This window comes from Epinephelus fuscoguttatus, linkage group LG13, assembly GCF_011397635.1.
Source record: "Epinephelus fuscoguttatus linkage group LG13, E.fuscoguttatus.final_Chr_v1".
Lineage (NCBI taxonomy): Eukaryota > Metazoa > Chordata > Actinopteri > Perciformes > Serranidae > Epinephelus > Epinephelus fuscoguttatus.
This window is the reverse complement of record NC_064764.1, coordinates 20,008,431-20,068,702: the sequence shown is the minus strand read 5'-3', so window position 1 is coordinate 20,068,702 and position 60,272 is coordinate 20,008,431. Positions and strand designations below refer to the sequence as shown.

Genomic DNA, 60,272 nt, shown 5'->3' with positions numbered 1-60,272 from the left:
TAAATCTAGGCAAGAAAGTATTTTCCCCAAATGTCAAACTGTTCCTTTAATCAATCACTCCATCAAGAGAAATGAATCAACAATGCCAAACATAGTTTCATCTTCTCAAAAGTGTGATTTTGTTGCTGTTTTTCTGTCTAATATCACTGTAAATTGATTAACTCTTGGTTTTAGGCTTTTGGTCAAGCAACCAATTTGAAGATGTCCCTCTGAGAAATGATTCTGTAATGACAGTAGTTTCAGCCCTATTGCATGTGTGAGTGTCAAGCTGGATATTCCCTGCTGTCCCTCTCCATTGCCCTCTATTGACCTTCGACTGTAGCTCTCCATTTTCCTGTGTCCCATTCAGGAAGAAAAATTTTGCCTCTCAGATTTTAACAAAGCCAGAGTCCCCCGGAAAGGTCAAGCCTTCCTTGCTTAAATGTACAGAATAATGAACCGTGTCAGAAGTACCTTTCATCAGCTGACAATGGCGGGCACCTTTACAGACACGGGACAAAAGAGGATGGAAGAATCCATTACAATGTTATTCTTCTAACATCCTGTTGTACGAGTGTTGTCCTCCAACGGTCACCATGGAAAAGAGGCTGTAATTTACCACCTTTAAAAGCCCACACACTGAAGCCTGATAATGAGATGTACGGGGGTCTTAAAAGCTTCAAGAACAAGGTTTATTAAACAAATGATGTATCGGTGTGATGTGCTTTGCTTGATACTGAAATTAATGCTAACTATGTTGAGTTAAAGTTTTTTTTTCTCCTACAAAAAAGGCAAAATGTACAAACAGGTAACATCACTTTGCAACCAGTACATTGAAACATTACATTCCTATTTTAACACCATGCACTTTAAGATAATGAAAAACAATAAATGTGTGTGCATAATATGAAAGAGGTGATTGAATTTTAGTCTGAATGCCAAGCAGGCACTTGGCAAGGATTCAGTATTCAAGCAGCATTGATAGTATTTCAGCATTAGTTGCTCCCTCATGTACGCTCGCCTGAGGTCCTTAAGGTGGTCTGAAAATTGGTTTTGTGGGGCCGATGATGATTTCCAAAACACACTGCAATTTCAAAATCCATGGTAAGCACTGGTTTTTATTACCACGATTCCAAGTACAACACTGCAATACCTCGTGATCTTTTTATCATTCAACGTCTTTTTTTTTTTTTTCCCCTCAGAGGAGTGTTCAAGTTTTACAGCATCTTAGAAAAATAATTGGTTCTGTATGTACAACAACAACAATGGTGATAGAAACATGTTAACAGCCTTATGTACAGTAACATTTGTCGCCTGATCAACAAATGCAGAATGAAGAACCTGTCATGTTTGCATGTGTGTGCTAATATACTGAGCATTGATTTCACTGCAACTAAATGTTTGATCGATCATCAATATGTCGATGACATGATCATGGTATGACAATTATTTAATATCAATATGCACTTTTTTAAAATGAAAAACGATATGACATTCCTCTCTTTTAACTCCAAAATAAATAAAAACCTTCTAAAACCAATGAACCAAATACAAAACAACTCTCTAAAGGCACACGTAACTATCCAGCTCCAAGTCACTGTGATTTCTCAACATACTGGTAGCAGGAATCTGAAATCTTTCAAAAAGTTTAGCACTGACGCTCTCAGATATCTGTCATAACACAGTGCAGTTAAAGTACCTCAGAATACAGTCTTCATCATTTAGATAAACCTTTACATTCGATTACTTTCCTGCAACCACTTCTTTCATTTCTCCAAAATACCTGTTGTAAACGAACGTCGACAGAGCTGCCTCATATTTTTTCAAACTATAATTCCTGTTTCACTGATATGGAACGTTATGTGAATGATCAGGGACGATGTTATAGCTGCACTCTTGTCCTGGACTCATTCATTTTTTTATGATGTTGGTTTGAAATCTTCAGTTTAATGTGTTTTTCCAAACATCTGAAGAAATCCACCTCAATAAGTAGAGCCTGACCAATAAATCGGCCAATACTAGCTCATCGCAGACATGTTATTATCTGCCTTTATGTCAGCTGATAACAAGAAACTGCGGTACAGAAATGCCAAAGATATGTGTGAGGTATTTTACAAAGAGTGTGTCTACTACATTCTTTGGAGCACTGATTGGTAAACCTTATAAATGCTATATTTGTTTTTAATAACCAAATTTAAAGGTGCCATGTGTAATGCCTGACCACATGCTCCAAACTAGGGGGGCAGCATTTCCCCTCCAAGCCAACTGGAAACTAAAAGCAGGGCAAGAAAATGCTAAATTCATACTGACTGCTGAAACTCCAAAAACACAGTCATATTTAAATCATATTTTGCCATTGGGAATGTTTTTTGGTACGGTTTGTGTTGTCATTAGTTGCACTCAGCTTTTCAAAAGTCTTTCCATTACAACAAAGGACTTTGGGTTCCGAACCTCGGTTACTCTGACTCTGTCCATATTATGGCTTTGAACAACGCCTGGACTGAGACAATGATTTAAGATCACGCACTTGAACGAACGATCAACCGTGAGTCTGCAAGCTATCTTCCATCCATCCATTTTCATTCACTTATCCTGGGCTTGGTCTTGGGGGCAGCAGGCCAAGCAAAGCACCCCAGACGCCCCTCTCCCGAGCAATGCTTTCCAGCTCCTCCTGGGGGACCCCGAGGCATTCCCAGGCCAGATGAGATATGTAATCCCTCCAGCGTGTTCTGGGTCTGCTCCGGGGCCTCCTACAAGTGGGACGTGCCTGAACCGCCTCCTGCAGGAGGCATCCTGATCAGATGTCCAAACCACCTCAACTGACCCCTTTCAACATGAAGGAGCAGCGGCTCTACTCCAAGCTTCCTCTGGATGTCCGAGCTCCTTACCCTATCTCTAAGGCTGAGCCCAGTCACCTCACGGAGGGAACTCATTTCAGCCACTTCTATCCACAATCTCATTTTTCAGTCACAACCCAGAGCTCAGCAAGCTATCTTAGCCTAGCTATCTTAGCTTGGCTGTATATCGGCCTGAAGCGGCTGACCTAACTACACCACTATCATGGATTTCGGACCTGGGATTGTCAGAACTGGGACATTTTCTCAGTCTCGCCTGGATCATGAGAGCAAACCTTGACCAAACAGGGCTGCTGAGCCAGCTGGCCCCTGGCTGTGTTGACACAGGTAGCAACTATGAACTTGTAGTTTCTGCAAACAATGTTTGGATTGTGTCATGCTGGACTGAGGGCAGACTGGACGCTACTGACTCAGTATCGCCTTTTTTTAGTGATATTTTTAAACAGTAAAATTTGGTCTGCACTTGCCAAAAGGCTCAATAGCTGGTGCACTGGCACAGTACATGGGGTTGATTGGATTATTTCACTGAGTCATCCGCAGTTGGTTTTGGTTTGGAATATTGTTGTACGAAAAATAATGATATGGGTGAGAATTACAATTGTGTAATTACTGAAAACGTCCGTTATTAAAGACCATAAACAAAGCTTTCTATATGCAAACATTACTATATGCACCTGAGAGGACACCATCGTTTTGTTTCTAGCACCATCTGCTGGGCTGGGGCCGGCTGGTTAGCATGCTCATTTCAGTAGATATCTCTGCAACACAGTACATTTTTTAAATGTTTCAAACTAAAATTCTGGCTATATCTGACACACTGTACCTTTAAGAATCCTGATAAAAAAAATAATGTAAGCAGGTTATTTTAAAGTCAGACTGAAATATATATATATATATTTTTTTTTTTTACATCTACCCTTTGTTTGTTTTGTCTTGTGTAATAATTTGGTATCTAATTAAAAAAGGTACTCCCACATGTTAAAAATTGGAAGGGAACACATGGCTTAAATCAGGTTGATAGCCGACACTACGTGGGCTTGTTTAAAAAAGAAAAAAAAAAAAATGCATTATATGGCTCCTCAGTCAGCAGTGGACCACAGACACTGACAGCGTGACACTGGCCCTGTCAGTTACCAGCTGGCATTGGAGACACTGTTTCTACAAATATGTCTACACAGTGTGTGATCCTCTTTTAAAAAATATACACAATAGCTGAAATATCATTAGATTGTAGTTTAGATGTTCTGGCACCAAAAGTGATGAGAATTCAAATTTCAGCTTGACTTGAAAATCAAATACCAGTGCTCACACAGTTTCAGATGTTTAACCCTCAAATATCAACTTCTTCAGCTTCACAGATCCAGCATTGGTCGGGCTCTATCAATGACATCACTTCCTGTTATTTTAATGTAACTCAGACACTGATATGGAAACAGGATGAGCAGCAGTCATGACAACAACAGTCTTGTTTTGTTAGATAGTACCTACAGTGGACACGAGTTCACTGCATGTACACAGCACAGGGAAAGTCATTTACAGTACGGACCGTCGCAGACACGTGCCTTGTAGTATTCTTGTTATAGATGCTCTTCTGTTTAATTGTTTGTCCTGCAGTTAAGCGGCAGTCTGAGCAGTGGATGCATGGCTAGCAGCTGGCTGACACAGTGTGAGTGCTTTGATTTTAATGTTCTCCATGCACAGACCTCACACATCGTTCTCCCTGCTCAGACACAACAAGGTCCCCAAAGCCACAGCTCATGGTGTCGCCTTAGCGGCAGGTGCAGCTCCTCTCAAACCTGTTGCGAGCTGTAAAAGGAGACGCCTCCATAATGGAAGATAAGCCGCTGCTGCCTGGATCTCTGTGTTTGCTGGCCAGGCTGTTACAGGAAGAGGCGTTATGATTTGCTGTGGTAAGAGCCACCTGGCGAGGGGGAGAGCCAGGACTGGTTAGGATGAGGACCGAGCAGTGGGGTGGGGAGGTGAGGCGAGGGATCAGACGCTCAGGGTCATGTTACGGAGCAGCCACTGCTGTGCACGGCTGCCATTGCAGTCTCTCAGGGTTGGGACCATCTTATCCTCCTCAGATGGCATGTCCAAACACTGGTTGCTGTTTACATGCAGCAGGGTGAGTCGCTAGAGAGAGAAAGATGACAGGCAGTTAGATATAAACATGCACACCTTTATGTATAAATACACACGATGCTTTATAATGTTTTGTCTGACTCAAGAGTTATTTCAACTCTTCTCTGGAGAAAGTTGAAACCACCTGGATGACTAAGATGAACTTTCACAGACACACTTCCGAATATTGATTTCCCACATTTCACAAAAATACCTGTCGACCCTACTAAATGGCCCGGGCTTGTTATACTCAGTAACTGTAGCTGGAGCAAGAAAAAACAATAGGCACATCAAGAGAGCAGGATGTTCTAGTCGAGAAAAAGCCAGAGCCGTGTCCCTTATACAACACGACATGCACTGAGGCTGCTCGGAGAGTTGAGGCTCCTGTCGATGGGGAGACTGTTGTCATGGCCACTTTACAGGAAGGATTTCATTGTGAATGACTGTTGAGCATCAGAAGCTTCAAAATGTCAAGAGACCAGAAAAAACTCATTTCTCCACTTCAGAACGACTGAAACCATCAACAAATGTCCATATTTATGGCTGCATTGAGTATATTTTGGACATTTAGCATGTATCACAAGAGTTGCTGTAATGTAAAAGGGTTGCTGGTGGCACCAGTATCACTGATAACTCCTCAGTCTGCCTCCCCTTAATGTTTTTTTATGTTGCTTTTGGGTCAATGTTTTCTTTTGGAGTTGGCAGGCAGACATTGGTCACGGAGGTGCAGTCAGGTGCTAGGACACATAAATCTCCAGGTAGCTTAAAGAAATATGTCACAAAATCATTTGTAAATCAATTAGTCGTGCCTGTTACTTCGTATTTTTGAGGAAAACTTTGTTTTTCTTGCTTACCTCCACAAGAAATGGCAAACTTTTTGATTTACTGACAACAGCAAAACAATTTCAAATCATCCATTTGCAAACAACTTTTGTAATATAATCCATGTCTCGTTTATCCAGTCATATGCACATCCATTATTGCAAAAAAATACTAAGGTTATTATTAAGCAAAAATGCATGTGTTTGGTAGGTACTAAACATACGACTGGATAAATGAAATCTGTGCTGTGTCTCAAATTGCATACATACTCATACTTACCATTTTGAGTACATGGTTGCGTTGATACAGAGAAGTAACGTTAAGGCAAAATGCACCCTCAGTGGTCCCCATGTTGCCTATGTAGTGGAAGGGGCTGGACCGGTGGAGAGAAGGGGTTGGAGAAGGGGCTGGACAAACTGCTTCAATGGCTGTGTTTGGAACCGCATACTTACCTACTACTCATACTAACTCTTTGAGTATGCAGTGTGTTTACACTGCGCAGCATGCGATTTTGAGTATGCGAGAAGTTCCCGGATGCATACTAGATTCGCCAGAAATGTTGAGTATACATCATGACAATACTACTCACACTCAAATTACCCAAGATGCAACGTAACGTGACGTCATCGATCGTCACTTCCTTGCCGCGAACAGGACAAACAAGAAGTTGGTTTTATTTATTCATATGTATTACTACTGTATATATTATAACTTATTAAACTTAATGAAATCATTCAATTCACAATGACTTTGTTGTTCACTGATGTACATTTTTCCCTCCAATTTTCAGGCTGTGAGGTATGTTATATTGCGTTGTATATTATGATTAGATTTATAGTTGATTAAAAAAGAAACTTACATCTGCGAACAATCCCAGGTCGATGAGCATCATTCTGTACCGAAGACGGCGGGCTGATCTTCGTCTCAGAGCTGAGAGGACTCTCCGGTGAGGCATTTTGTACGGTCAAATTCCGTTAACGGGACGAGATCGGTCAAAACGGCGGTTTCAAGCTAGCTACATCAAGGGTAGGTTCACCTCCCGTTTTCAAAGTAAAAGCACAAATTTTATCGTTATGGTTTTCTGTATAAGAAAGGGCAACGGGTGTTTTATTTTGTGAAAATAACCGGAAGTGCGTTGTTCACTGCGGCTAGCTTGAGTAGCGCCGAAATCTCCGAAATCGTCCGAACAGAATTGTAATTAGCTGTTATTTGGTCATGTTTTCAACACGTTGTGGATCTAAACGGCTACTTTCTCGCCTAAAAATGTTTCAAATGTTGCTAAAGTTATATATTTACAGAGTTTAGAGCTTAAGTGAAATCAGCTGAAGGCCGGCTGATTTCAGTCCGGGCAGGAGCGGAATGCATTGTGGGTTATCATGTAGTATGCTACAGTGTAAACGGTCTGCATACTGTCTGTTGATTGAGTATGTAGTATGTAGTATGGCAGTATGTAGTATGTAGTATGCGGTTCTGAACACAGCCAATGTCTGCCAGCTGCCATGGTGGAGACTAGAGCATGGTCCAAATATACGTGAGTTTTTTCCTACCACTATACTGATGTCTGATAGAAGTAGTAATAATTTGGTACCCAAGGCGCTACCACAAATGTTATCGTTAGCTTACGAGCTAGCTTACAGTGGCACACTGTTAGGTTGTTTATTGGGTAAATTTGGTAATAATGTGGTAGCATAAACACTACCGTAAATGTTAATGTTAGCTTACAAGCTAGCTCACAGCGACACACTGTTAGGTTGTTTATTGAGTTTATTTGGTTTATTGGGTTAAATTGGTAATGATTTGGTACCAAAAACGATACCACAAATGCTAATGTTAGCTTATGAGCTAGTTTACAGTGGCATATTTGTCATCAGACATTGACGTTACATGTGTTGTGGTACAACTATACGGTCTAGGGGGGTAACGTTAGTTCCATTTGGTGCTCATGCATGTTAACTTTTTACTTTTTTGAAGTTTTGAAAATGCAACAGCTATCATTAAGTCAAATCAGCTGGTGATAAAGCCATAAGGTAAGGCACAGATGTTCATAACATGCTGTGAACGCACCTTCTTTTTTAATACAATAAATACAGAAGACAAGTGAGGAATATAGCAGGCATTTATTTTGGCGAGTGACAACTGTTCGTCAAGAGATCTGAGTGTAGCTATAGTCTGAAGTCTCAAGATTTAGTTTTGTTGTCTGTTCCTAGTGCACAGACTGAGCTGGGAAAGAAAGCATTACGTGCTCTGCTCACTGTTGCCAACTCCTTAGTAAGAAAAGTAGCTACTGGCTGTCCTAAAAGTCACTAGAAGTCGCTAAATGACGTCATCGCCTAATTTGCATAATTGTCCATATGAATGTAATTGTAATGACTGCTGTAGGAGAGAGGAATAACGTCGTGGGAGAGACAAAAACTGAGTAAAAACACACCCTGAATATGTTTAGAACTACAAATGAACCTTCTTTCCAGTGATTTATATTAGACAAAGAAAATTTTACATTTACATCCCGCCCTGACTCTAAACCAGGTCGGGATCGGCCAGCGGTGGTTCCGTGCATGCGCGATTCACTTGCAGTCTGGACGTGGAGGGGTTAACATCTCCTGCTCTGACTGCTGCTGGGAGGGAGGACTGGGCCGTCTGTGAGTGCTTTGGGGCAAGGGAAGGGCCCACGGCAGCATCCGCTGCTCGTTGAGAAGAATAAGAATGATACGTGCTCTCACAACAGAGTCTCCAGAAGTCTTCAATAACATCAGAAAAAGTCGCTAGATTTGTTGCTAGTTGCTTTTTTGAAAAAGAGTCGCTAGAGGGGTCTGAAAAGTCACTAAATATAGCGACAAAGTCGCTAAGTTGGCAACACTGGCTCTGCTACCTGGTTAAATATGGGTTATATAAAAAAATAAATTAAAAAAGGTTGGTGATAATGCTCCATCCAGTTGCAATTCATGGGCAGAAGAAGAAAAGAAAAAGCTGTCAAATCGCGTGACCACCATTTTCATTAAGTGAGCAGCAGCAGCCATGTTTGATTAGAGACTGTCAAAATTTGCCCACTGCACAAGTAAGCACATACTGTACACAGTGTACTATATGCAAGTGTACTAACGTAACGGATCTGATTTGAGACACAGCACTGGAATACACTGCACGAGTTGTGTTAGTGTTTGTAAACGGATGTTGTTTTGCTGTTGTTAAAGCACAGCACTGTGAAACTCACTGACAGGGTGGTCAAACCCCCCCAGTGGAAGCCATGTTTGATACAAAATAGCTGATGTCCAACATAGCTAACTTATCAAAGATAATTATATTGACAGGATATATTGCTTGAAAAATTGGTATTTCTTTAACTTGTTGTTGGTGTTATTGAAACTAGCAAACAAACTAGTTGCCCATATCAACTGTCTTAGTTAAGCTACGCAGTCATCAGTCAGAGGTAACTGAATCCCAGCTATCGTTTTCGATTCATATTCATATTTCAATCAGGTGAAGGAGGTGGAGAAAAATCCTCAGCCAACCTTTCATTAGATGGACTGCTATCACTATGCATGCTAATATCCATGCTATCTCTTTGACCTGTCCGCTAGAATGGCAATCTGGTTACCATGGTAATGGATTTTGTCTGACTAATAACCACACCAGCTGGGATAGGCTCAAGCCACCCTGTACCCCTGAAGAGGACAAGTGCTTATGGATAATGAATAAATGAATGAATATTAACCACACCCCCATTCTGTGTTTGAGAAAGAACATAATCCAGAAAACAGGCAGGAGTGGAGCTGCTGCTTCTGACCTCAAACATCGCTGTTATTTTTGGAGTTTACTCTTCAGTATACCTCGTCCTCTCAGATGTATCTCCTGCACCACTCCACACATTGTCCCCTCTCGCCCATCAGTCCTGTCTGTTTACTCTTCTATCACACAAACCAGAGAAGCCAGAGGACAGAACAAGCACTTTTAAAATGTCCAGACTGGGAAAAACACACCTGTTGTGATGAGCTGAGCTCAAGCACCACATGAGCAAGTATCACAGAAATCTGTGGCTATCTGCCACAAAGGCTCCAGAGATAACACCCCCCACTAACAACTGGAAGAGAACTCTCAATGGCCTTGATTAACCATTTATGTTCATTCCCTCAGAAGTAACACGCTTCCGCAATTTCGTTCCTCACTTGAGTTGCTTTTTTCGTCCTAATGATCTCATGCAGAGAAGTAGGGGAGAAGCAGAGGAGCCGAAGTTGGTTTGTAAGGAAGGGAAACAATGGCGTGAGATAAATTGGGAAACTTATGTTAAAAATAAATCATTGAGTGCTACTGAGACACCATTAGGCTCTGTAATGTTTATAAATGGAGGGATTTAAAAGACAACATATATGATCACAAAATGAGTCTAAACTCTGCTATCATGGGAGTCATTTTCAAAGTGAACAGAACAGCACACATGATAGAATGTAAACATGTAAACATCTATAAACACAGTCTGTATGTGCCATTAAAACACGAGCATGGGCATGATTTATCTTGCAGTTGAGGCATAATTCATCATTAAAACAAGATTGTGCTTCGACTGTTGACAGAGGATATTCAGACTAATGAGCACACACAGACGCTCAGGCCATGTTTGATCTTTAGCTATAAAACACAAGGGCCTGACATTCTCTGCCTGGATACAAAGAGGTGCGCACACACACATGCACACACACATACATCTTTCCTGAAGTACACATTACCGGCCGCCCTACAGGGCACATTTGTTCAAACAGAACAAGAACAAAGAGAGCAGGTGGCGTTCAACCTTACACACCTGCCAAAAAACTAAAGAAGAGAACAATAGGTAGCTCCACACTGGAGACATTTTACTTTTCCTGCTTTGTTGAAATAAATTACTTTTTAACAGCAGCTAGGTTTAATGATATGTAAAGGAAATCAGAAATGTTCACTCATTATTTTGCAGAATTTGCAAATGACAAGCAGTATAACCATTAAATACTTCTCTTAAAGGCATATTCGTACATGGAACTTCTCCCAACTGCATGTAGCTCGAATCAATAAATCATATGAACCTGGCTTAGGCGATAATGAGAGTTGTATTTTTTCTTCTCACTGAAAGATCCAAACCTACTCTAGCGGCAGAGATGACAGAGGGGGAGCATAATGGTGGAGGGTAGAAAACCTGTACCACATTTAATGAAAATACTAGAAATGTGGAGGTCTTGTCCTTTGCTCATAATTATTTCATGCCTCCTTTGGGGCAGAGAAAACTCCCATCTCAGCCTCCCAGCAAACCAACCAGCATCTCCGGAGCAAGTCGCTGAGTGTGTGCACAGCTGAGACCGGCTAATTAAATGAGGACGGTTTCTAAACATAAGCCCCGGTTGAGGAAAAGTATCCTCTTTGTCGCCAAGCAGCACAGTAGACTTGCTGAAAGGCACAAGAGTTCCTGCTTGACGCGATCTTGTGCTGACTCTGGGAGGAGATCTGGAGGGCCCGGGCTGCTTTTTGTGGGAAGTACAAAAAACAGCGGATTCCTTTTGTCTCAAGGCAGAGTCAGGCAACAGTCTCATTTGCTCTAATGGTGGCCCGCTCTTGTGTATGTGCTCTCCTCTGGTGCTGGCTATACCACGAGGACCTCTGAGTGTGGACAGCAAATCAGGCCATCTAACAGCAGGTCACTTTACTGCCGCAACTCTGACACACACCAGCAGCCCTGGGAGCTCCTTACCCAATTTACCCTGCTTGGACACAAAAACTGTGGCATGCTACAGTGAAATTGCTCTTTAGCTTTTTGAGAGATACAACAGTGCGGGACTCTGAGGTGCAAACACCATATAACTCAGCAGAACAGAATAGGCCACAGAGAAATTGACAGACTGGGGAAAAAGCAGAAAAACAACATCCCTGAAATGCTGAGCCAAAAAAACCTTTCTTACAAAAGTATGTAAATAAGCAGGCCAAGTGGTGAAAGCACTCACAATTGGAATTCATTGGTTTTACAATATGTACATGGCACACAGTGCACACAGCTGCTTCAGGGCAATAGACGAGTGGCCTGAGAGGCCAGGGCCATGAAAGGCAGGTTCACAATGAAGGATCACTTCAAAAGAACTTGTAAACAATGGTAAGCCCATTTCAATCAGCCCTGCGAGCAGATAATCAGCTAAAAATAAACACGTCCTTCTCCATCTCCGGCATCATTCACCCAGCGCAAGCAGTCCAGGGGACAGCCGGTGGATTTTCACATCAAAATAAAATATTTATGTTGGAAAATGAATGTCAAATGAGATCTAATTTAGCATGAAGCCTGGCTAAAGGTCCTGCAGATAGCGTCTTACATGCAGAACCATCTTGATGGGACATCTGTCATTGCTTGATGTGTCTGTGCCCGTCTTCATGTGTTCCTCCTGAAAGGTCACCGGTAAAAGCTACTTAAAGCTTCCTAAAACAATTTGCATGCACATTGTGCCTAATACCTGAAAGATCAACATCATAACGACAAGCTCTGCATTCATCTGCCCTTACTGACAAAAACTACAAAGTAAAAAAGACTCCTCTACGAACAGAGACAACAATCAGCTACAAAGGTGCCTATTAAAGCCCCAACAGGTCAAACTAATCTACTTCTAACAATGCTAATGACAAACGACATCACTACGGAGCAGCTAAAATGACCACCAGCTTCTACTCCTAGCCTAATTTGTACTAACATGCTCACCTCAGGCCCTACAGCTTAGAGAAAATAATCAGTGGGATTGAAGTAAAGGTGTCTGGCGACCTCCAGACGTGTGTAGTTGTGGAGGATCCAGGCCTGGATGGGACTGTTGTTACAGTGCTCCACCGTGGGGCCGTAGGTGCCGTCCTCCAGACGGCTGATGGTCAGACATGACTGGGTGATGATGTGGAGGAAGGTGTGCTTCTGTGGCGAGCCAGGAGTGAAAGGGACAGATGGTAGTGAAGGTAAGTCCGAGAGTCATCAATTATTGTTAAATGAATCCATCTGTTCTTCACAGCCAACGTTTCCACTTTAATAACAGGTGATTTTTTTCAATGACAGTTAATTCACATAGAAAATGTGTGCTGTTTATCTACGCTGTTCAAAGCCTGGACTCAATTTCTCATCCCAATCACCATGGTAAATGTTTCTAAAAATCATGGATATGTTACATCTGTGCATTATTATGAAGTGTATACACTGAAACTACATTTCAACAGTGCTGTGGTTGATGTCTGTCTATGTTAAAGCCCCACTTGGTTTGGGCTGGAGAGGATATCTTTTTGGCTTAAAGCACAAACGTTTGGTGGCACAAACGCTGCTGGAAACACAGCAACAGTTCACTAAAAAACAACTGATGCTGTTGCTTGTTGGTCTCAAACAGTGGTCTGCAGTTTGGCAGCCATCAGCTCACACGATAATCACTTTAGAAACACTGATATGACCCAATGAAAAGTACAAATGTAATGCAAATATCAAATCATCTGAGCTAGATTTCATCCTCAGACAATTACCACATTAATGATTGATAAAAACATCCTTAAAATGAGACAATCTATTTTAAAATGTTTATCACCGGTTAGTGATTATTGTCTGATCTTTCTCCTTTACCCGATACTTTTATTTTTGTATTGTATGGATCTTGATACACACTGTTTGCCTTTATTTTAAGATTTTTTTAAATCAATTACTAAGGGGGTAACTGGGGTGAAATTTGGCACAGATGTTTGATATGTTGGCTTTACCTTTTAAATTTTTTTCATACAACCTGTGGCTTAACGATGCATGCATAACAATTTCTGACTTGCGAATAGCTTTAATACCAGCTACCAAGTTTTAATTGTGACTGGGTAAACTCTGACATCTCTGATATTTCTTACTAAGAACAAAACAGATATGGCCGCCTCACACACTGGACAAAGAAAGCCCAGTGTTCAACATAATTAAGCCCAAATTTAATGACTGTTGTGTCATATAGTCAATGCACAAAACGTTTGTAAGTCTTAACATGAGAATCTTTCTTGTCTCTAACATACATCTCATATGACGTGAAGGCGACAGTAGTATAAAGTTGTTGTTTTTTGTTAATTTGATGCCTAATAGAGGCTCAGTGTGAAAATGTTATCTCTCTAATAAACTCAGCGCTAACAGAGTGAAGGAATGTACATTATTTTATTTTTCTGAACACCTGCCCTGGTGTAAATTAGAAAACACTGAAGAACACACTCCTACATTTTGGCAGCTAAGTTATTTTTGTGGCTGAGACAACCTGACAGACCTCATTTGGAAAAACACAGAAATGAAACTATTCGTCTCTACTACATTAATGCAAGACTTGACATGTACAGGGTGTCTACAGGTATGAACGAGGTTAATTTAGGACTTTTTATGATCTTTAAATACAACTTCAAACTAAAGTTAAAGGGAAATTTCGGTTTATTTCAACCCGTCTCCTATCGTCCTAAATTTGTTTCAAGTCACTAGTGACATAGAAATAATAGTTAGCATGTTAGCTGTTAGCCTAGATACAGCCGTAGCGTCAGACCTGTTAAAATGTAAGGGAACGGGCATCCTTTCAAGCTTTTTCTCCACAAAGACCGCCTCATATCGTTAGGATAAATGTCAGAGAACATATAGAAAACGACAAGTAAACGTGTTGTCTTACCTTACCGGTGTGCTGCCATGTTTGTTGTTTACCATTTAGCTAAGGCTGCAACCGGCCCCTTTCCTTGCAACAGAGGTATTCCTCTTCTGTGGGCACTGGGGTACAGCATTCACAGGTAACGTTACACCACCAATCTCCAGAGCTACGCAGCCTTCCAGCAGCCATTCCTCCTCTGTCGTCCTCTAACGTTACCTGTTGTGCATCTCTCTCTCTCCTCCTCCGTTCTTCAATTTCACGAAGCTCTTCGTCGGTGTATTCTGGCTCAAATAAATAAGGGCGGCCATCGCCTCTCGATGTGGAAAGCCTATACACTAACATTCTACATTTAGGTGGTCTTCAGAGTTGTTGTCTTACCTTATGGTGTGTTTACCGTTTACCTCGGCTTCCCAAAGCGCGGCCGAAATATCGCAAGAACAAGCCGCAGCAGCTGCAAGGCAGAACCGGACAGTAGTCTGAAAAGTTCATTGATTAATTTTATGAAAGATTTATAGAATAATGGCTGACTTTTTGCCAGACTTCGACTTTGTGGAGGAGGAATTTGATTTTGCAGAGTTTTATGGCCGCCCTTATTTATTTGAGCCAGAATACACTGACAAAGAGCTTCGTGAAATTGAAAAACGGAGGAGGAGAGAGAGAGAGAGGCGCAACAGGTAACGTAAGAGGACGACAGAGGAGGAATGGCTGCTGGAAGGCTTTAGCTCTGGAGACTGGTGGTGTAACGTTACCTGTGAATGCTGTACAAATTTAGGACGATAGGAGACGGGTTGAAATAAACCGAAATTTCCCTTTAAGACCAATGGAAATACACACCAAAACTGGAAATATACTATTTCCAAGTAAACACTTCAATATCAGTTAAAAATAAAAAGGAAGGTAAAATGACACTGATGTTTCTGTGTTTACCACACAGAGAAATAAAGAGCAAGCTCACTAGCAAGGCCTCGGCTAAACAATACAGAATCATTGCGTGATCTTCATGTGTAGAGGGGGTGAAAACAGGGGCATTACATGCATACAGGTGTTGTGAGAATGTCTGTTCTCCTGTCAAATAGCATTTAAGATAGATTTAAGACATAAGATCTTTAAAGATCCTGATGTATACCAAGTAAAAAATAGAGCTGGATAGATTTGGCAGATTTAAATTTTCTGTGTGAATAAGATAAGGTGAATAATTTGCTTCACAATATGTATCTAGTATATTCACGTGGGGCTGTTGGACAAAGCAGATTGAACACAGCTTATTTCTGGCTCAAACAGCAGAGCAGGTGAAAAAGAACTAAGGCTGTACGTCACCGTTGTGAATGAATATAGCAGGAAAAAGGAAGCGTCAGGTATCCCTGTGAAAGTGAAACTGATGAGCAGATGAAATGTTAATGGCACTGTAGTCACCCAGGATTCAGTCCCCGTCCGTCACACTGTGGGCTTAAAATAACCTCGGCCACTGACAGCAGTGAAACCCCACTGCTGTTTACAACAGAGACCGGTCCTCTTAGTTTATGAATTATTCAACTTTTCCATATTAAGAATGCACCCAGAGAACAAAGTGTAATGAAAGGATTTCTCCCAGGGTTTGTTCACTGCTTGATGGAAAGGCCTCCAGGCTCCCTCACCTTGTCATATCTACATGCCAGCGATTGGACATCTCAATCACTGATAGATAACACTGTATCCTGTGCACTCTTTTATAACCCTCTCCCAGTGGTTTAAAAGAAAATGCATAAATTGTTAATATAAAAGATGCTTTTTGTGTTGTATAATCCATAATGTACTTTGAGTTCTGAGTCAACAGGGCTCGAGGAGAATATTTTTGTTCTCCTATGAGATTCAAAATGTCTCTCTGTTCTTCATTTACGAGCCCTTAACATCTGTTTCTGTTTTTGACTGAAAACTGAAATTATGAGAATATTACAGCTCGTATAGCCAGGAGTATTAAGTAATATTATTCTGCCAGATTTTTGCTTTGTTATTCATATTGTCTATGTTTTTATTTCGGTGCTTCTACAAATGAGTAAACTGTGACTCACTGACACATTCATATGTTGTGTATATACAATAGTGTCTCGCCTGAGTGTGTCTTACAGGCCATAAGGTCTGTAACGTACCACACAACATGAGAATGCATTAGGATAAGGTTTGTTTTTCAAATTGGCAGTTGTTTTAATAATTTTGTCCACCGCATTAATTTCAATTAGGGTAGATTAATTAAATAGCAGAAACATCTCTATGTTAATGCAATAATGGTTCAACAGCATCATCGTAGTTTTTATTTAGTTTAGTTTATAGTTTTGTATAGTTTCATTTCCTTCCTTATTTTTATTTTCAATTCAGTTTAGATTCAGTTAAGTTTCCAGAGTGGTTGTGCTTGTTTCAGTTTATTAATTTGTTTATTTTTCTTATGTTTAGTTTTATTTTATTTTATTTGTTTAAGTATTAGTTTTAGATCGGTATTTTGTTATTTTTTTATTTATAATATGGGAGGTATTTGTCAGGGGCAAGATTTAAAAAGTTCAGAATAGGTTTTACAACACACATACAACCCTTTGTTCAGACATTTGACTCACAGTCAGGTCAATATTCAGCCTCAATAAACGTATGCACCGATGCCTCCTCATGCATTTGTGCTGACAAATTTGACCAAACTCACAAACACTGAACCAAAGAGATTTTCTAAACTAGTTTTTGTTTTAACATCCAGTGTAACTTTTTTTGTTGACTTTTAGTTTAATATAATAACCTTGCTCCAAAATAATCACATAGTTGAATCAACACCTCTCCTAATCAGTTTCAACAAAAACTGAACATACTGAACAAGTTTATTTCGTAGGACTGTATTAGACTGCATTTGTTTTAGATGCATGTACCTGACTTGACTGTTTTTCACTCAGTCTTGAGAATAAGGACAAAACCTTATTTGAGGTTTTTTTTTGATTTTCACTCTTCAATAAGGGTGGGAAAATGTATCTTAAAAGACAAAGTCTTGACTCTTAAACTCTGTAGTGGACCAGCCTCCAGGTGTTTTAAATTATTCTTGAACAGCATACATAATGGATGTCAGAGATCTGACGGAGCTCATGTCTTACAGAGGTGACAAAAAGTTATATATTTATTAGTTTCACAGCAGTCGTAGTGAGTAGCCATTTTATTTTCCAAAGCTGCCAAGTGGCTAGTCCTCTTAATGCTAATAATCAAAATGCTCATTTTTAAATCATTATTCTTGTTTAGTTTTGATTTAGAAGGGCTGCGGAGTTGATATGTTATGGTTGAGACACACCCAAGAGCAATATTGTTTAATACTTTAGTACTTGAGCAGCATTCCTGCCTTTTTGGAGACCATAAAGTGAGACAGTGGTCCTTAGGTTACAGCCAACCCCTTTTATGCCTGATTAAATTATGTTTTTGTAGAAATCTGACAGAGTTACCATAAGTCTGGGACATGTTTTTAATAGGCCAACACTTTAACAAAAAAATCTATTTCAAAACAAAGATGATTACAGCAGTCAATTTTTACACTCATGTCGTCAACGTTCTGCTGTTGTACTGTTAGTTTGAGATCTTGAAGGCTTTTACACATTTTTTTTAATTGTTTGAAGTTGTGAATTCTTGTCTGGAACAAGGGTGTTTGGAACTTTGGAAGTTATAAAAATAAAAGCAGATCAAAATATATTATAAATCAGATTCATTTCATACATATAAATCCTTTGAAAATAATGTTTCACCCCAGAAATGAAATTAGTAGTGTCATTTTAAGGTTTTTTAAGGTTTTTTTTTGGTTGGACATGATTTGTCCCAGTTCTCAAGACTGGGTGATTTGCTGTGCAGAATTTTGTGTGATGAGTAAAATAGAACTAATTTTAAATAATACATTAGGATCGAAATCCATTAAAGATTCAACTTCATTCCTCTGCAAAAAATAATTAACCATACGACATCTACTCTAATAACCACTGACACTTACACAGAGTAATGAGATAAATCACAACACAGCACAGGACTCAAACTACGGGGGGATATTCAGGAGCCATGAGTTGAACAGCTTACCTCGAAATCATATTCCCACTTGCCAACATACTGAGTGAAAGGAGAGAGCATGAGAGCAGAGACACCACTGAGGCGGAAAAGCAACTGCTGTGCCACTAAAAAACTGACACACAGCACCATCTGGTGGCAGCAATCTGGTACTCCTTCCCCCACTTAACGCTCCCCAAATCCTCCCCAATGACAACACAATCAATCGGCCTTTCACCCAAAATCATTTTTCAAAACATCAGTCATCAGGAAACACAGAATGGCCTCCTGCAACAGCAGCCTGGTTATGGATTATTTGGCCGCTACGGGGAATATGAATCCTACCTCAGCATCGTACTCGAACATCTGATTGCCCTTCATGTGGTGACACTTGAGCATGACGACGGGTCCGTTGAGGCGGGAGACATCCAGACAGAGGTCATCTGTCCTAATTTCTTTATCCGCCGTGTAAGAGAACACCTGCAAAACAAGACGTGAGGCATCATCAATGGGCTTTCTAGAAATGCAAACATTGTTCAGAAAAGGGTCTTTGATGAGAGGGTGTGTGAATGATTTAGGCATTTTTATTTTGAAGTTTGAAGTTTATTTTGAAACAGAAGTCATGGTTATTATGGTGCCAAAACTGATTTAGATAAGGCTCTGTATAGGGTTCCCACACATTTTCAAGGACAGAATTCTCTAATTTTTCCCATAAGGACCCACAGTAAAGATTTTGCCATTCCATTTGTTCAGTGTTTAATTGACAGCAACAGAAAATTAATTTGCTGTTATGTTACATGATGTGGAGGGTTATCCATAGAACTAAATTTCATGATTTGTCCATGATAATTTTAACTCATCACATGTTTTTTCCAGGCCTGGACAATGTGATTGTGAAATTCCTATAGTGCTTTCTGCTCCTCTGTTTGCCAGTTCGGGTTACATTGAGATTCTGCCTCATGTCATGTACTGCAGCTACACACAATATCCCACAGCGAGAGTTACAAGGACAGAGAGGACAATGATTAGACCAAAGTACAATCAAATTCTTGGCTCAGACTGAATGTAAAATGCCAGCGACTTCACAATGACCCACAGCGTGGAGCCAGATCAACAATGGCCTTTAGGAACAAGAAAGAAAAACTTGGCAAAAGCCCCCAACTCGAATTGTATTGAAAATGTGCGGACTGACTTGAAAGTTGGCAATTCACACACACTTTGGGTCCAGCCTGATTAAACTCAAGCTCCCGAGCAAAGACAAAATCCCACAGCTCATGTATCCAGGATAAAGAAGCATCAAAGGCTCGACTGGTTTATGTTCATTTAAAAGAGATTTATTCTACATTCCACTTACAACACTTGTAAAATACCTCTGAAATTTTCCAGCTCATGTTCATGGCACATTGTGTGTAGTTTTAAAACAGACTCCAGATGACAAAACAACAAAAGTACATTTAAAGGAGCAGTGTGTGGGATTTAGTACCATCTAGTGGTGAGGATAAAGACTGCAACCAACTAAACACCCGTCTCCAAACCCCTCCATTTTCAAGCATTTTAGAGAACCTACAGTGAATTCCAGGGAACATAAAAATGTAAAAGGCCCCTTTCTAGAGTGAGTTTTAGTTTGTCCAATCTGGGCTACTGTAGAAATGTAGAGCCCAACAGATTGGACTCTGTGGAAGCGGACCTGCTCTCTATGTAGAGCAGATAAGAGGGGCTCAGACTAAGGTAATGAAAACACAACAATTTGTGGTGTCAGGTGATTATACATTAATGAAAACATGATTATGTATATTATATTCTATTTCTGTTGATAAACCCTTTTAAATCCTACACACTGGACCTTTAAGTGTTCGTATTTTTCCATCTCTCACCTGGTTTCCGCCCATGCCGTGACAGTTGAAAAAGCCGACTTTCTCGTTCTCCTTTCTTCCCATGTTGTCCACACACTGGTTGGTCTCAACATTTCTGATCTGCAGGCAGGAAATTAGAAATATGAGAGTTAGAAGTTACTTTGACTCTGATTTGAAATTAACTTTTTGTCTCCTGAAAGGCTAATTTCATACTTATTAGTGACTTAATCAAACATAAGGTCCTGCTCAATATTTCTCATTAAAAGTTAATCCTCTTCCCTACACTACTTTCTTTCTGTCACTGTTCATGAATGACCACTTTTTATTGCTACTGTTTTACTATTCTGGGATCTTTAATTGCTACACTCAGACTTTACAGAATTTTTGTTTGTGTGTTTGTTTGTTTCATATAAAGCTGAAACAATCTGTTCCTGGACCAGCTGGTATAAAATGATTTGCAACTATTTTGAAAATCAATTAATATTAGTTGGTATTTTTCATGTGAATATTTTCTGATTCCAGCTTTCACTTTCTTTGTTATATATAATATACAGCCAAACAAAATTATATTATACAATAAATGACAGGCTCATTGTTGTGGAACCTTTCTTTACACACAATCTAAGTGGCACACAGTCACCACAGCCAATTTTAGCCCAAATCTGTCAGGAGATTTATTTCCAAAAGTCCAGTGTGTTATACTGAGTCAGACAGTGGACTAAATAATAGGCTGAAATCATTGGAGCTGCAGCAATTACCTGAATAAACAGTCAATGTACAGAATATTAATAAGTATTGATAAGCAAGTAATTGTTTTAGTCATTTTATTAGCTAAGATAAGAAAAAGATAAAATAAGATAAGATAAACTTTATTAATCCCACACTGGGGAAATTTGCTCGTTACAGCAGATCAAGAGACAAAAGCAAAAGATAAAAGTGATGAATTAAATTTAACAAGATAAAAACAGGACAAGAATAAAATAAGAATAAAAACTAAAATAACATTAACGCCTTTTGCTTATACAGTCACTGTATGTCCATGATAGATAATTGTAATGCACACATGGTGTGCAGCACTGAAATATAAAAACTATTGTTGCGTAGTAGGAAGTAAATATTATTAAGTAGTGAAGCTGCACAAATTAAATACATATAAACACATGAATATACAGTATATGTAACCTAAGTTAAACAGTGCATAGTAGCTGTCATGTCTTGTTCTCTCATGATGTTGTAGTTGTACTGTTGTTGTTGTTGTTGCTGAAGCCGTTGTGTCGTGAATATGTTCGATTTTGAAATTGTGTTTTTTATATAATAGTGTCTTTTAGAAGAGAAATTATTCTCGGTTTGCTGCCCAGGGACTTCAGATGAAAATTGGTTTATAGCTAACCCTGGTGCATCTAAATATCTGTGCACTGTCCCTGTTAAATAAATAAAGGTTGTAAGTGATGGAGACAGAGACATTACAGTGTTACTTTGTGTTATGCTCTTAAAGTCTGACTGCTGTCTGAGCGAAGGACCTGCAGTATCGTTCCTTCTTACCCTGTGCTTAAAATTTGCTGATTTGAGACTTTTGTTTGTCATATATCATTGTAAACTGAATATTTTGTGGGTTTTGGACTGTGTGAAGCTGCTGCTTAGGCTCTGAGAAATTACAGCAGCCATTTTTCACAAATATTTTTAGATTAATCAATAATGAAAATGATCGTTAGTTGAAGCCCTAGACATTCTCCATATAACAGATATTATGTCAGCCAGTTATATTAATCCGCTCATTATCTCGACTTTCAAAGCTGAACTGGATAAGTGATGTGACCGCACAGCCTGAGTATCCCCTGCTATCACTGACTTTACAGTCAACTCAGCTTTCTAATGAACTCATACATTCAGAGAGCTAAAGCTGAGCTGGCTCTATATGTTGCCTAAGCGACTTATTACGCCTATCATGCAGAAACAGAATGGCGTTCATAATTAAGTGATATAAAACCTAATGGTTCCAGCTGTTAAAGAAAGGCTGACTGTGTGTTATGGAGGAGGAGAATCAGTGGGGAGAGATTCTGGTTTAGAGGAAGATGGGAGCTGAGGTGCTGCAGTGGCTAAAGAGAGACGGAGAGAGAGAGAACCAGCTTGTGCTGCAGTACAGCAGAGCAGCACCGATGAAGAAATCCTCTCATCCTCACGCTGTATAAATGTTGGAGGATTACAAGCTCAATTCACCACAAGTTCCTCAGCTGACATTACTTCTAAATGGCTCCCGTCTATCGTACAGACCGCACACTGCATGTCAGTGCTGACTTTACCCCATGCTGCACTGCTGTCGACATGGGGCTGCGGGCAGCGAGAGGCAAATTCAGGTCACTTAAAAAAGTTTTCTGTGTGAACTCATAAAAGGAACTTAAACTTCCATTATCTTGAAAACAATTACGCATGAATTCTCACGGCTTAGCTGCAAATTATTGCACAGTTCCCACAATCCCCTTTCTAATTTCTAAAGAAACGACGTTGTATGTTCCATCTCTTCCAATTATCTGATGAATAATGCCCTCTGTTGTTTTTTGTCGGATTTGTCGAAGAGGGAATAAATATTTTCATAACAAACTGCAAAACAAGCTGGTTAACAATTTACAACCCTGTCTGAGACAGATTCTAACTTATATTTGCACTTTACTGACTTTAATAATTCATTTCTGCTTGCTGCGTACAACACAAAACCGTGCCATGAGACTGTGCAAAATGTATACACAAGCCTTATCTCAGCTACCCAGCATTCATAGCAGAACTGTGTAAACATGTGACTGGGATCAATACTGACTGCACGAACATCCCCTTGTTTGTTTATCCTACACGTTGAATACGAACAGCTGGGGATGTTTGTTTTTATCTGGTTTTGTTCAGTCTTTGCTGGATCCTGAGATTTTCTGATTTATCTTAAAAAAAAAAAAAAACAGCCCAGAACCCGCAAGGACATATCTGGCTGAATGCAGAGCGAGGCAGTCCGCTAAATTATGGGAGATCAGAGTAGGAGAAAGCTCATACTTCACCAAGTGAGTAGTATCTTCTCGGTATCTGGGAGTCTGGGTAGATGTTCTCTAGATACCAGGAGAACGGTTTGCACTTTAAGGCCTCGCGGAGGTTTTTACGAGAAGAGACGTCTCCGTAGTCCACCCGCATCACACCTGTAGACAGAACGCCAAGACAAAGATTCAGCTATATGCATCAATAAACATCATTTCATGTTATCATTCATTTACGACATCATACAAGTTATACTCCAGTGAAATGTGATCCAGTCAGCTCCTTCAACTTGTGCATTAGGGCTGCAACGATTAGTCGACTAATCGATGACTAATCGACTATCAAAATAATCGGTGACTATTTTGACTAATCGGTTTGAGTCATTTTTCATAGAAAAGTACTATAAAAGTACCCCAAAATACTCTTATTGCAGCTTCTTATGTTCAAATATTGGCAGCTTTACACACTCTCCCATAACGGTGAACTAAAACCCTTTGGCATGAGTACAAAACAAGACATTAGATGACATAATTTGGGGGTTTGGGAGAGACAGGCTGACATTTTTCAACATTTCAACACATTTTTCGATAAAATGATTAGTCGACTAATCGAAGAAATAATCGACAGATTAGTCGACAATGAAAATAAATGTTAGTTGCAGCCCTGTTGTGCGTTGCAATTTACTACATGTTTGCCTCTTCTTACATTTTAGGCTGCTGCTTTTTAACTGTCCATGAACTGATGGTGACATCACTGACCCCACCTCCCTGCCAGGACCCTCGTTATCAGCTGACACATCTACATTTCAGACAGATGCTTTATCTTACTGTTTTTCATTCCTTCGTTACTATTATCACGTTGCTGTTTTATTTATTTATATGTATAACTGTAATTGTATTACTAGTGTATTCATTCATTTCTTTCATTTTCTGTAACCGCTTATCCTGTTAGGGGTCACAAGAGGGCTGGAGCCTATCCCAGCTGACATTGGACGAGAGGCAGGGTACACCCTGGACAGGTCACCAGACTATCACAGGGCTGACACATAGAGATAGACAACCATTCACGCTCACATTGACACCTACAGACAACTTGGAGTCACCAATTAACCTGCATGTCTTTGGACTGTGGGAGGAAGCTGGAGTACCTGGATAAAGCCCATGCTGACATGGGGAGAACATGCAAACTCCACACAGAAAGGCTCCCCCATCCTGGGGTTTGAACCAAGAACCCTCTTGCTTTGAGATGACAATGCTGCACCACCGTGTTGCCTATCACTAGTATATGGATTGTTGCTATTTTTGATTAATTAACCCCATCATGTTTTTTTTAAATTGGTTTTTCGCCTTACACACACCCACAATCATACAAATAACACGTGCACCTTTACGTGCATTTTACAAATTTTCCCAAATTTAACTGCTTTTGCAAGATATTATTATAATTATTTGGACAATTATCTCATTTTTTTGTTGTTGTTGTTTGTTTTGTTCTATATATACCATGTTAAATGCTGTATGTCACCTTGTTTTCTTTGTCTGTTATTTTCTTCTATTCCAATCATGGTTGTACCATCAAATCCACTACTGTTTTTTTGGTTTGCATCAAAAAAATATATATATGTATAATTAAAATATTAATCAAAGTAGTAGTAGTAGTAGTGAAAGTAGTGATAATAATAATACTAATAATAATTCATGTCCATGCTTCCAAACTGGCTGTAGTGTGTGTGTTTATCCATGGTTTCTGGTCGTGGAATGATTTATCTGCAGTTTTGTGTACAGCTGCTTTTGTTGTTTTACATATTAAATCCACCACAGCCACAGTGAATTCATTGATGTCATTGGTGACGTCTCCTGGAACATGCTCCAGACTCCAGTTGGCTTATCAGTCAGTGTTTAGTTTTTGTTTTGTTCTGAAAACACAAAGAACAGCCGTGTGTTCTTGCACCACCAAGACTAAACACCAGAGGGACCCTTTATAATAAGAAAAAAAAAGAAACACCTTGCAACCCTACCTGAAAATATGGACTGTGTGGGTGGTCATGGAAGATTTTCTACCACACAGATCATCTAATTTCTGCACAGAGGCATGTCAGGAGACTAAGTCACATCCCATTTATACACACACACAGAGTGTATTTCTAAATAAGGCACCTCCTTCAGAAATGTGCAAATGCAACAATTGTGTAGTGCCATGTGCCATGATGTTTGTTATTTTAGCCAAAACGGAGACTGCACGATGTATCAGCCTTGATGCCACTGAAGACGAAGGAAGGATTAGACAGCAACTGGGCACAGACACTTACAAACACATTAGGCAGATGGTTTCTCCCCAGAGTGCCTCTTGAGGACTCATACTGTAGCTTGCATGTAGAAAGATCCAGCCTGGTAATTTATCATCAAAGAGTGTGAGTGCAATAAGGCAAAATAGGATACGATATTCAAAAACCAGCCAATATGTAAGAGCTGCAGCGCTGTGTATTTATCCAACACTAGCCAGACAATGCAAACAGCACCTTCTGTAACACCAACAACATCCTACACTTTAATCTGGAGAATAGAAATTTCAAATTGGCAGATAAAAGCCAAGAGCTGAGGGCCACTCTTCCTCCCCTCACTCTCTATTTCCTCCTTCTCTCTCCCTCTTTCTCCCTCTGTAGGGTCTGCACATCACATGTTGCAGATGATGAATAGCCCCTTTGATCTTGAAATCACCAGTGCCGAGGAGGACGAGGAGGGAGATGCACTTTTAATAGGATCACTAGATGCCACTCCCAAACTCAGCCTGAGCAGCATACTGCGTTCCTCTGTGCCAATAAGTGAGGTCTGGCAGCAGCGTGGCCCAGATCATTCTCGCTAATGTCCTGGAGGAACAGACGGTCATTGTGGGGCCACAATACGCAGAAAGACTCATCCATCACGACCGCAGCTCTGCCTCCACACCTGCCTGTAGGAGAATCCTGCCTGACTGTGCGGAGGAGAAGGTCACAATTTGAGCCATGAGATCGTCAGATTACGGATGATCCCTCATAGGTTGGCTGGCATCTAAAACACTTAACCAGAGATTTCCGGGGCACTGCTCTCTGCTAAAGGGTAATCACATTACTAAGTCGACAGATGGAGGGGTACTCATCTCTCAATCTAGATTGTCCTATTGTTCCGGTTTGTCCGGTGTGTGTTTGCGCTCTGTCTGAGACAAGTCTGTGTTGAGACGAGACCATCTTTGTCAAATTTCTGAACTCAAGTTCAGAGCAGAACTGAGAAAATGTGTCAGAAAGTAAAGGAATTAATTAATCCCAGTTTGGAGACGACAAAAGCAGCGTTCAATACCAATGTGAGCCGGAGCAAAAGGAGAAATATAAATTCTTAAATGAGCAAGATAAAAGTACCATGCAAGAGAAAGAAAGAATAAAAGCGAGCAGACACGTCTTTCCTTTTCACACCAATTTGTTAAATGTAATATCAGCGAGCACGCAAGTTGCAAAGAGAGGCCTGGTAATGAGGATTGTTCATATCTGCTTTTGAGCGGCAGTGCACAATGCATAAAACATCTATGTAATTCCTGATTGAACTAAATACTGCCTCAAACTTTTAAAACATGCAGAGTTCATGCCATGTCAGAACAGTCGCCTGTATGTGACGCTGCTGTTCCAGTGGCAGAGAGACACAGTCAGACAGCTCTGTACCTGGTGATATGATATAGAAGAAGTCCTTGAAATCATCCATCCAGACTTCTGCCAGGCGCCTGTTGTTCTTGTTGATGACTTGGCCCGTTCCACCGGGGAAACTGTATGGGGTGGCCTTCCGGAAAACATGGCCCACGTGCGAACATGTTACGATCTCCAATGAGCCACCGCACTGCCAGATCTGCAGACACACACAGTGTAGCCTTATATCGCGTGTGGCATGGAAGAAAGAAAGTATTTAACAACATTTCATGCTCTTGTTGTGTTTCATGTCATCAAGGTTTCTTTTTATAATCTCTCATTTCTCTTTCATCCTGTGTTTTATTAGACCTGGAGAGCATGAGAGGGGCTTTAGTCTGGACTCTAATGTTTCGCCTTGTAACTGCTGCCTGTTGTCTTTAAAACACTTTAAACCGTCTATCTGCATCATTTCCATTCAGTCACGCATGAAGCTGCAGATCAATCACAGTGCAATTTGGTGTGAGCTATTAACATCTTTTTAAAGATTAAGAGACATTGTAATCAGTATGTGGATTACTATTTATTTTATTTTGAGAGGTAAGATCATGTCATTTTACTAAATATGTATTTCTATGATTCCTCCTTCATTAAATCTCTCCCTTTAATCTTAAAGAGACAGCTAACCCTAAACTCTAAAATACATATTTTTCCTCTTATCTGTAGTTCTATTTATCAGTCTAGATTATTTTGGTGTGAGTTGCAGAGTGTTGGAGACATCAGCCGTAGAGATGTCTGCCTTCTCTTGAATATAATTGAACTAGATGGCACTCAGCTTGTGGTGCTCAAAGCCCCCAAAAAGTACATTTGAAAAACTCAACAGCAATGTCTCTTTCCAGAAATCATGACCCTGTTACTCAAGATAATCCACAGACCTTTTTGTGAGCAGTTTCATGTAGGAACTACTTTCTTTCTACCAAACTACACCCACCAAATGTATCACTGGACAGAAGGAGGCGTGCATCTACTCATGGACAAGAGGCCCATGCTCGTGACAACACCAAATGTAAACATCAATGGCGTCCTTACTGGCTGAGCTGTAACGTCAGCTAGCTCAGTAGTGCTAGGTGAGCTAGCAGTAGATGTGCGGAAAATAGTTCCTCCATGAAACTGCTCACAACAAGTAAGTCTGTAGATTATCTTGAGTAACTGGGTCATGATTTCTGGAAAGAGATATTGCTGTCGAGTTTTTCTAATGTATTTTTTGGTGTTTTGAGCATCACAAGCCCAGTACCATCTAGTTCCATTATATCAGAGAGAAGGCAGACATCTCTACGGCTGATATCTCCAACACTCGACAACCCACATCAAAACAATCTAGACTGATAAACAGCACTACAAGTGAGAAGAAAAATACATATTTGTGATTTTAAGTGAAATTGGCTATGATTCCACGAGGAGATGCAGGTGAGGGAAATGTGGATTAAGGATGCTGGCGTGTACCCGTTGACATCAACCAACATGATGACATGATAAAATCGAGACACCTTCCTCCCCAGACTGTCACTCACCCGAAAAGACATTTCCAGGTTCTCTCCGCCCCAGATATCCATCCCTGGATCGTAGCTTCCTATTTCTTCAAAGTATGCTTTGTCTATGGAGAATAATCCTCCTGCCATGGTGGGAGTCCTGCGAGACAAGAAAAAAAATCCTTTTGTAAACGTGTGTGTCTTTGTGCCATATTTATTAGTACCTTGGTGTAACTCTGAGGGAACATTCAGAAAATAATAAAAGACCAATTTGTTTGACAATTTGAAACAAAGCCTTAGAGGGGTAATTACTTTTATCTTTTAATTCATTCTATGTTAAAGTTGGCCCTTAATTAAGGATATTGTTTGTTGCTGGGAGTGATTTGCATACAGATGACAAACTGTGCCGTGCTCTGTGTAGCCCCCCACCCAAAAAAAAAAAAAAAAACGGCAACTGTCAGCAGAGTTTCTGTTTGTCTATTTTTAAAATAAATGAGCTCATACGTACTTGGACTTCAGCAGAGCACAATCACAACTATCAGGATGCTATTTCGGCAGTTGCTTGCACAGTGGGATACACAGGGAAAAGATCTATTTCTATCTGCAGGATAAAAATGGCACTTTTTATTGTGCGAAGAAATCTAACTATCCATGTCTTCTGTAGCCTGCTGCCGTCACAGGAAAACCCACTCTCAGCCCAGATGAGAAACTAAAACTAACATCTGTCTGAACTTAGGAAAATTGTCTCTTCACCTTTTTTGTGTGTACGTTGACCCCCTCTATCTTAATTCCTCATCAGAAGACACTGCACAAGTGGAAAGTCAGTCACATATTCCCTTGAGAAACGATCTAGATTTTGAAGATGGATGTTTTCTATGTGTACCTGACAGGAAGTGTTCTGTCCCCCTTGCGTCGGTCCATCTCCCGCTGGGGAACAGGGTACCAGCGGAAATTCAGCTTCCAGTTGAATCCACCGTAGGTCATATCTGAGCCTGCCATGTACTCAAACGTCTCGTCACTGATGACATCGATGATGGGGCACACCACTGCTGTCCTGAGAGACACAAAATTAAAAAAAAAGTGTAAGATTCAATGCTGAGTTTAATTATTCCTATTCAGTTGCCAGGGCAACAGCTTTGGTCTCTGTTTACTTCCTGACAGCTACCAAGGAAACTGTAGAATATAGTTTCCTTGTCAGCCACTGCCTTAACAAACATTCCAAGAGTGTTGATGTTGTTAAGTTTGAAACGGTCTATAGTAAATGCTGCCCTGATAAAGATAAACAACAGATAATGCATATGATGAAAGGTGTGGAGGTTTTATTTTTATTGTGGTTTCTACATCACAACCCACATAAAGGAGCATACACACTCTGAATGAGAGCAAATTAGATAATGGCTGGTCTTTTAAAGGTTAGAGGAGCCAAGTGCTGAACACACCAGGCCTGCAGTTAATGATTATTTTTATTACTGAGTCATCTGTGGATATTTTATTCATCATAATGGACAGAAAAGTTTCAATCAGCTGGATGTTCACTTGTTGATGAGTTCTTGAAGTGAAAGCTGCGATGAAGAGTCAACAAGGAGTGGAAAATAGCAGCCATTAAGTGAGGGGCGGCATCTTCAGATGTCTTGTTTTGTCTGTTTTTGGTTGCTTAATTAATCCATTAGCAAAACTTTTGCTGATTAAAGGTCCCTCGTGTAGGATTTAGACACATCTATTGGCAGAGCTGGTACATAATAATCACAACAATGCTTTAATTAGTTTATGATAATTTAGAATTAAAAGTTGTTGTGTTTTTGTTACCTCAGAATGAACCCTTTATATCTACATACCGAGTGGGTCTTCCTTCACGAAGCCAGCCATGTTACACAGACTACAGTAGCCCAGAATGGACAAAATCATCGCTGGCTCTAGAGAGGGCCATTCAGGTTTTCATGTCGGCTGCTGTAGTATTCCTACTCGCTTGGCACATGGGAGAAGTTTTAGTATTGCTACCTCACTGCTAGATGCCACTAGATCCTGCACACTGGACTAATCAGTTAATTGGCCAATTGGGGTATCTTAACCATAAAGGACCAGCCTGCAAATACACCAAACACCCATAACATTAAAACCTCAGGCCGGTGAAGTAAATAAAATTGACCATCTCATTTCAATCCAGTGGAAAGTTTTGGTCCTGGCATTCATGTGGATGCCACTTGACACGCTCCACTCAAACACATTGCAGACCAAGTACATCATAGCAATGGCACTCCCCGATGGCAGTGGCCCTACAGCAGGACAATGCACCATGCTACACTGCAAAACTGCTCAGAAATGGCCCAAGGAATGTGACAAACAGCTCAAGGCATCAAAGTGGCCTCCAAAATCCCCAGATCCCAATCTGATCAAGCATCCATGGGATGTGGTGGTACCCTAGAGGTAGTTCCAATCCACAGTTGGGCCCCATTGGATCTGGCTTGGCTCTAACATGTTGAGGCACAGGACCTCTGGGGGGTTGCCTGTGGTGTCTGGCACCAGGGTGTTGACATCAGCACCTTTGAGCCCTGTGGGTTGTGAGGTGGGGAACCAGCACGTCTCACAGATGCTTGATTAGTTTGGGATCTGGGGAATTTGGAGGCCAGGTTGATGCCTTGAGCCTTTTGTCACGTTCCTCAGGCTATTCCTGAGCAGTTTTTACGGAGTGGCATGGTGTATTGTTCTGCTGGAGAGGGGGCACTGCCATCAGGGAGTGCTGTTGTCATGAGGGGGTGTACTTGGTCTGCAATGGTGTTTGGGTGGGTGGATCGCATCCACCTGAATGCCAGGACCCAAGATCTGCCAGCAGAACACTGCATCGTAACAAAATGATTATCCAAGTTATTCACTTCACCCGCAATGGTTGTAATGTTTTAGCTGATCAATGTATATCAAAGTAAATTGTAAAGTGTCCTTTATCATAGTGTGTTATGTCTAATGAGCACTTTTACTCACTTTGACATCAAAATTTTGATATTATTGTTATTGAATTTCAAGTGTAACTGTAAGATAATATAACAATATCATGAGCTTTGTAATTACAACCTAGCAAAACTAGTTACTGGATTTTTTTTTTGATGAAATTCACACAACAGTGAAACAGTCAACTGCATTTTGAATACATTTGCCAGTGTATTTAAGAATCGGACAAAATCTAACTGCCTCAGTCCTTCTTTGGAGCTACGAAAACAACCTGTATCATCAATCATGTGATCTTGCAGTTAACGCACCATATACTCTGCACCATCTCATCAGTCTGCGCTCATACTTGTAGACATCAATACATCTGCAGCAGCATTCAGTAAAAGTGTAATGGCTCCATAATATAATATTCTGAGTCATATGATACTGATTTCTTCCCTGAGGGAAAATGAATGTGTCTGACCTCAGATATGAGATGGATCGCAGGAGAATCATTATCAATCTATCCATCCATTCATGTCACTCTCACACACACCACAGATACACCCTGTTTTTTTTAAAAGGCAGGAAGAAAAATCCTGAAATAATACCTTAATGTTGTCATATGTTACATAAATCAAGTCAATGCTTTGTCACTATAAATTAACACATCATATTTGTCTCTAAATGTGTCTTTGTCCACTTTAATCCTGACTTTACCAGTGTCTACTACCTCCAGAGTTAACACAAAAACAAAGCTACAGTAATTGGAGCTAGCTTTCCCTGCTTGCTTTTGCAGAAGCAAACGATGCAAAATGATTATCTTCTCCTATCAGCAGCGTCAGGCTCAAACTGTGTATTCATAACTGATAGTTTGCTGTCCCATCAATATTCAGATAGAGCTTTGGCTCAAGCACACGATGATGCAACTGAAGTGAAATGTGATAATGCCAGTGTTACTAAAGCATGTTTCAGGCAAAAGATTAAAGTGACTGACAATGAAAAGCCCATCAGCACCGAAGCAACTGCTTCTAAGACGTAGAACCTCGTTGTTATTTCATATCAGCATCTTGAATGTCATCATTAAACCTGAAACATCAAGAGTGGTTCATTTGGGCTCCCACCTGTCCTCTTTGATGCGCGCCAGCAGGGGCTCCAGCCAGCCAACAGTACACTCGCAGTGAGCGTCCAAGAAAGTGATGACTTGACCTTTGGTGGCGGCTGCTCCCCTCAACCTGGCTCTGATTAGACCTGAACGCTGCTCCATCCTCAGGATCCTCACTGGCACCTCCAGAGTCCGCACATAGTTCTCCAGCTTCTTCTTTAGAAAGTCTGAGACAAAACAACAGATATTTCAGCAAAGGTGCACCTGCAGAGTGCATGCTGTGCGACCTTGAGTTAGGAAAACGCAGATCATACTGATTTATTGAGTGATTGGATGACATGTTTGACAATAACAAAACTATATTGAACATCTATTCACAAACTCTTACCCAACTCATGCAGTGTAATCATAGACTGAATAAAATAATGGCCGTAGCTACTATAATGTCATGTTTGTGGGCTTCGATTTTAAAGCCTCAAGATCATTTTGGCTGTCGGCATCTTGGTTTTTTTTTGGAGCCAGAATTGACTGTACTGGGGCAAAAGGCTGGCGCTGTGGAGAAGCCAAGGGTGGATCTGACTGAGAAGCCAAGGACACTATCGGCAGAAAGCCTGATCTTAATTTATGGATAACTTTATGCCTTAATAATATGTATAAGGATGAGTTATACAGTCACCCCTTTATAGTTGTTCTTAAAGTTAAGAGACCAATTCCATTTGTTGTACCAGGCTGGAAACATGTTTATTTCTGCTGTAAAGTTGGGCGTTCACCATAGGGGTCTATGGGGGTTGTCTGACTTCTGGAGCCAGCCTCAAATGGCCATTCAAGTAACTGCAGCTTTTGGTGCTGCATTGCCTCATGTTTCAGCCTTGGAGGTTGGTGGCGGAGTATAATCCAAGTCGTATGCCCAGTACTTCCCAACCACATGCAGACTTGTTGTTGGATTTTGGCTTGAGCAGAGCATAGATAAGTTTCACTTTCAGTTCAGCTCTGAATAGTAAAGATTAAGCGAAAATGCATGTGCCTGGGAAGCACTGAGCATACAACTGAGACTTGGTTTTTACTGCACGAGTTGTGTGGGAGTTTGTAAATGCATGTTTTGATATAGATTTGTTGTTGTTAAAGGCAGTCCCCAATCAATCAGTAAATCAATCCCATTTTTTTCTGGAGGTATTTGAGATTTGAAACAAATTTGTCAGCTGATCGGCTGATTAATCCAAAACAAAAACAAGCGTTATTTGCAGCTCTACATTTTAGTTTAGTTGCTGTATTTATTATCAGATCCATGTGACAGTGATAAAAAGCTACACTGTATTCACTATTTCTTACATTCTAAGTTTATTGATTAGAGCCTTACTCTTATTGTTCACAGTAATCATCAGCCTACTCAAATTCAAAACGTAGGTCCTGTATCCTTGCCTTCAGAGTTAAACCCGTGATTCTGTCAGATACTCTATCAGATACCAGTTGGGATGAAGACTACCAACCTCGCTCGCTGGCATCATCGACTAGCACAATCTCCACTAGCAAGTGTCTGGGAGAGCGGTTGATGACACTGTGAACTGTCCGCAGCAGTGTGCTCCACGCCTCGTTATGAAACACGATGACTATGCTGGTGTTTGGCAGGTCATCTGGATACAGCTTGGTCTTACAGCTGATGGAGCAACAGGAAGACAAAATGAGGTCAGTGAAGTAAAACTGAACGGCAAGTAATTAGTTAAACAGTCTCACTGAGCTCAATTCACAAAACAGAAAGTGATTATTGGTTGATTATTGTGAAGCAAAAGGTTTTTTTAACCAGCCGTGACACAATAAAAAAACTGGTATTGTTTTCACCTTGTGAGTCTGTGTGTGTGTGTGTGTGTGTGTGTGTGTGTGTGTGTGTGTGTGTGTGTGTGTGATCATGGCGAAAGTGGCCCTGCATCTATTGTGGCAGGAACTACCAAAGAAGCAGTTTTGAGTACTTCCCCAAGTGTTCATATGTATGTAAACTTGTCTGTCTGTGGACAGATTTTGTCACCTCGGTATCATCACACAGATCGAGCAGACACAATATGCACAAAATGCTTTACATGTGTGTAGTTGAGAGCAAACTGAAGGCCAAGATCGAGCTGGAAGTAAGGAGGGGGCCAATGGCTCCCCCACTTAACACACCTGGCCCACATTTCTTTTAAGTTGCGGATCACTGTATAGCGGCCGGTGTGATCCTATAGACCGTATCAAACTTGACAAGATGAACAGTCTAAATGGGTCCCTTTGTATTTCCTGTTGTAATGTTTTGCAGTGTATGTGAACACCATCAACTAAGAGGAAGTAACCACGGACCAAAGCTGCTGCCTAGCAATGCAATTTCAGTGAAACAGTCTTTCCTAAGACGGTCTGAAGCTCAAATTATTTACTCATCTGTAATCATTTAACGAGCTATTAGATTCACGTAAGGTCCCCTTGTGAGGGTCCCCACCCTCAGGTTTGGAACCACTGTTTAGAGTTCACCACTTAGAAATAAAACCCTGATTCACATTTAGTTGTTGTTCAGAAAAAGAAACAGATATAATCAATAACATTTTTGGTCATATATCAATCCTATAATACATAGAATCTCACACATTTGCTGTTTAGAGCTTCTCAAGTGTCAGATATTTTTAATTGAATATGGATGTCTTAAATTTCTACTTTAAAGACTGAATGATTCATTTATTCTACAAAACTAAAAAAAATCATTAGTAGTAGCTAAACTTAACTGTGACTAATGTAATACCTGAAAATAACCACTTGTATTCTTATACCTAAATCTAAAATAAACCCTGTCTACATACTGTAGTCTCAGTGGTGCTCTGTGCCTGCAGCTCATTATATTGTATCAAAAGTGTCTGAGAAGAGAATCTGATAGTATCCTGCTGCTATTCAATCCTGCCATCAGTGCAGAAACACTGTCACACGAGATTCACTGACAAATATCTCTAAAGAGAGTAGAAAAAGTAAAACCGGTGCTGACAGCTACGCCAGCACGTCCTCAGTTTGATGGGCTGTCTGTCAAAGCCAAAGACTGAGAATGTGGCAAAGTTGGGACGGCATGAATGATGTTGAATAAAGAATGAGCTGCATTACAGGAGTGGAAGAGGTGGATGGCCGGGGCAGGAGGAGGGGCACTGGGAGGTGACGGAGGGTGAAAGAAGTCATTGGAGCAGACAACACAGCTAGCTCAGTCCTGTCTATTCAAAGCGACAGCACTGACTGACACAACTAGGCCAGGAGGTTGCCTTCAAGACAAAATGTTATTGCCGTTCAGAGGCAATGACTGGCAATTCTGCATAGCTCTGGATAATTTTCACCACACAACTGGAGAAATTTTGCACAGCTAAGCTGTGTTCTGTAATAAAACTGCTGTAATATTTATACTGAGAGAAGGATGGAGCCATAATAGACAGAAAAAAAATGTTGCAATCAGCTGAATGTTCACTTCCTCTCAGAAATATAGGTCTTCTTTTGCACTAGGCAGGCAAAATGGTCTTTATATTTGCATCTCCATGTTGCAAAAAGTCTTAGAGTTGGCATTTTCTTCGTATAGGCAAGAAAACTGTGGAACGTAGGTGTGAAAAAAGACATTCTTGTGGCCTATTTCTCATGGTGTCTGACTGGCAGAGCCTTTGGCATCCACTTAATGAAAGTGCTGTGGAGAACTCGTGTTCAGTTGGAATATTTAAACATGAATCACTTGGATAATGTCTCCACGAGAGGCGAATGCCGGTGCATATCAGCAGCCCGAGACGAATGTGTTCATGTTTCACACAAATTGCTCCTTGGATTTTCATTAAGTGCTCAAGTGGATCTTGAGTGACAGTAAACAAAACCCCACTCCCATTCAAATGTCGGGGATAATGTACACACTTGAGAGATCTGATGGATTCTGCAGTGAAACGGCGGCCGTAATTAGTGATGTCTTTTCACATTAGATAATGTTATTAGGCCCAATAAAATCTAACTGACTCAATAAACAGTTTAAAAATTACTTTAATCATTAGAATAATCTTGCCTTGATAGTTTGGAGCATTTTTGTTTCATACAGTTTTGTGTGATAACGAAGTTAACAGTGGGCAGTATGTGTAAATAAACTATGTTAAACTTCCCTTCATCTAGCCAGTGCCCAGATCTCCCTGCTCATCCCTAACTCAAGTTATTTGTTGGCTCGAGTGCTGTCACAGAAAGTACAGATTGTACTGCATTTTTGTATGTCTGCCACAACAGACACAAAGAGTATACTGTAGCCTCTTCCTCTCTGTGGCTTTCTCAAACTCAGAGTAGTAAAACTAGGCAAAGCTAATCAAATACAAACCAAGATTCTGTTTGCCTGTATATTTCTCGCTCTTTTTTCTTCTTCATAAACATATTTGAGTGCACTGTTTGGCAGTAATATGAGAGTTTGTGAGCAGGAAGTGGGCGCCATACTGTATTGTAAAACGGAGGCTAAAAAACTAAAATCAGTGGTAAAACAAAGCAGTATATTTAGCCTATTGTTTAAATGTACTTGAAGATCATTTGTTAGCAACTGGTTGCCATGTTGTTTCCTGTGGAAAAACGGCCACGCTCGCATCAGTGGGAGCATTTATTGGTCTAGTGTGATGCAGTGCATTGTGGTAGTTGTAGGTTTTCTACCTATTGTGCAAAAAAGCAAATGCCACAGTCCTTTGTTTCTGTTTTCTCTCATCATACACTACCAATTTCAAAAGTATTTGCCTCTGTCTACAGCATAGACAGCCCAGTTTTATGAAAAGGCCATTTTCCAGCAGTGAAATACTTCTTCAAGGAGTGAAATCCCAAGAAATAAAGAAGACAAAAGTTGAAAATATCAGCCAGAATGTCAACTCTTTCATAAAGAAACCATAGTGCCTTGCAATGTGTGATGGGTATCAAAGGTACCAAAGTTTTGCAGGCAGCGGAGGAGCAGGGTGATGACTGTGCAAGGCTAGTCTGGTCTGTATGCCTGTGTAGGTGTTAAAGGGTCAGCAGTGTGATTCACAGCATGCATCTGGAAGACACCCAAGCTTACTCACCCATCCAACCTCACGTCCGGCAGACTCCTGTTGAGTGCGATCATATCGCTGGCCATTAGATTGAACTGGTTAATCTTAAAGAGCTCCTTCATTTTCTCCTGGTCGTCCTTGGGGATGTTTACTGCCTTGCCCATCTCCCCTGGACCCTCATGGCTCCGAGACATTACCGCTGTAACACAGCAGAGGCAAGACAAAAAAAAAAGGTGAGGAGAAATCAAACCCCTTATTTTTTTATTCTCCAAGGGGGTGAGAAGTTAATTGCAAACTGCACTGCAAAATAAATCACTTTATATATACAGTCTTATTCAGTCATATTTTTAATAAAGAAACAATATAAGAGGAACTACTACGTTATATAAGACCACCAAATTACAAATGCTCCACACCACCTCTCTAAATGGGGCAGATAGTAATGAGTGCAGACTGACCTCCCTGACCCCAGTCTGTTGGCTGTGCGCCCTGTTCTAACCAGTGGAGAAAAAAAAGGTTGTGATGGTTTTTCAAGAACTCGGGGCAGAGGTAAGAGTGCAAAAGTTGAACAAATACATTATAATTATGGCGCTGTTTTGACTACAAAGTAAGCTTCAATGAAGAAGAATGATCTACTTAGTACAAACTGTATATGTATATGAAATTAACTTCTTTGATCATTTATATAAATATATAATAGGGCTGCAACGTTTAATCAACATATTCAACAAAAATCGATGAGCAAATTAGTTGCCAACGAACCTAATAGTCGACTACTTACTGACATTATTGGCTGCAATGTGAGTAGCAGTCTGATGACGATAGTGATGCAGCTTAATGGGGTGAAGCAAACAACAGCATGATGGCAGCACATTTACAATCAAAACCCTCCAATGTGTGGGGAAAATTTAGTGTTAACTCGGCTACAAAGGTTGTTACCTGTAGCATTTACAAAGCTGACCTTGCCTGACATGAGACCACATCAGTTATGCTGGAGCATCTTAACAGGAGGCACGTTGGCACTCTGGATGATAAAGAATCCTCTCTGTAAGTTAGTTAGCTTGTTAGTTAGCTAAAATTTCCACCAAACACGTACCTTTGGAACCAAAAATAACCCTTCAGACATGGTACCAAGACCCCAGCGTTTCCACCACAAACAGTAACCTTATATATGTGGGCGGGCTTATTGTCACTCACTTCTCCATCCAGCACCCACTTTATTTCCTCATCACTTGTGACACAGATGGAAGTCTGCACCTTGATTATCGTCCACAGAATGAAGTTGCCCGCTGACAAAATAAAACAGGCTGCAGTGAGAGTCTCTCTCCATGGGATATTTAAAAATACCGCATTTGTGTATTTAGTCCTTCTCAGGCAAATTCAGGGGTTTAGTGTTGCTGGAGCCCACAGGAACGACGCTCCGCAACGCTTTTTATTTTCTCCACATGACGATTAGAATATAACTCGGTCAAAATGAATACATATAAACACTTGAAGATTCACTCATTACTAAAAGTGTATGTCATATGAAAACTAAAGTGATGGTCAAAGTTGTCACAGAGGAATTTAAGGTGTGCTGATGGTTTCACGTCATCAACACATGGATTTAGTAACATAACAGGGTAGCGTTCCACCTTAAAAGTTGCTGGCAGTCGGCCCAGTGAAGAGAGTCATGTTAGCAGATAATTATAATTTAAAAAACAACCCTGTTCACATGTGCCCCCACTTTACAATCTTAGATGCTGCAACATTAAAGCAACGTTAAACTTTAAGGCTAGAGAATGTGTTGATGTCATGGGTGGTGAGTGCACAGAACACAAGTTCAGAGAACACTGGAGAATTTGATAATTTGTAAATCGCAAAGTAATTTATGACTTCTGTCTATGTGTGTGCCAAAATTGGGTTGCTGCTGCCTGCTCTCTCCGGTTTTACGCTAGGCTCGGCTCCTTTCAAAGACTCCTTGCAAAGCACTCCTCCGGGGTTTTTTCGAATCTAAGTGTATTGCGGAGTTTTGCACAGTGGCGACCGGATCTTTGCTCTCAAACCACAAAAAATGTGATGGCACAACAGTCTCCTTCAGTACATTATTCTATGCTTTCTTTTGATTTTCACATTGGCTAGTCATCCTGTTTAATTTGTCTTCTGATTGAATCGGAACCGCTGAAACAAGTTGTAGGAAGCCTCTGCAAGTCATTGGTTGCTGGCAGACACTCTGTGCTGCAATAAAATGGTTAATCAGCAGTGCCGTGCACTGTAGAGCCGATGCGCTGCTGGTTCTGCCGGCCTGAAGAACATAATGTCTATAGCCTTACTGTTGTGTACAGCCTTTATAGACTGAGCTGAGTAGTGATGCGTGGGTCAATGCGTAACCCGTGGGACCTGCAAATGGACCTGCGGGTCGGGCAGCAGTGATCGCCTGTTAAATCAGTCTGTATTTTGACATTATTATTCTAATCTATTAATTTATAATCTATTACTGTCATGGCATCCGCAGGTAATGATGCTTTGAGCAGGTGATAGTCCGCGGTCGTTTTCAAAACACACTTGTGTCACGCACTCCAAAAGAAACTTCTTGAAATTTTAAACAATAATTTACGCGGGAAACAAACGTTGACAGAAACGCTTCCATAACTCATATTAAATTCAAAAGATAATGAAAAAACAGCTACAAGTTAGAGGGAATAGTGATAAAGTGGTAAAACTTGGCATTGATCCACAGCCTCAGACGGATGTGCTCAAGCCTGCCGTGCGCACAAGCTCAGTTGGTAGGATACTATATTTTTCACATTTTTAACAAAGCAAAGTTTTGATTTTTATTGATAACCTACATTTACCAACAACAAAAAGACTACATTTAGCACCAAAAAAAATGTAACAAAAAAAAAAAAAAAAAAAAAATACATAAAAAAAAAAAAAAAAGTAAATAAAAAAAAAACGAATATCGAATACCAAATCTTCATAACGAATACCTACCCATAGAAACGAATATTCGAATATTTGGGTACAGCCCTACTATAGCAACCTGTTTAGTACACAATGACAGGACTGGATTCCAGTTGAAAATTCCTCTGTATCAGCAGGAAAGTTCATTTAAAGACCTATTTTCAAAGTATTCATCTATTAATCAGTCTTTATTTTTAGATATCCAACACATAAAACCACACCAAGCTAAATTTAAAAGCGAAGAGCTTTACAAAAGCCATTAATTAATGGTAAATGAGCCAATCAGTCATTTATTTCTCATTAAATCATGTAAAACCATAAAAAACTTCCAGTGTTTACCTGAATTGTATAAAAAATGAAAAAAATGATTATTCGACAGTCAAAATAGTCGTTAGTTGCAGCCCTAATATATAATCTGCTAAAAAAAAAAATGCGGGCCTTTTTTTTTAATCTTACTTGATCCATGACAAAGGGAATGAACAACAGATAAATTCTGAGAGATCCCTTTTGTATAATAAAAGCATTGGGTAGAGTTTATTATCAGTCTCTTCAGGCTGCGGAGAGCGCGGCAAAGCATGCTCTTTCTATCTCTGTACACTCTGTAGAGTTTAATTTTCTTTACTGGCATAAAGCCAGGCAACGTTAGATAGGCGTAATTTTCCAGATCAATGTGCATGTATCAAACTTGTGTGTTTAAAGAGCAGATCATGTACTGGCAGCACTGTGCTGTGTACAAGGTGTGCACATATAAAAAGCATGCCGTATTCCCTTCCGTAACACTTAATAACACTGCACATACAGACAATGTGATGTCATTCTCACTTGCACTGGTAAAGGTTCCTCACACATCAGTGGATGTGGAGAAACAGTGTCAGACGTTTAATACAGACTTCTGCTTAAGCTCTCTCCTGCATGCTGCAGCTCGGGCCGACTGGGTATTAAGCACTGCACAGTCTGGCAGCTATATTTGATTTTAATTCAATCTATTATGAGGTCTTGAATGTGAAGATTTAGGAGAACGTCGGTATTAATAGATGAAAAAGTAGTATGAAAGCAAAATCCTTTCTAGAGTTACTACTGGTCTTCTCAGCTATATGCTATACAGTCAAATGCCTGCAAAACATCAGCACTGCTGTCGTTGCTGCCACCACCACACAGAGCCAGCTCCCTTCACCAAAGGTAAATAACCTCCCACGGATTTATGACTGTGCTCTCTTTAATAATCTCTCTGAGCAGAGCCAGTGATTTCCATGAAAGGGGGACACACATTTCACATTAGCTGCACAGTCCCAGGTTAAGAGGATTCCCTGCGACCCCTCATGGAGACGGGCTGGTGTCTGCTGGATTGTTAACCTCAGCTGATCCTGCTCTTTTGTTTACGGTGCTGCTGACACTCTCCATTTGGACACTGGCTTAAATCTGATGGACGCAGCTCGAGAGCTGAGCTGGATGACTGAATAAAGTGTCCATCAAACACATGCTGAGCCTCTCCAATCCATCAGTCGACAGCTATGGATAAACACAGCATATGAATATATGATATATTCGCCTTCACTACAACATAAACAACTAATCCTACAGATTATACATGAAGTGTAAAATTATTTATACAGTATTTCAATCTGACTGTTAAAGTGAATTACTGAATAATGTGTGGAGCATTACTATCAGATGTGAAGAACTGCAAAGAGCAGAATACTTTGTAAATTTTGTAGGAGAAAGTCCTCAGGCCTTGATATAACAAGGCAAACTGTCATTCCCACTTTCCTACTACACTTCTATGTTTTTGTTACAACTTCAATGTTAAAAAATAATGGACAAATTAATATTTTTTAAAGCAGCTGTGTGGAACTTTTCGTTTTCGTTGATTATAGGGCCCCTTTGGTCGAAGCGGTATGACATCTACAGCCTGGTGTCGTAAAATTCCAAAAGTCAGGTCAGTCCAAGTAATTAGTGGAAACAGCAAAATTACTCAGTAAATTCTCCTGTCGTGTTTCTGTTCTGATCTAATCTAATCTGTTGTGTATTTTGAGCTACCGTAGTAGTGTGAGCCTCAAGTTATTCTGGGTAATGTAGTAACCGTTGTTGTGCTACTGGAAACAATGAGAAGCAGCCGTGTACGTTCGGTGTAAGGAGGAATAAACAGTTAGCAAGTAATCTGCTGAGTCTGCATTATTATGTGAAAAGAATACTCCGACGATTTGCCCTTTCTCTATCATTTTCATATTGAGACAGTGGTTAGCATGGCACTTGTAGAGAGTCAGTACATCTTGCGGAGGGATACACCGGTCAGCAACAGCTGCTCTGGGACAGGTACGCTAGGTCACTCGGTAAAAGCAAACAGAGACAACACGGACGATATTACTCACCCGACTGAAAGCTGTCCATCAGCTCCTGCACGCCTGGTGCGTTTTTTCCAGTTCATCTTAGGAACATGAAAAAAAGTTTCAGTCACACCAGGATTAGTGATTGCTGCAAAGTTTTCATTCCTTGTGATGCACTCTCTGCGGCGGTTTTCCTCCTGATGATATATCTCCCCAACGATGGTAGCACCGAGGGAGCGGAGGATTCAGCCTCTCTTCTCGCCTGCTCAACATGCAACACATGGAGTTCTTCATCTGTGTACTCCGGCTCAAACAGGTATGGCTCTGGATCTGCATCCACTACAAGAAGTCGTCCATTGCAGCTACTAAAGTCCGGAGATAGCGCTAGGCTAAATAAACAGCTGAGTTTTGTTTACAAGCTACGTCTGTGCCTGCTCACCGGTGTATCCCTCCGCGGATCACAGCGCAGGACGTACTGATCCCCTATAAGCGCAATGCTAACCGCTGAGACCCAGCCACTGGATGTACAGACACAAAAAAGATATCGATCATGTTGTCTCAATATGAAAATGATAGAGAAAGGGCATAACTCCCAAATCGTCAGAGTATTCTTTTATGTGAAGATACACAGTGAAGACATAACATAATCCTAACACAGCAAAGCTGTTACCTGCGGCCTTCGCTTGCAAAGCTAACGCTACTAACGTTAGGTCAGTCCAAGTAATTAGTGGAAACATGCTAACATGCTAACGTTACACACAAATTAGTAGTAAAATAAGGCCTGTTCATAAATCTTCTGGTGTAGCTCTGAATTTCTTACAAACTGAGGACAACTGCCTGCTGTATATTTGTGTTCATGGTCACAGTCACAGATAATTTCACACGATGCTCCTTCGTTATCCGCCATGACATCAAAAGTACAACCAAGTCCTCATAGATACATGGTAAACCTGTTAGGTGTTATGTGTTCAGCAGTGCCCGTTGCGTACTGCTTTCTCGAAGAACACTGTAAACACGGCTCCTTCTTCTGTGGTTTAATCGCTGCGGGCCGCTGCGGACGAGCAGAATCACTTCTGCATCGGGTGCCGTATTCTGGTTTGTTGACTTCCGCTGTGTGTCCGACCCGAGTGAGGCTACGCTAAATAGCCATATAGAGAAAGGCTTTTTTGTCGCGGTTGGGTTCAAATAAATATGCGGATCTTCAAGGTGGGGGGTGATACGAACTAGGGGCAGTTTTATTAATGGTAAAAAGTTCCGCACAGCTGCTTTAAGCAGCACAGTTTACATTTAAGATAAACTTTGATATTTGTGCCATGTGTATCTCTGTCAAAACTGCAGAGGCTGCTGGAGCTTCTGTCAACTAATTGTTAATCCTTTATTCCAATTTTATGCGTGCTGCTAGGCTGTTTGGATTGTCCATCGACTGGAATACCAATTTGTTCCAGACTGAAATATCTCAGCAACTGTTACATATATTGCTGTAAAAACTGTGTTCATGGTCCCCCGAAGATAAAGCCTAATGACTCAAACAATCCCCTGACTTTTCCTCAAGCGCAACCTAGATGTTGACATTTTTTGTTTTTAGTTAAAGATCCAGTGTGTAAGATTGAGTGGCATCTAGTGGTGAGGCTGAAAACTACAACCAAGGGAAACTGTGTGTCAAATGTGTAGAACTACAGCGGCCGACACAAACAGTCAAATAGCACTCTCTAGAGCCAGTGTTTAGTTTGTCCGTTCTGGGCTACTGTAGAAACAACATGGCTGAATCCATGGATGAAGACCCACTTCATAGGTAAACGGCTCATTCTAAGTCAACAAAAACATGATTCATAGTTTCAAGCAATTATAAACTATTGAAAACATAGTTATTAATACTGCATGTAATTTCTGCCAAAATATCCCCTTAAATCCTACAAACTGAATCCTTAAATGTCTCAGCAACTATTGGATGGTCTGCAGTAATTTGGTTCAGACATTCATGTTTGACTCCAGTTGAATTACAATAACTTTTGTGATCCCCTAACTTTTCATTTAACGCCAATATCTTTTCAAAATTTGTATTCGTCCGATACTCTATGACTAAATATCTGTATCAGCCTCAGCTTTACTGAGGCACTAAAACTAAACTACGATGGTAAACATGGTAGGGCTGGATGATTAATTGAATTTTAATCATGATTTCGATTTTGGCTTCTCACGATCATAAAAACATTATAATCGAAGAAAAACGATTAATGCGCCACACGTGTATGTAATTTCCTGTGCTGGAAAAGCACCGCGAATGCACCTGTGTTATGTGCAGCAGCAGCAAGCATGTGACGTGTGTGGATCAATAATATGTGGAGTGAGCGATTGAGAACATGACAGAAAGGCAGCCTTTGGTTGAGAAGAAAGGTAGGACAACTTCAGTCATCTGGAAACATTTTGGCTTCAAGCTGACGGACGTCGAGCAAAAGGAAATTGTTTGCAAAGTTTGTCATCCTGTTGTGTCTGCCCCCCAAGGCAACACGAGCGGAAAAAGTTCAAAAAAGTTAATAACTTAATAATGAAAAAACACTTCTGGTTGCTGGTTGCAGTAGTGTTTAAAGGGGCAAAAAGCAAAATCGTTTCACCACTAGGTTTGCTGTTATGCAGTGTCTGTAGACCAAAACAAAGTGTGCTCGGTGCTCTGGTTGGATCTAAACAGAGAGCCGGGGCTAACATTAGCTGGAAAGCTAGCAGAGGCTAACTGGCTGTGCTGGCAGCTGAGTGAAGTGGAGCCTGAGGAGGAAGCACCGGTTAGCCCCTGCTAGCTGGGAGGCTAGCGGAGGCTAACTGGCTGTTGTGAAGCGGAGCCTGAAGAGGAAGCACCGGTTAGCCCCGGTTTCACTACAGGCAGATTCACTCGCCACAGGGGCGAGGAAATAAAACCTAAACAGCCAACTTAGTTTGGCTTAGTTTAGCAGTTAGCAATGTCTTTCACTCACTCTCTGTCTCTGCTGTGTTTAGCTATTTACCTGCTTTCCTGTTAGCGTTAGCACTAGTCGGCTGCCACGCTAACGTCCCTAGTCTTCTAGGGACGTTTTTTTGGGTCAGCCCTAGTATTTATTTTTATTTATTGTTTTTATTGCTATTATTATTTTAATTTACTATTACTATTTTTAATTGTTTTACTTGTTTACTTGTTACTAATTTATTTCTGGCTGTTCTTTTAAGTTATATTTAAAGTTGAGTTTTGGTGGAGTTTTGAAATCAATGAATAATCATGTTTATTAATCGTGATTTCAATATCAATCAAAATAATCGTGATTGTTATTTTTGCCATAATCGTCCAGCCCTAAAACATGGTAAACATTCAATCCGCTAGACATTAGCATGTTAGCGTTGTCATTGTGGGTATGTTGGCAAACTTATATTAGCATTTAGCTCAAAGTACTGCTGTGGCTTAGTGCAGCCAGAGCTGCTAGTATATTAGCAGACTCTTAGCTTTGTTTTCACTAAAGCATGTATTATTTGTAGGTTTCAGGGATGGCTGTAGTTTATGTCACAAAAGAAACAATTCAGTGAAGGGAAACATCAAGGATTTCCTCAATATCCTTAGCATCCTTTACATGCTGAGTTCCAGATGCTTCCATTAGGGTATAAGGGTTCTACCTCTCCATAGAGGTAGCACAAATAGACACAGATTTCCTCTTCGTTTTTTAAAACAACCTTTAACCCTGGATATTATGTCATTGTGTCTTCTTTTCTCCTCTTCTTTGGTTCAAGGTGGCAGTGTGGGAGACTCGGATCTTGTGCTGTATTGTGCATAATTTAGGCTATTCTATATATTTGTGTTGTACTACCGTGTGTAAAACAAATTGCCCCTAAGGCACATTTAAGTAATTTGAATTCTGAATCCTCGCTAACAGGAGGGTTTTGTTTTAAAGCCTTTCACTTCATCTGTTACTCGTTATTTGTACACCAACTGTCAGAATGCGTGTGCTGCATTCGGCAGCCAGTTGTTTTTCTTGCAGAAGCTAATTACATCAAGTCTGAAATAATATATGTGACTAATTAACAACTTTTCTCCTTCATTATGACTGTAAATCATCATTTCTCATGCTCATCCTTTCAAAGTTATCCATCCATAAAATGATACAAACAGATTGAATAAAAAAAGTCTAGGAACGCTCAAATGAATCTGGTTTTGCTAAGCAAGCACAGATCAGAGGAGCCTCAGGAAACAAACTCTCTGTGGTATTTTCAAGCACGACACACACTCTCCCCCCTGACACAGAACATTCATTATAAAAGATGACCACGATCATCTGGGAAGAAAACAGTGGCTCTGCCTGTCCTCGGATCAATCAATCTAATTCAATGTCCTTGCCTGCAGCTTTATCTCAAACAATTACAGTGAAAAGGTTCCCCTCACACTCACAGGTAATGAGTCTTCTGAGACACCATCACTCACATTTCAGTGCTCAACAAAAATAAAGTGCCACATGTCTTTCTGTCAACCTGTCCGTTACGTGATTCATACGCTCATTTTCCTGAAAAATTAGCAATACATGTGCAACCCTAGACTCTTTAAACAACATTTGCCACATATGCTACATGTTAGCCTTCTCTGTGTGGTTATTGAAGTATCTTGTGAGCGCTCAGCTGGACTCTTTGATCCTCTTGTCAAGGTGGACTCAAACACTAATCTGCATGCAGATTGTCCTCTAGCTCTTTTCATTCTCATTACGTTGTAGGAAAAGGCCTGTGTAGCGGTGCACAGTTGGAGGCTCCATCACAAGCTTGAGCCATTCTCTTTCCTTCATACATTTTACCCGTACTGCTTCCATGCGAGTCTGACCCAGCTGGCATTACATTATATATCAGAGAAGCTCCTGTTGAACACAAAACCGCATCAGGCCGGGAACAAAATGCCCTGCAGAGTTCAACTATGCTGCCCTGATGTGCACCTTCAGCCTAACTGCAACACTGAGGCGATGCTTTCACAAAGAACAAAGATTCAAAGCAATTAAGATGAGAAGTCTTGTATGACATTAAGTGTATATCTGCAAAGGTATGAGTACCTGGAGGGGAGTTACATCTCTAAACACTAATTCACAGTAAGAATTACATTTTTGTCTTCTGAAAAACAGCTGAATGCATTCTGCAGCACACCCCGAGGTGTCATCTTACCTCAGCTCTGTGTGCCACTGCAACATTAATGCAACCTTGTGGTATCACATTTAAATTAATAGCAGATTATACACAATAAAATATAGCTATATGTGATACAAACAGACTGAGATATGTGAATGACAGACGGCTTACTTCATGGGCATAAGAATAAGTGAAAATTCCTGCTTTAAATGATGCTCTTGATAAATAAAGGTGTTTGTTCTCACTGTTGTAATTATTCCTCATGACTGTTGATGAATTTTAATGAATATGCTTCAGTACATCTTTAGGAGTAACACTGCAGCTAAAATCAAACTAAAGCCCAGAAATTTATCATGTTGAGGATGGAAAATATTGTATGTATATACGTACTGCAACAGTAAACACAGATGCTGTGATTTACAGCAGAAGTGCACTGCAATCCTGCTCCATCGTTGAATTACATTTCTCTTTCAAATGTATCATGTGTGGCACATACAGTAGCTTTGCCTTGTGATGCGCAGCCTACTCAAGGGGCTGACTATGGTTACAAAATAGGAACTGAGTTCTGTTTTCTTCTTCTGTGTGCATTTCAGTGATGCAATGGTTCGGCTGTGGACACACTCTACCAATTTATAATGCTGAAAATTATCAAAGTGTTCAATTCTATTTAGTCTCCATAAACTAACTGACTTTCAATCAATTGATCAGTTAATAGTCTTATGACATATTAGTTTCAAATGCAGAGGAACTGATTGTTGTAGCTTTAAGGGGATACTTTGGATTTTTTGAAGTGGGCTGTACAGGATACTTATCCATAGTCAGTGTATTAACTACAGTAGATGGTGGTTGGCACACCCCCAGTTTGGAGAAGCAGGCAGGACTACCACCACGGACGCTAAGCAATGTCCTGCTGTGAACAGGGGCAGCAGCAATATGTATTTTAGTCACCTAAAAAACACTTATATCAGTTCAAGTCTGTGCTATTTTTAGAATATTTTCACAGCTTTACCTTACCATCAGACAAGACTTTTGCAATGGGAAACTAAACTGAACCTGAAACAAATTCCTGGTCTCTTGAAAGCTACCAGACTCCATTGACGAAAACCAAAGCACAGGAGGTGATGGTCTGCCGCTGCCCAAATCATTAAGTTTGTTTGTGTTGTTGTGTGACTTTGGTGAAATAACCCCTTAAAACACCAAAGTCACACAGTAACCCAAACAAACTAACCAATTGAGGCAGCCGTAGACCAACAACGTGTTCTGTGAGGTAAAATGACTGTTTTTGTCAATGGAGTCTGGATTTCAAGAGCACAGCCAGCGGCGTCAGTTCCTTGTCTGACGTTAAGGTAAAGCAGTAAAAATATTTGGTGACCACCATCTACTGTAGGTAATACTTAGACTATTAATAAGTACCTCATACAACCTCAACTCCACACTATCCCTTTCAGGCAGTGATTTTTTTTTTTGACTTTAGATGATCACCAGTGAAAGTCTAATTAATGCTCACAGAAGGAGCTGTAGCTGTCTGAGTGCAGGTCTTAGTCCAGTAACAGATGGTCGGTTCAGCCACATTAAAACATGCACATCTGAAGTGAGCAGAAAAGAGCAAAAATACAGATTTTTAAATGTTTTTTCTAACATTCCTACTAAACTTAGTCAGTAAAACTCTCTAACACTAAGAAGTGGGTGAATTTAAGACTGTATGTATATCAAAGAGACATTTCACTGATTAAAAAAGTTTGTATTGTAGATTTTGTCACTCTGTCACTCTCGCATCAGATAGATTGAGAAAAGATTAATTAATTAATTAATACAAACTGTCGGCATGGAGTTTTCTTTAATTTTTCCTTGCCTAGTTTACCAACTTTATGGAAGTGAATTAGTTATAATAAAATGCAAAGAAGGACAGAGTACGGCACATATTTAGGCTGCAGAAAAGCACATATCTATGCAGCATCCTTCCCTTTACATCTTTACAAATGCACTACTACCACTACAAACAACTTTACCTTAGGATGTCAAGCAAACATAAAACCTTCCATAAACATAATGGGCAGGAGGAGCGACTGGCCATAAAGTTCAATATTGTTAAACTAACAAACACTGACATGAGGTCAGGGGTGCCCGCACTAATCAGGCATTTAAGGCAGACATTCTTTAAAAGATCATTATCACCCTGGTAATGACCAGTGTGGGATCACCGGCCAAAATCGATGCAATGGAGCAGAAACTGGCTGCAAACCATAGTGTCAAACTATAGGCTTGTGCAACTCATACTATGGTTAGTAACATTTTAGCCTCTTTTTGCTCATTGTTTTGGTTTTACAGTCTCCATATTTACTGTATGGTTCAGTCAGAGCCACTCTAATCAACATGTTGGCAGAAGTTTCTGGCTAAAACACTACGCAAATGGCAGACAAAATTATGGACAAAATTATGTCACTGTGAACAACAACAAATATGTAGGAGCTACAGAAAAAAAATTGATGTACACTGGTCAAGTGTCCAGAAACAGGACTAAAAAAGTGAAAGGAAATGTAATAAATTCAGCTCTGCATCTTCTGCATGTGTATACAACAACTTCATGTGGTGTAGTGTCACTTGATTTTAATATTTTGTATTGTTGACTAAAAATTGAAAAAAAAAAAAAAAAAAAGCTTCTTTGAGGATTCCATTCACTTTGACTACAAAGCATTAACTCAATGGTAATTAATTAAATGGCTGAAATAATAATCAATTTGGGCTAAACTGATACCAATCAAAAAGTTAACATGTGAATAGCATGTTATTAAGTGTAGGCTGTTCAAGGCTTAATAAAAAGGATTAAACTAACTGCAGCATCAATAGAAAAACAGTATTGGAGAATATTCTCAATACCTCATATCTTCACCAAATCACCATATTTAAGCTATTTCAAAGTAACTTCAATGTAACGTAAGACTTCAGTATTGTAATCAGTGTCAGTAGCTTGCAGCTCAGCCTCAATCTAACCTTAAAAGCAGCTTAGCGGACCTCTTAGAAACCTGCTTACTGCAGGGCATGTGAGGAAATGAACTCTGCTAAACAGCTACTGTGCTTTAGGTGGATGTCTCATACACAAACAAACACCCACACACACAAACAAACACACAGACACACAATTCATTTCAAGCTTACTGTACATACCACAGGTAAATTAAGTAGATCTTTTTTAGTCTAATTAGACAATCACATTACGCTGGTAGACATTCACAACATCACAAAACTCTTACAATAACACCTACGCTTTTGCATTTTATACATGAATAACCATAAATCATCTATTTGTGACATTGGTGTCATCAATTAAAGATGACAAATTTCTACAGACTGTTTTTCTGACCTTTCAGGCAGTGTTTTCCTCTCAGTGAACTTCATCTTGTTAATAGGATTTGTGACAGATGATGAAGATTAAGTTTAACACCCTGGTGAAATGATGGAACGTTTTAAGTCTACAGCTTATATCCACACGCTGACGCTTGTTTGACTTGATGATGCCAAACAAAAGTTAGATTCTACAGGATCAAAAATGCAGAGACCCAAAAAAGGGAATCATCTGTTCATGTCTCCCTCACTTATAGACTGCAGCTGAGTTACAACTTCTGCAAAGACTAATTGCACTTTTCTTTAACTGGCATATAACATTAAAGATGGATTGATAAAGGCAGATTGGTGCCTCAAGTTAGCTGATTAACCTGGTTGTTTTGTGATAATAGTGCTGAAACCTGACAATTCCACACCCAGAATCACAAACAAAAACTAAATCAAAGCTCCATTTCATGTAATTCTAAACAAACATGTATGTAATTGAGACCACTGTCGTCGAGACTGGCTGAAAGCAGAAGCTGTATCAGGAGAGATCTCACTTTACATACGTCACAACACACTCCACTCAGCTTGGCAATTAAGTGCTATTAATACCAACAATGTATTTATCTTTATTACCTGTGCTGTGTGCTCCCAGTTCAAAGCACTTCAGTGAAATATTAAAGTCTATTCGTAGAAACTACAAGCCACAGCATCGGGTTCAGTATCGAAACTGAAAAAGCTGGATCGGTGCATCCCTATGTCTGTGAACATTTTGATGATATGTTCGGTGTCAACATTTTCACAATTTGCCAGGTACGTTAGAGGGAAACACCCAAATGTAGAATTCAAATATGATACTTCCATGGCCTCGAAAAGTTCTGTCAATATTTGTGAACATCTCTCAAAGCCAGAAACAAGAGAAGTAAGTCTCAAACTTGTGATCGTCACATATACAGTCTGAAGCTGCTCCACAGACAATGGATGAGAGCCTGAATTTGTGGACCCAAAAGATGCTTTTCTTTTTTTATTCCCAAATGGGCTGTATTCTATCGTAGTGCTCTCAGTTGTGAAACAGATAATGGACTCATATACTCAGAATGTTCCCCTGGGTGCTCTCAGTGTCATCTAGAACATCTTTTCCAATTCACTGTCTATGGAGCAGCTCCAGACTTTATATCCTGTGATGCCAAAGTTGAGTTTTAGCACTCTAGCTTTTGAATTTGGTTTTTCATAATTAGTAAAATTGTCGGGCTATTTTAGACCACAGCAGTAACGTGTATGAATGTTGAAAATGGTTTACTTTTAGGTTTACTTCAGTTTATAACATTTCCCTCAAAATGTACTGCTCCTTTAAATTAGCTGTATATAAATGTAATTCTGACATTAGATGGGTTCATCCATTACAGTGAACATCATGCCTGTATCTATCTTTATCATATTTGCAACTTTGTTGAGCGGAAATGCAGAGAAATCTTTTCAAATCAATCTGCACTTACACCTGCATTTACTGTGAAAATATAAAATACAGTTCACTGTAATGAATGCATAAAAACAGTATAACACCAAAAGTGGTAGACAATGTGCCAGATGTAGTTTACTGTATAGTGTGTACAGAAACTTAAAGCGGTTTGAAATGTCATTGCCAAAAATATGAACAGATATTGAAATGTCTCTCTAAAGAACAAATACTCACATATTTTTAATATAGAAATGATTATTTTTTGATAAAGAATTCTCTAAACAAGCTTGAATTCACAATAACTTTGATGACGTACACATATGTTTCCACATGTTCACGCATTTACACACACACACACACACACACACACACACCTCACACTCAGTCAAATGATGCCTTCCTTAAAACTAGTTCGAGTTATGAAAGGGGACGTGGCAAAATGGTGTGTGTGTATGTGTGTAAGTGTATGCCTGTATATCCATATAGGGGTGTGTGTTTCTTTGAAGTCTGGACATGCTATGTGAATCCCTTCAGCAGGTATAAACCTCTTTGCTATAGGCAACTACCCCCCTATTCGCCTCAACACACCCCACCACCCCCACCACCATCTGGATGTCAAACACTGAAGTGTTGTGTTAAACATGATTCAGGTTAGATGCAGCTACACTGTGCTATGACAACTTCTCTGTGTTTTTAGCCACGACCCAGATTTTTAATGGCACTTCACCAGACCTGTGGGAACGGTGGACCTAACAGGTAGAAAATAGCAGCTATAATTAGGTAAAGTTAGCTCGTAACATTAGCCTGACAGCAGTGTATCGATGTATAGAGCTGAAATATAAATGACAGGACACAGTTTTTGGTTGCTGTAATTGTTCCTCCTGTCCATACTGGCCATGACAGGATCCCTTCCTATGTGATTCCAATGCAGAAATGGGGCACAAACCACAGTCTTTGCTCCAAAAATGCATTTCAAAGTTTAAAATCTCAAGCATGTTTACTCAGTTGTTTCATTTAGTTAGCTGGTCGCAGCTAAAAAGTTATACATACTCAAAAATCTATCATTTCTCAATGCAGTTTTGGACTAACTCCCATACACACATCACAAATTCCCCTTAAACACCTACTAAAGCCCTAGAAATCCAAAATATCTTTCTCTGAGAAGTCTTAAAATTCACTCAATGTAACCCCCTTTGTCTCCTTGACATACTTTTTATAAGGAGAAACAAAACCAATCCTGAAAACTGAAAAACTCACATCAAAACCTAAAGAGAGGGGAGTAGGAAATGGAGAGGAAATAAAGTGTCTAAGTTCATCCGAAGACTATCTGCCCCATCACATCTAATCTGTGAATGAAAGGTGAAACAGCAGCGGTGGTGTGGACTCACCTCGCAGGGCAGGGAGCAGCGAGCGGTCCTTCCTATCATCACATTTGTTACACTCGCTGAAGTAGAGCAGCAAGAACACATCCACCAGCACCCACACTAAAGAGGTGGTCAGCACCACCTTACAGTAGACAAACCGCCGCATCACCTCCCCGGGATGTCAGCTAGGAAAGCCAAACAAGAGCGGGTCACAGCGAGTGCTCAGGAGCGCTCAGTCTGCTGACAGGGCGTTTGAACTCTGGAGATGGGGTGAGGAAGCAAGGAGGAGACCGAGCAGGTGTGATCGAGAGGTGTCATCCTATGGGAGAGAGAAAACACTAAATGAGAAGGTGGGATTTCAAAGCTTCTGACGACAGGAATGATTATTTTCGTCTTCCTGCTGAGATGCGGGATGAAAGTCAATCATTAAGCTATGACAATTTAAAACAATCAGCGTAGGAGGGAACATGATGTCAGCGAAATCTGTGAGTGAACCACATTTAAAGTGGATCAATATTTGTCTTGTGTAAAAAGTGATTAGTTACCGTCTCCAGACTTCATAGCTCCACACAGTCACAGATGACATAGCACTTTCCAGTTCCTTTATTTATTTCACTTTTTCTATTTTTATATTAGTAAAATGTCACATTACACAAAAGGTTGAATAACAGACAGACACAGGTGCAACACAATCAGCAGACAACAGATACTGACACAGACACAAAACAAATATTGTGATACAGTGATACAGAAAACACAGGTTATGAGTAAGAGCTGGTACAGATGTGCAGGTAAATATGTTAATGAGGGAACTACTGAATTTGTGTACAAACGAGGAGGGAGAAAAGAAAAAGGAGAGGAAGTGAAAGGAAAAGTGAAAAGATTAACAGATACAGTAATGCCTAAACTATACTGGATTTTTTTTAGGATTTTTAAAAAAGAAACTAAGAATAGCAATTATCAAAAAAGAATATATGATGTAATGTTTGTGAAGGTTATGTTTTATGCAGTCACATATAGTTCATGAGCCTGGGTTATGGGCTCTATTGGTTTGCATTTGGGATCTATTGATGAGATGACACTGTAAATGTAAGATAGCTGTCTTCTGCTTGGGTTTCTATTTAACTTTGTCAATGTTGTGAATCTTCTACGATCATAATTTAATATTTTGTCTTGTTTGTGTGTTTTGTGTAGACCCCAGGAAGAGTAGTCCTTTCTACAGTAATGACTAATGAGGATCCTGAATAAAGAATAAAGAATAAAGAATAAAGGATAGAATACTAGACATCTTGAGCAGCGGTGGATTCACGGGGCTAGGAGGTGATCATAAAACAATTATCTATGCATCAAATTATTTATTTATATATGATTTGTTTTTCTCCCTGTGTGACTACTTGCCATTTTTAATACATAATTGTAATGATAATGTAGAATAATTTACTTCCAATATCTTTTCCTAATACATGAGGAGTAACAAATGGAAGCCCAGCCTTAGAACATGGATGCAGGATGCACATGATGACATCCATTACGTTTCATCATCCAGTAGGTTCAGCCGTAAGCAACATTCGGTCTTACAGACGATCATAATGTCAAGAACTGGGTTTGAAATTTCTGGTCACTGACATTTCTGAATCATTTTTTCCCTCACCCCTTTGTTTGAAAGCTTAAACAGGTGTAAATTCGTAATAGCTGCGACTATGTACATGTATGCATCCACACATTACCCCCTTTTGACCACCGTCATGCCTAGTCTTTTCACAAAATCTCGGGCAAGTCTGTGAATCCATTTGAATCCGTATCGCTTTCTGTGATCAGCCACGCCACTCCACCTCCACCACTTTCACCAATTGGCATGACCACACGTACACACTTGACCTTCATGCCAAATTTCAGCCTCTGAGGGCATAAACTGTGGCTGCCAAAGGGTGGCAAAATGTCTGTGGACCGACCAGCCAGCAAAGCACCCTATAGAGCTGCTGGGCACAGCTAAAAATTTAATAATGGGGTGCCCAGTGGGTCAGGGGTTAAGGGTTAAACTATATTTAGCAGATTCTGTATTGAGCAGATGTGACTGCTCCTCGCTGAAAACAGCTGCTTTGACGGTGTCAATCATAAAATTCGGCATTTCCACGATCAGTTACATTCATTAAGTCCTGGCGGGTGGCCAACTCAGTTTGTAGTGCCACAGCAATCCCTGGTATCATGTTACCTCACACAGAAATGATCCCAGTGAGTTCCACAGCAAAGAGGTACACAGCTTTAGTATTGAGGGAAAAGACAGAACTGGTTTCACATCAGAAATCAGTATTGGCAGATACTAGGGTTGGGCGATTGGAGGAATATATCGGTGATTGGCTGAGGGCAATGCTGGTCGTTTTGTTGTTCAGGGGCAGTTTTTGTCATATGAAGAAGAATTAGTAAAAGTCACTGCTCAACAGGCAGGGTGGAAAAAAGGCATGTACAGCCAGCATATTTCCACATTTAACTCTGTGAATTAAGGGCTTATTTCAACCAAACAAGAGTCAGTGATTGTTAGAACGATGTTAAGACAAACCGAAATTCTGACACATCCCCCAACCCTAGCAGATACCCTGAGCTGAGGTATCAAGAATTATACTGGGAGGGAAAAAGTTGGATTGGTGCGTTCCAATTGCGACCAAGATATGTACTAAGCAGGACAGTTTACAGTTCAGAGTGTATTTAATGGGATCACTGTTTTAAAAACTACCTCACACATATGTTTGGCATTTGTGTAATGCAGTTTCTTTCTGATTATTGCCCCACATAAAAGCCAATACTGACATACGTTAAGTAAATTTAATAATAACGGACAATATATTGTCCCTGATAATTTAGCCGTAAAGCTCTAAAATACATTCCTTTTTAGATTTTTCTTATCGTCACTGTCTCTTTTTAAAGAGATTTACAGGTGTCAGTTTGGTCAAGCAGACCTTTACGACAGGGATGGTCCAATGGAGGTCACATCCCACTTTCCCACATTGGATTGACCCCAGACCCTCCACATTTTTCCATTTGAAAGGATGAGTAAATGCTCATTTCCCCTTTACAGACTTCACCCACTTCATCAGCAGTGTTGCTCGGACCATCTGGGAAGCTTTCACACCAGAGGCAATTTGTGGAGGTTAGATATCTCATTGGCATGGAATGTATGCCCCGCAATATTTCTGATGAAAAACAACATCGTTTTCTGTCAAACAGGATTTCTACTTGACTGAAATTATAGGTTGTTGTTGACTGAAAAGGCTTATGAAAGTATAATCAGAACGAAAGTGGAATGATGTGGGGGGAAAAATGCTTTCAGCCACCGAGAGGCGAACACAAATACCCAGTAGCCTTGAAGGCACCAATAACAGAGATATAGGCTACAATATAGTGCACCACACAGTGTAGTACATGTTACTTTATCCTAAAGGGAGATTACCTAAAATGTTGTGGTACATGAGATGCATGAAAGCCAACAAATGTAACATATCCTTCTGATACAAATAGGTTTGTGCATATGAGTATATATTTAATTGCGAATGCATGTATGTATAACCCCACCCTTTAGTTCTACAACTAGTGGAAAATGCCTGCAGCACCTCCTGTGGGGAATCTGACAGATTTCCTTATCTTTCTCCTGCAGCATGGTAATGATTTTGCTCTCCACACACACACACACACACACACACACACACACACACACATTGTCCTCTCCGCTCCCTGTCTAAATGTCCATCACAGGGTCTGAAACTGCTGCCCTGGGCTAACTCTTATCTCATTCAAAAACAAGGCAGCCTCCATCCGCCTCCATCCACAGCTTCAGACTCGCATCACGGCGTGGCGGATGATTTCAGTCAGACATTATCCAAACAACATTCACTGACTTTTAACCCAAGTAGATGTTTGTGATGTAGACGTCCAGGTAATGAGTCTAATCAAGAAAAAAAGTCTCAGCAAAACTCTGCTGAAATCCATGTCCGTCTGTGTGTGTGTGTGTGTGTGTGTGTGTGTGTGTGTGTAGCATATCACCTCAGCAGCTCACACCGTAGACAGATCAATGATGATTCTTGATGATGATATCTGTTTGCATCTCTAACCATCTGCTTTGGTGCGTCAGTAGCATAGACATGTTTGGGTTTGGTACCACCAACCGTGCTGCCGGCAGCTTGCTGGAGTCTCGTCCGAAGAAGTCTGAGTCAATTAGTCTTACCATCTGCACAGAGGAATATTTCTCCCCTGCTGTACGCGGTGCTAAAAACAGGTCCCTCCACTTCTTCCAGTATTTTCCGAGACAAGTGTAAACCACCAGGCAGCATTAATTGCTTCATGAGGTGACAGTTAATTGTCAGCAACTCCCCTTTGTTGTGAAATGCCTGTGCGGTGAGTTAAGTTCCTCATTCATCCAGTGCTTCTGCTTTAAGCCACACTGTTACCTTACTGCTGTCCACAGCAAAACAACTGGACCTGACACTGGAACCATGGCTGTAATGTGAGCTGCAGAAATGTGACGACAAAGCTGAAAGAAAAGTGATCACACACAAAGCTAGACTGTTCTCTGCTACTGACACTGGCTGATTTAAGTGCCTTGTTTATGGGTACTTCAAAGAGTCAGACCTATCAGCAGTGTTCCAGTTTCCTGCATCTCTACTGTCACAAGCAGTGTAGCAGTGTCAAACATAAGTTTTTGAGCAAAGAACAAACTGTATGTGGCATCAAAGACTTGAAAGTTGGCACTCATTGGTCAACATTGTGAAAGGGATAAATGATTTCTCTCTTTTCTTTAAGTTTGGATCCATATTAGCATTGGCACTAATAGTGAAAAATGCCAATCTATACCCAGCCCTGTGAGGAACAGGAGGTGATTATAGAGCTGATCTCAATAAGCCCATTAGGCCAATGACTGCAGCTTCTTTATCATCCAAACAACACAAAAGATTCCACTTACTGTGGCAGTATTGACAGGACAGGCTCATTCATGTGCATGTACATCAGCTATAATAAAAACACTGTAACATCAGCAGCTAATGACCACTCATTCTCACTCATACTTAAAATGGTTACCTTGATTTAAAGCAATATCAAATTATAACCATCACCATTTAATCCACTGTCATGTCGTGTGAAGCCATAAACCAGCGACATTATATCCCCCATGAAAGGTGTGCACGCGACACAAAATGAGGATACTCTGTGCTTACCTAAATAATGGATGGAGTGATCCAGTGACCTGCTCCAGCCTCGCGCTCAGGCAACGTGTTGAACGCAGACAACATGACCCGATACACAGAACAATTAGTAGAGGCTAAATTAAACCGGGTGAATTCCTCCTGTAAGCGCACAGCGTCTCGAAACGCCACCTAAGTTACAGTCCATCTCAGTACGGTGAAGTCCACAATGCAGTGTGGTGCTGTCCGTCCAGTAAAGCCTCTCGTGGTACCTGTTTGGACTCCTGGATATGTGTGCCTAGTTGAGCCGCATTAAACCGGCGAACACAGCCAGTCTCCATTAATGTCCCCAATTCGTCTCTACGCGGATGCGGTCAGCGCTACACGGCGTCACAGCCACAGCACGCACCTGTTCTCCGGCTGAATATTATAACGGTGAGAGGACAGGCGAGATGATATTCAGCACAATCTAACATCAGCTCAGACCGACCTTCAAAATGTCTCGGCTCTGCTCTCTGATTGGCTCCCAGCGACGTCGCTCATGAAATCCGCTTCGAAGTGGACCGTCACGGGCGTCTGGTAAATGTAGGCGCGTGCACAGCCACCGCAGGCTGCTGGGTACAGTGAACAGTACTGCGACTTTAGTGTAGTACTGATATATGCCAACATATATGACATATACATGTACATATATATGACATACATATATATGCGTGTACGTGTGTGTGTGTAGACTATATAACTATTACACTATATATAAGTATATGTAGGCTATATTATAAGTAGCACTTAAGTATTACATATCTATCTATCTATCTAATATGTCCATCTATCTAGGCTGTATATATCTTTTTTGTATTTAGAAATAAAAAAAATATATTTAGAATTAGTGATCTTTAACAAGGGACATCTCATTAAGGTTCTACAAGAATTTACTTGGACAACTTTTTAAATCCATTTCATACAGGGTCCAAGTTGTCTGTGACAGGGTTGAAGTCAAAGCGACAAAAGCATTATCATGATTAGTCTTTTTTGCCTGAGGTGGGAA

At 40.4% G+C, this 60,272-nt stretch overlaps 1 protein-coding gene across 2 annotated transcripts; it reads right to left on the bottom strand.

The window, feature by feature from the left end:
* Positions 1 to 594: 594 nt before the first annotated feature.
* Positions 595 to 59,699, bottom strand: galnt13 (UDP-N-acetyl-alpha-D-galactosamine:polypeptide N-acetylgalactosaminyltransferase 13). Of its 2 annotated transcripts, XM_049594693.1 has the most exons (13): positions 59,258 to 59,699; positions 54,078 to 54,372; positions 37,549 to 37,717; positions 33,985 to 34,151; positions 32,517 to 32,724; positions 29,354 to 29,524; positions 28,513 to 28,630; positions 26,984 to 27,164; positions 23,317 to 23,456; positions 20,302 to 20,400; positions 18,773 to 18,907; positions 18,461 to 18,490; positions 12,496 to 12,681 (listed from the first exon to the last, which is right to left on the bottom strand). In XM_049594693.1, the coding sequence occupies exons 2-13, from the start codon at positions 54,217 to 54,219 to the stop codon at positions 12,496 to 12,498; spliced, it is 1,746 nt and encodes a 581-aa protein (XP_049450650.1). In that variant the 5' UTR covers positions 54,220 to 54,372; positions 59,258 to 59,699. The 2 variants fall into 2 exon arrangements, with proteins under 2 accessions (XP_049450649.1, XP_049450650.1); XM_049594692.1 differs by lacking the exons at positions 12,496 to 12,681; positions 18,461 to 18,490 and adding an exon at positions 595 to 4,967.
* Between the last annotated feature and the right edge of the window lie 573 nt (positions 59,700 to 60,272).

Excerpts from the sequence above, each read along its gene's own strand:
- galnt13 (XM_049594693.1), bottom strand. The coding sequence starts at position 54,219 with ATGCGGCGGTTTGTCTACTGTAAGGTGGTGCTGACCACCTCTTTAGTG. Across the intron at positions 34,152-37,548 it reads CCGGACGTGAGGTTGGATGG|CTGTAAGACCAAGCTGTATC; the intron begins GTGAGTAAGCTT and ends TTGCTCCATCAG. Across the intron at positions 12,682-18,460 it reads AGTGGGAATATGATTTCGAG|AAGCACACCTTCCTCCACAT; the intron begins GTAAGCTGTTCA and ends GGCTCGCCACAG.